We start from the raw sequence: 62,047 nt of genomic DNA on the forward strand, positions 1-62,047 counted from the left end.
CACATCTCTATGATTAATTTTGTGTTTCACATCTCTGTAACTTTGATTAATTTTGATGATGATTAATTTTCTGTTTCATCTATAACGTATTCTGGACAACTCAGCCCTTTGATGCTTGCCCTCCATCAAGTCTATGGTTACAAGGTGGTGTCTGTCCCTTTCCCATAACTGAATCTAGTCGCCATCGTCTCGTTCTACTTTGTGAAACTGCTTTGAAAAAGTATAACAAAAGAAATAATCAGGTTCTAAAATTCATTCATCAACTTTATTATTGGTATTATTATTGTTATTATTATTATTATTATTATTATTATTATTATTCTAATATTCTAATATTCTTATTTATTTAGGGTCCAAAATTTGAGTTTGAAGACCTTGTCAAGTCAAACTGTACCCTTCCTGGATTGTTTTTTATTACCTTTAAAGCAAAAAAAAAGCAAGATGGTTCCACAGCCATTTTCCAGGCCGAAGTTTTCAGAAATTTTAGTGATCAGATTAGGGTCATGTCTTGTGCCATCAAAAACTAACCATGGTATTAATGTTGAAGATTTTATGTTTAGTTGAATGATTTGTTCTTGGATCTTTGATGTGAATTTCTTTGTGGAAAACACTCTTTTATGAATGAATATATTAGAACTAACTGTATTTAAAATCAATTGAGAAAATAGGTCATGCACTGACACGTAAAATACTTTTACACTGTCAACCAATCACCACCATGCATCCAATTAAAACATTCTTTTATCTTAAAAAAAACTTTAATGACATGACACATTCATGACTCCCTATTGGATGACAGTGTAAACTATTTTTACACTGTCAGTGCACTACCTTTTAACTCAAATCAGTTTTACTTTTTTTTCGCGACTTTTCTTATTATAAGATTTTTTTTCAAAAAAATTAACTTTTGAAAAGTTATCAAATTTTCTATTTTTAAAATTTACAAATGATAATCTCTCAATCCGTCTTTAATACATATTCCGTCTTTAAAGTAAGAATAGAAAATTATCAAATTTATTTCTGTAGGGAAGACAGAAAAGTGAAACTTTTAATTCTGACTCTAAATATTATTTTTTTAATTATTATCTGCTACTATCTAGTAGCATTGTGTTTTTCCAAATCAATTTTTTTAACTTTCAATTCAATATCATACAATATAACATTACATTACAAGTGATCAAAAAAAAAAAAAAACATTACATTACATGAACTCAAACTTTAAAGTTGTTCAAACATAAAAAGGTCATAAAATTTGATTAAACAAAAATAGATTAATATGTCAATAGCACCATTTATATATGTCTCTACAACATTGCTACTTAAGTCTTTCAAAGATGTGTTACAATAAAAGGCAAAACACATTTTCCATTTTGATATTTTCTTTGGTGAGGGGAGTTTCCATTTGCTTTTCACCAATCATTCCCATCACTAATATTCTGGAAAAATAATAAACAAAAGAAAGAACCGACAAACACTTTTAGAAGTGATTGAGCTATATAAAAAGAAGTTATAAACATAAAAGTAAACCTAAAGTTAGTCTATATACTTTTACAAACAGAGTTGCTATTTTGACACCCTATCCTACAACTACAACAACCAAAATATATCAAGCATGTGTGTTTGTTTGTATAAAAAAAAAGAAAAATTAATTATATATCAAGCATGTGTGTTTGTTTGTATAAAAAAAAAGAAAAATTAATTATGAAACATGATGAAAAAACAAAATCGTATATTTATACACTAAGTGTCAATTAATAAATGAAGTTATGTGAATAAAGAAATTTATAAATGTATAAACAAAATCTATATTTATATTCAATATTCAAGGCGATCGTTGAGATCCAAACTTACATATAAAATAAGTTAATTCAACATAAAAGAGATTGTTACCTATAAATGTTTACTAATTCGTAAGTATATAGGGATTTGTGTTATCTCTTATTACCAATTAAGTATTTAGTATTCAATTTTATACCAATTATTAATTATTATGGTTGTTCATGCAATTATCATTGACAATTAGTAATTATTTGTCCCAAGTATAATAACGTAATTATGCTATGTTCGTTAGACAAACATATTAATACAAAGATAAAATATATAACTAGTGCGTAAGTGGTATTATTTGTAATACTAAAATATTCATTTTGCTTTTGAATCATTTTTACTTATGTTTAGTTATTTGATTAAATATGATTTAATTAAATAAATGAAAATTGACCGATAATTAAATTAAATATGATATAACTTAATTATTTTATTTAATTAAATTAAAAGAGTTTAATTAAATATAAATAATGTCGGGGTTTTTTTTAGAAAAGTCCAAAAAAAAACATTAGGGTTTTAGTAGCTCTCTATAAATAGAGAAACTCTTTCCCCTATAATACTAGTTTTAGTTTTTTTTATTCTCATAAAATGGCTAGCACCTCCTTCCACTTTGCAGTCGTGTGGACTTCGTAGAGACAATGGTATTTTCTACGTTTGTGATCAAAGTTAAAGCACAAATCAAGAGGTATTTCGATAATCCTAATTACGTTTGGTTTGTGATTAATGATATAATCAAAACCCGTTCATTGGGATTGTTCCGCCAAGAGGATCAAAATTTTGAAAAACCTCTCTTAAATCCCTTCCTATGTATGGTTCAATAAAAATCTTGAAAAAATCGAACCAACCTAAACTACATTAGTTTGTTTTGGTTTTATTTCTAAAATTCAACCGAACCAAATTGAACTGCACTTTTTTACTCTTGCAGTTTGGATGACCGTTGGCGTGAAAACCGCCCAAACCACACATCGAACACCCATAGTTTCAAGTGTGCGTGTGTGTGATTTGGCCATAATACTTCTAGAAACGCCCTTGTGTATTTATAGTATACTGATTACTCAATCGAATACGACCAAAAAAGTTTTCATTCTTCTTTTCTTTCACACTCTAAAGCTTCAAGTCTTGACATCATTATCTTTGATTTTAGAATCACACAGGAGCCTTAAGTCTTCTTGATGAGGCTTGAGATGTTTTCATATTTGTTAGCATCATATGTGATGTTGAAGGTTTAAACCAACATTGATCATGAATCCTAAGTGAGTCATTGAACTATAATATTGACTTTAAATAATCTTTAGCTTGATTCGGGAGGATAACTTGACCAACCACCTTATGCATCTTTGACCACTTAAGCTTAATTTAGAAATTGTTTGACTTCAAGGGATGTTATCATCAAAACCATGTCATCATAAAAACTAAGTATTGATTGACCTATATCTTTCTATCCAAGAGCTTCACCATCCCAAATCACCTTTTGATTATTCATGTAAGCACATAAATCCACTATTATGACAAATGTTATTGTTTTAGATAGAATTGCTGCTAATTTGAATATGGTTGATGTTGATTTGTGTATTTCTCTTGATAATTACTCACCATTATAGATCATATATGTGGAGTTGAATACTTTACTACTGATAAAAAGTTGTATGTACTAGGATAACCGTAAAGATGATTGATGTGTTTTCCACAAATCATGCTGAGGGACATGAATGACGTAGAGGAAATTTCCTATCCTGCATAGCAGGATAAATGTCTAAGGGTCCATTATTGAGCTGGACAAGGGTGACACAAAATATGTCTTATGTTTAATATGGAGATAAGGATAAAAGGGTAATTAGTCACATAAACATTATCAAGAAAATGTTTTGTAATATGTCATAATATTTCCGTGTTTCTAGATACAACTCATTGCTTATAAAATTAAATATGTGATTTGATGTAATTGTCACCGTCACGAGAACCTATAGAGTCACACACATAATGAAAAATTGAAGGTAGAAAATAAATAAGTGAAGCTTATTCGATTTTTTACTCTAAAAATGCACTAGTGTTAATTAGAAAAACACGGTAACACCATAAGGTACGTTGTAATTAAGTGTAATATGGAACATCGCAAGATATGATGTACTTAAGTGAAATATAGACCATCATAAGATATTGTGTACTTAAGTGAAATAAGAAACAATGTAAGGTACAATATACTTAAGTAAAATACATAACAATATAATATATGATGTACTTACGTGAAATAGATTACACCGTAAGGAAGTAGTGCTTAATGGGCTTAATCAGCTTGCAGCCCACCCAAGTGGTTCTATAAATAGAACCCATATGCTGAAGTATTTGTTGCTTCATTGAATTCGGTAATTGAAACCCTAGTCGCATTCTCTCTCTCTCTCTCTCTCTCTCTCTCTCTCTCTCTCTCTCTCTTTCTCTCTCTCTCTCTCTCTCTCTCTCTCTCTCTCTCTCTCTTCCTCTCTCTCTCTCTCTCTCTCTCTCTCTCTCTCTCTCTCTTCCTTTCTATCTCTCTCTCTCTCTCTCAAAGTCTTCATTCATGTAGTTAGTACTGAGATTGAAGGCACTTTGTTCGTGTTGACTGAGTAGAGGTGTTGTTCTTCCTTCAACTCTCATGATCATTCTCTTGATTTTGCATCAATGGTTAATTGCCACAAGAGGTAAACATTCTATCACTGATTATGTCTATTCATAATGACCAAAATTAATCAACCAAGATTTAAGTAGTGGCAGTTTTGATATTTGTGATTGAAAGTATGGGTTAATACTATGTTACATATACATCTCCAATTTTATTGGTTGCAATTAGGAGATTGTAAAATTATTGTTAAATTCCATCACCTAACTTGTGGATTTTAACAAGAGTAAATTCTAAAAAGTTTAACTAAGTATAGTTTATGAATCATAATAATTATTAAAATAAATTAATCTTAAATCTTTAGTGATGCTGCCCAAAATAAATACTCCCTCCGTCTCACATTAGGTGTCCTCTTTGAAATTTTTACACATTTTAAGAAAATGATTAATTATGTTGATTTCAATAATAAAATGAGTCTCATTCACTAAAATAACCTTATTAATAATAGGTAGTGGTGTAATTAAATGAATTAAAATGATAAGTTAGTGGAAAGAAATAACAAATGTCACATTGATATTTAAAATGGACAAATAATTTGAGACAGATAAAAATAGGAAAGATGACACCTATTGTGAGACGGAGGAAGTATTTATTTAGTTACACGCTGAGTCATGGATATAGATTATCTCCTGCATTTTACCTCTTGCGGCCATACTATTGCATAGGGGTGGATGTACATGGATTTCAAAAAAGTGGGTTGGATTGGGTAATTGTGTTGATATGAGCTTTTAAACCAAAAAACCCATTAAAAAATTGGATTTCGGGTAAAACTCAATACAAACCCAAAAGACCCATTGACCCACTAATTAAATATTTATTATTACAATTTTAATAATTTTGATCGATATTAACTTAGCTCTTGTAATTTTAGTTTCTTAACATTTACTATTTTAGTTAACCATGACATTAACTAATTTTGAATGTTTCACTTTTTAATTATTTTAATGCAAATGCAATTTTATGTCATGCAACTTTATTTTGTTGCTAGTATTTTATGATAATTTTTATTAGTTGATATTATTATTTATTATTATATAATGCTAAAAGATAGTAAAAATAAATTATCTATTTTTTTAAGATTATGAAGAAAAAATATGATGAATCATAGTTTAGTCTTTTAATATTAATAAGCAAACAAATTATTTGGACAATCCACTACTTAACCCAATCCAACTCGATAATTTGTGGGATCATCCAAACCGGAATGTCCAACACGAATTCGATATTGGGATTGGCCAAATCCAATCCAAACCGGCCTATGTACACCTTTACTATTACAATCTCAACTCTTCATCTGTCTTTTTTTTCTCTCTTCAAAATCTCTTTTATTTATTTATTTATTATTTTTTCATAATATCTTATCCATTAGATCATGAGCATGAGGGTTAAGGGTTAGCTGAAAATATAGGCATGAGAGGATCCTTTTTTCATGAATTATTCATTATTTATGTTTGCATCAATAAAACATGATATAACATTAATGTTTGGTTTGAATTCAAATATTTTAATTATTTTTGAAAAAAACTGAATATCCTTGCATTTTCAGAGACGAGTTCGAACTTATAATCTTTAATTAAAATTAAAAAATCTCTTACCGTATTCTAAATCTGTATTACATTATTATATCAAAATATATTATTAATATATACCAATATACAATTTAATTTTTATTATTATTATTTTCTTAAAAGCGTTGTCATATATATATTTATTTATAATTTTTATTTAAAATTTTTAATTTAATTATTCTATTTATTTAGTTATTTTAAAGATATAATTATATCTAATTATTAGTATTTTTTATGTTTGATCAAAATACAACTATTAAAACTTGATTTTATAATTATATATTTAAAAATAATTTAAATTTAAGTTATCCAAACAATATCAAATAATAAAATTCATTTTTATTTTAATATATCCAAACATAAATTAATTGACAACTCACATTTAACAACAATAAAAAAAACAATTTTATTAAATTTAATTCTATCAAAATAATCAATTCTTGCCGACATATAACCAAACATATGCTTAACACTTATTAACACGTAAACTAAAGTAGATGATTATCAAACTCCATGAATATTGCCATAAATAGTACTCTTTAAAGCCTCATCCCATGCATTATATATACAGTTGGGACCATATATAGTTGTTTTTTTGTCTTCTTATTTGCACTTATAATGAGATTTGGCCTCATACTGGTCCTTCACTCCACCAAATTGTCTTCTTATTTTGCACTTATAATGAGATTTGGCCTCGTAATGGTCCTTCACTCCACCAAACAATCATAAATAGTTTAGTGTTGGATAGCTTATATTTATTGTTTTGGTCCTTTGAAAATATTAAATCACAATTTTAAAAATAAATTAAATGTTGTTGTTATTGAAAATATAGGACCAATTGATTTTTAATTATCAAACTCTATGTTGATCTTATTCAATTACACAATAAATTTGTAAATAAATAAAAATAAAATATTACAATCCTTATTTCTATTCACAACTATTTTTAATGCCCTCTTTAATCTTAAGCTATTTTGCAAAAAAAATAGACGTATTGTGAATCAGCATAAATGAAAGAAAATATATAGTGTTCATTTAGAGTAAGTTCTAAATTAGTCTTTAACAACATATATTTTATTGTTTGATATCTTAAAAAGAAAGATAAATACTTCGATTTAAAAAAGATTTAAAAATATCAGCAATAATAAGATTTTAAAAATGAATTAATTGAATGTAATCCTTTTAACCCTTAATTATATTAAGCAATTCATTTTGTTTCCCTAAAATTAAATAAATTCAATGTTTGTTAAAAGAAAAAGATAATTTTTAAAGTTGATAAAAGAAGTGCAATTATAAGTTCAAGACAAAAATATAAAAGAAATAAATATCATAAAGATGATATCAATCGTTAAGGAAAAAACTCATAAAATATGAAACACTATAATATTAATCGCTGAGGCAAAAACTCATAAAACATGAAATAATACAATATCAATTGCTGAGGCAAAAGTTAATAAAACATAAACAACCTTTTCAGCATTCTGACATAGACACATGACAAAATATTAATAACAATAATAATATAAAAAATGAATTAATTAAATATATAACTTAGAATAAATTAATTCGAAAAAATTCCTATAACTCTTGATTGAATTAAGAATGCATTTCCATTTCATGCGATCAAACATATAATAAGACCTTGTAAAAATAGTTTAATTTTAAAATTTGAAATAAATATGTAATTATAAATTGGAGAGAAATACGAAATATAAAATTAATTAAGTTTGAGATTAACTATAATAAAAAAATTAGGACATAATCGTGGAAGCTAGAATATGAACGGGGTCTATTGGTAAAAATTAACCAACAAATACAACTGTTGTACTGTGGAGAAATTATAATGTCAATTTATGGAACAAAGAAAGATTTTAAATGATCAATTTTGAGGTTGGTTGATCTGAATTTCCAATTCAAAGGGACTTCATGTAGAATAATGCAAAAGGTAAGAATAAATATTGGCTTAGACATAAAAGACTAATTTATTGAGTTCTTACCATAATTAATATTTATCGTATTTCTTTAACGGAAATAATGTGTAACAAATTCTTATAATCATAATTTGTATTTGTCATATTTCTTTAACGGCAATAATGTGTTATTAAGCAAAACTGTAAATATTAGAGTAATCGTAACTGAAGAATTTATTATATTATTATTGTCATAAATATTAATTATTTCAAAAATTTAAATTTAAATTTTATTTTTATTCTATTCCCACTGTTCTATTCCCACTTTATTGTCTATTTGTTATCTTTGCTAATAAATTTTGTTAAATAGCATAAACATATTGAATTTTATTTGATTTTCTTTTTAGGAGAATCCTATTTTGAATTAAATTTGGTACACATTGGAGTTATTTTGTTATAAACTATTCAATTAGATTATGATGTAATTAGACTTTGTTTGCAACTAGACTTTGTAATTTTTTACTATTTTGTTATGTGTGATACCTTTGTTTAAAATTTGAATTTAAGTTATAAAATTGTGAATTTATGATATGATATTTTAAAAAAAATTAAAAGCTAGTTATATTTTTTTAGAGACTGAATCATCCGGTTCGACCGGTTTTATACCTATATAATGACAGGTCTATTCAACCGAGTTATCCGGTTTAATCCGGTTTGGTCGTGCGGTTCGACCAATGACTCAGTGGTTCGACTGATAAACCAGTGACCCAGTACCCTCACTGGTTCGATGACCGGTCCGGTTTTTAAAACACTGATTATTCCTATTATATATATATATATATATATATATATATATATATTTTCAAAGATTTGAAAAACTATTTTTAAATAATATTATTAGAAAGATGGTTTAATAATATTGCTAAAAGAGTGGTATATAAATGTTAGTAATATTGTTTGAAAAAGAGTGGTATTAATAAATGATATTAAGTGATTAGAGCATCTCTAATGGTATTATTTTTTTTTTAGTTCTCCAACTGGACATCAATATAATAATTAAATATTAAAATAATTTGCCATGTCATAATACAATTGCATTACAATGTAACTAATAAAATATTGTGGTACCCAATCAAATTAATTTATGAGGTAAAGTTGTGTGACCCATTAGAATTACACTAATAAAATAAAAATTAAATAAATTATTTTGAGATGATATGGCTGGTGGGACCCATAAAAAACTCAAAAATGGGTTGCACCATTGTAAATGGTCTTACAAAATTGAAAATTAATTATTCACTTATGATGTATAAACAATAATGTGAGATATGAGAGTTACATAATATTAAAGGGACATGAAAATTACTAAGATTTAAAAATTAAAAGGTTATGAGAATTCTAAGAATAGAACAATATTATATTCTTTTATTAATTTTTCAAAGACTGAAAAATTATTTTTAACTATGTTAATGAAATGTTATTAATTTTTCAAAGACTGAAAAATTATTTTTAACTATGTTAATGAAATGTTACGAGAATTCTAAGAGAGGTATAAAAATTGTTAAACAAAAATAATAATAATCTATGAGTATATATTTTAATTAATTTATTAAAAAATTAAAAACTATTTATTAGAAATAATAATATAAATAATATTAAAGTTTTAAAATTCCGGAAAAATTAAATTTAAAATTTATTTTTATTTATATTTCTATGAGCATATATTTGTATATATTTATTATAAAATGGAAAACTACTTTTTTGAGTTTTGAATTTATCAATGTCTTAGTGTAAAAAAACATTGTTTAAAAAATTATAATAATATTAAAATAATAAAATTACAAAATTTCAGAAAAAATAATATATTTATTAGTAATGGAAAATTTTTTTTGAAGTTTTAAAATTTTCAATATTTTAAAGCATACAAAATTATCTAACAAAAAAATAATATTACCGCCCTAGAGATCACATGCATTAAAATGTGTTTTTGAATCTTATTATTCATTTTAAATTTTCGAAATATTTAGTTAAATTATATTAATTGTTGAACTCATAATACATATAAAAGTAGATTAATATAAATTATAAAAAATTTATGATATATTTGTTTGACAAATTTTTAAAGCAAGATTTATTTATATTTAAAATAAATATAGATTTTTATTATAATTCAATTTTAGTCGCCAAATACAAATTTAATTTTTATTCTCTAATTATACTGTCTAATTAATATTTTTAATTTAGTGTTTCCTCACTTTGCATTTATACTAATTTAAATACACCAACTGTTAATAGAAATAATTTGCTGAAATAATTATTCTTTCTTTTGCTCACTTGATACTTATTTTGGGACGGAGTGAATATTAGTTGTTTTGTCATTTTTATGTTAATTTTAAGTTTTGAAAGTCCTGTGTAGGTTATATACAATTCAATCATGGTAGACCTCTAAGATTACTTTTGTTGAGTGGAACAAACTTCAGATGTTGTTGAGTGTACTTTTGTTGCAACTGAACATGGTGGACCTCTAAGATTAACACTCTAACGTCCAAATTATTATGAGAATGAGAAGTAGTTAGAATGTAAGAGTGAATATAATACTTGGATCTTGTCACGTGTAAAGCTTTAAATATGGGGGCAGTCTAAAACTACTTCTACTTAATCCACCATTACGTGTAAATCACCCTTCACTCATATATGACGGTGGGAAGCTGACATTGGGTCAGAATTAAGCTATGTGCTTGAGTGACATCATATTTGTTCCTTGTGTTTTTCCTTGGAGTGCTCACTATTGCGCCTTAATGTGTGAGCCTTATGAGCGGCCTATAATTGTTGCCCCAAACTCATGTTCCTACTTGCTAGAACCAGAGTTTTGTCGCGAGGGTTTCTCATATGACCCTGGCTGAGGGGAGATGGATAGTTTTGACATCGGTAGCATTAGACAAAGAGAGTAGTCCAATGAATTCCTTCGTTGAAACTTGCAACATTTCGATGAAGGTTAAATGTTTAAGGTTCAAGGAAGACATTCAACACAGTGTCAAGGTTTTCTCTCCCTTAGGCATGTCTAGAAGATGTTCGGGGCTTACTCTTATAGCATGAATAATTTCAAATAGTGGAACTACTTGGTTACCCCCTTCATTGAGGTGGCACATGCGATCATGTGTGGCCTTTAACTTGAGGCGCCCTTAAAATGTACATACATGTTCCCAAAATTTTGGTGTCAAACTTTTTCTTGGTTTAGGTTGGGTCCTATGTCTACCTTCTGGATGACTTATCCTAGGAAGAGACCTATTTAAAGAGGAAACTGATGGCATTTTAGGAAAGCTTAGACTTCACCGACGACATCGTGTCTTTCGGGGTAGCATCAAAGAAACAAATGAAGCGGTTTATAGAGATGCACTTGCTCGAGGAATCCATCACTAGAGAGGAGAAGTGTGTCATCTTCGGTGAGTAGCGTATGAATCCTTTCAATTTTTTTAATAATTTCTCGGTGATGGTTTCCTTGACCCTCTTGATTTATTAATTGTAGATAAAATTTAGCATCATAAGATGATGCTTAAAATAAAGAAGACGCATAAAGTAACCTATTCGCTTGAGGACGCCATCCATGTGCCAGTTACAGGAAGAAATCTAACTACGGGGTCCCCTTCTTATCCGACCTCTTTTAACCTTCCTCTTCTGGCTAGGACAGGGGAGCAAGGTTCTCCTAATCAGCCTATAGTGGGGGTTCCTTACCATCTCTGTCACACGTTACAAATGATAATTCTTACAAAGGGTATTCCCTTGAGAGGCCTTATGCGAGAGGGCAAGATGACAAAATATCTCTAACAATTGTGCAAGAAACAAATGAAGCGGTATATAAAGATGCACTTACTAGAGGAAGCCACCATTAGAGAGGAGAAGTGTGTCATCTTCGTTGAGTAGCGTATGAATCCTTTCAATTTGTTTAATAATTTCTCAATTATGGTTTCCTTGACCCTCTTGATTTCTTGATTGTAGATAAAATGTAGTGTAAGAAGACGATGCTTCAAATAAAGAAGACGGGTAGAATAACCTATTATCTTGAGGAAGCCATCCATGTGCCAATGCAGGAAGAAATCCAACTATGGGGTCCCCTGCTTATTCGACCTCTTTTAACCTTTCTCTTCTGGCTAGGACGAGGAACAAGGTTCTCCTAATCAGCCTATGGTGGGGGTTCCTTACCATCGCCGTCACACGTGACCAATTATAAATCTTCTAAGTAGTATTCCCTTGAGAGGCCTTATGCGAGAGGGAAAGATGACAAAATATCTCTAAAAAATATGCAAAATTTTTACGGATATGGTCCCGGGGGATGATACGCCTTGACCTCGGGCACATTGTCGCTGCTAATTTTGATCTGCTCTAATCCTCAGACGGCTAAGGAGCTTCAATATTTTATTTTTGCAAAAGATTATGATTATTTTTCGAGAAAGGCTAAAGTTGTTCATCAGGAAGAGTTGGTAGATACGTTGTATCGAATGTACCAGTAATCAAACATTATAGAATTCGGTGCCATCGAAAGAGGAAACATCTTCATTCGTTTTCGTTTTCAAAGAGAGAAAGACGCGTTTGCAGAGTATGTTAGTGCTCTTACTATCTAGCAAACCCAATTTCTATAGGAGCTCACAAAGACAAATGTTCTATTGACAGAATGAGAAACTAAATAAGGTCTTTCAGATACTCTTATTTATTAAACAAATGGGCGAAGTCACTAGCTATAGAGATAAATAAGAAGGATGTTTCCCTAACATCTACTTAGACAATACTATCCAAAAATAAGGTTTTCATAGCTGAGACAATCCAAGCATTGTATTCCTCCCACAATAAGGTAAAGAAGTTGGAAAGTATTTGAACGGAGATCATGAGGGTTGGAAGAAGGCTCAAGATGACCTACGGGAGATGCGCCTTGAAAACTTTGACTTATCCACAGAGTATGCCAAGTCGGTGGAGGACAATATTTTGTAATAGACGTTTCTTTTAAAAATGCACTGAGGCAGGTGGAATTTTTCCATCCTGAGGTGTAAATATTAGGGAAATTAATTCTTCATGAGAAAGAAATAGTATATGAGAGGCCGATTAATGTTGGCGGGTGATGCTTTTTCCCAATGTAACACTTGATATTAAATGAATGAATATTCTTTGTTATTATCTTTATTTCATTTCTCTTTTTTACTTGCTTACCATTATTTCTACATGTTTATATGTTACTTTGAGTCTTAAGTTTTATTTTTCGGAAATTAGGCGACAATTGAGGTCATGCTCAAAAGTTTTACTGGACGTCCACGAGGAGTGCACCCGGAAAGGGCATACACCTCTTTCCTGTCTGCAAGTTTAGGCTTAATTTGAGGCCAACATAATGGGGACTCGCCTTATATACTTTGGAATGGCTAGCTACACAAAGGGGTGAGCACTAATTACCTCGTTGTTTCATAGTTTATTATCTTTATCTATTTGAATTTTGTTCAGGGGTTTCAAATGCTTTAGTCGTACACATGGTGTTTATGAAAACACCCCTTAGTAATGCATATCCTTTGGGATCATACGGAAGAAAAAAGATAATTTTGAAAATTCTATTCATTATCACATAAGAGATATTACTTAGTGATTTAGAGTAGATTTTACACACGTGGAATAAAGATACTTATAAGAAAATATGTCGCTACTTATTAATATTTGGGCATCTTAGTGTGGTGTATCATGGCGGACTTCAGTTTTCATTCGCATACCCCTCATACATTTATCAGTTTAAAATGACTTATGCCATATATGGTGGGAGCGACAGTTCTTTCCTTTGGTGGCCGACCACTACCCCTCCTAATCGTTTGTTGAGGGATGTCATGTTGGCCTCAATTGTGTTCTCTCGTCTTTCCATCATGGTCATGAAGTAAGGCTTTGTGTATCCTTTGGGATCAAGCTATATCACCATATATATACTTATTGTCTCATTGTGGAAGTTATAATATTTCATCTTCAAGTGGACTGAAGAGACCACAACGTCTAGTGTCGAAACGAAAGGTCTTCTTAGGGTGCACTTGTACACGCTTTTATATAGAATTACCATGGATTACAAATAGGTTGTCATGGTGTCACTTCCTTCTCCAAGAAACCCTATTAGTTTGATGTATCTTCAAAGAAAATTTATTGTGTCGTTAAAGAATTGCAAGTTGGATCCATTGTACGGTGACAACTTTTATCTCTTCATCCCAAACTTCTCAATAAGATCCACGTGAATGATGTCGCATGAACCCCCCCCCCATCAAAGAGGATTATAAGTATATCAAAGTTATCCATAGTTGCTGTTATTACCAAAGGAAATATTTCGTTCGAGAATGCGGCCACCTTTTTGTTATTGCGTAACCTAACGATAGGTCTCTCTGGACACCCTCAAAATTGTTTCACCTCCTCTATTTATTTGCATTAGCTTGTATATTCTTATTTTAAAGGTTCCCTTATACGATTTCCTTGGTCTGGGGAAACCTTCATAATGGACGCAAGACATTGTCAATTCCCCTTTCGATCTTCTTCCTCTTCACCGTTGTTATCCTTCTTTTCTTTGGCTTCGATCACCACATCTATGGCTTTCTTAGGAGATCCCTTTTTGCGTCGAGGGTATAGTTTCTTTCTTTGTGACTTATATCACCTATTGTGTTATTTCTTTCTTTTCTGGTCATCTTTTTTACCGTACTCCTGGGTGTATCAAGTAAGCCACCCCTTCTTGATCAGTTATTTGATTGCATATTTAAATGGATGCATCTATTGGTGTTGTGGGCATGGCTCATATGGAAATGAAAATACCTCAGCTTCCTCAAAGTTAGTATTTTCATAGTCTTGTAGAATTTTCTCCCTTGAAGTTTTCAAGGGAGTATAAGATGAGAACCTAAATTTATTTCCTGTGACTTGTTGTCTCGAGAATGGTTGTTGTCTCTCTCCATCCTTGACCATTCCCTTGGTTTACTTCTCCCTGAACTTTCTCTACCTCTTCGGCCATGAGTTATTCTTCATAATTGATGTAGGATTGGGCCTAGTTAAGGTATCATTTAATTTATAGGCCCTTATAGCCCTAGCTTATCGCAGAACATGCAGTCTGGTCTCAATCCCTTTTTAAATATCAAATAATTTAATTCGTCGTTTGTTCCCCTACTTATACTCCTACTTTGATGAACTGATCGATGTTCTCTTGTATGGTCTCATTCTTCTGTTGAATCCAACTAAGTACAAATATCACAGTGAGTTGGTGATTTCAAGTAGTGAATTAAAAAAAGAAAGTCACAGAGTTCTCTACAAGATTTATGTTTCCTTCTAGAAGGGCCTTTCACCATGTCGTCACAACTTCTTTGAGGGTTAACACAAATAGTTTGCATTTCATGGCCCTTGGGCATGGTATTAGTCAAGTATGTGTCTACGTGCTCGACGTCCTCGTCTGGACCTCTTGATTTGTCATAGATGTCCAACTTGGGAGGTTTACTTAAGGATTTTGAGATCTTGTTATCAAGGATGCGCCTTTAGAATATTCACTTTTTCATTAGAGAAACATGCACTTCAACAATGTCTCTTTCCTCTCTTTAGGCGTAGTGTGATGGTGAATGGCGGGGACAATGGATCTTTGGTGGAGTGTGACTTCCTCCTTTTCTCCCCACACTTTGTTGTGTGGTATGGTGTTCTCAATGTCAGGAACGATCAAGGAATCTAGGGACCTCTATACATGGGGAAGGGTCGCAATAGGGATTGGTTCTAATATAACTCCCTGATTGCCACACGAGGCCACGTTGCGTACAAAATGATTTCTTGGAGGAGTGTGTTATAAAGTTTCTTTGATTCTAAGTACTCTTTCACCTAACAATTCCAGGGGCGGTTTTATAGCCCAACGAGCCTGGGCACGCGCCCGAGCTTAACCCTTACTTACTTTGTATTCTCCCCAATCTAATAGCTGATTTTTAGACAAAATCAGGCACGAAATTAGTAAAAATAGGGTGTGAAAATTAAAACAGATGAATAACCAATGGCTCAGTCCAATTAATTATCTCTCTTATGTATCATACTTTATGACAATTTATATATTATGTCACATGTAACATGCGGTTAAATTTTTTACCCAAGCTGCCTTAAATTCATGACTCCGCCACTGAACAAGTCTGAGTTATGTTGTTGCACCAAATTATAGACACTATAAGACGTATCACTAGCCCCTTGCATACCTAGATTGGCCTGTATCTGTTAGAGGATCTAAATCATCTTTTGTCTGAGAATCAATACTTGCAATGGAGGATGCTTCAAGGTCTAGTCTTGGAGTGGTTGTTGAAATGAATGGAAGATCGAGAGGGCTTGGAATGTGCCTTCAATCGTCCGATGGACCTAATTTTATAATGTAGGAACAAAATGAGAAGTTACCAAGACAAGATCGTCTTCGACTGTTGGAGAAATCATAGTTCCCTTATGATATCGGGGACATTAACTATTGCAACGAACATAACAACAATGTTGCATTGAGTAGTTGATCCAGTAACTTTCGATGTTGCCATTGTTTTGTGAGTTGATCGGTGACTCGGGTAAGGAGAATATCGATGACTCGAATGTGAAAAGGATCAGATTTTTTCCTAATAGTGGTGAAGAGACAGTGGTTTCTCATGGAATTTTGCGGGAGTTGGATTTCAAATTCCCACAAATAACACCATTATTCGGTTCTAGAATCATAAATAGTTGATAACAGAGTGGAACAAGGTTCATATACAGTGAAGTACACTTCTGATGCGGGGGATCAGGGTGGATATAAAAAGGTTAGCACTACAATACCCAAGTCAGTGATAGAATGAGAATAAGTTAGAATGTGAGAGTGAATAAAATGTCTGTATTTTGGCACATGTTGAGCTTTATATATAGGAGGTTGTTTAAAACTGATTCCTCTTAGTCTAGTGTTTTGTGTGATCAGTCTTCGATCAAATATGATAGTGGGAAGCTAACGTGAGGTTTGTGTCATACCCCAAAATTTTCCCACACATTTTCTCCTATTCAAATTCAAATCAAAACACAAAGCTTCAAGACACACTCTCCTAAGCAAAGATCAGAGAATTAGGGTTTGGCTTATTCAAAGGAAAATCAGTAAATCAATGGCTCCAAGGCATCTCATATGGCTCAATACATCTCACATCATCTCCATGACAAGTATCAAGTCTCATCTCAAAGAATTGGTCACTCAGTTGTTCAGAAAGTCAACAGTCGATTAGGTTAACCTAAAAGTCAACTGTGGTCAAAGTAAAGTCAAAACTCTTGATTTTTTGTCAATATCTTCATATTGAAGTATCATTCACCATTTGATCAAGAATTGATCATGGTTCATCAAGGAAAGATCAGAAATCAACAATTCCAAAAGTTTCTAAATTAGGGTTTTTCATAGGAGAAAGTCAACTGAACTTTGACCAGCCATAACTCTCACATGGAACATCAGAAATTTCCCATACAAAGCTTATTTTGAAGGAAATTTGATTCTCTACAACTTTGTCTCTCACATGCCAAGTCTAAAAATGCTTCATTTGAGAGATATGGACTAAAACATTATAGGTCCTTTTCAAAAGTCAACAAAAAGTCACTTTTTTTCAAAAGGACACACAAGGAGCATGGAAAATTATTTTGACATGATACCAAAGACATTGGTTAGAGGACTCTCTAAGGTTTCTAAAAAAAGTCCTATAACTCCTCCATACCTCAAAAATTGAGAGAGATATGCATTGTCAAAGTTGGACAAATTTGAGAAGGAAAATGTGAAGAAAAAGGCCTCAAAATGGATTTCTTTGCAAAGAGGCCCAATTCTTTATGATCCAATCCTCATCCTTATGATTATCCAAGACAAAAAATATTATTTCCATTAATTTATTTGATTTATTTAATTTATTTTGATTTTTATTCATTTAAAAAGAATTAAAATCAAATAAATTAAAATCAAATCAAATATTTGATTCAAAAGCTTAAAAGAACCATATCTAATCACCAATTACACTCCTCAATCAACACAAATTCGTGCAAATAATATATTTGAAGAGATTGGATTGAAGTTTAGCAAATATAGAAAGCTTTCATGAGAAATTTCCAATCAAATTTTTTCCATGGCATATTCAAGATTCAACAAGATTTTGTTCAGTTTTTGTTACCCTAATTCTCCTCATATAAGTACCTAAACATTACATATCACAGGGGGACGATTTTCTAGCTTTTAAGAACCCTAAATATCTTGTCAAAAGAGCAAAAAAATTGAGATCGATTTTGGAGATAAAAGGAGAATCAAAGCATTCTGAAGGTCCTAAAACATTCCTTGAACGATTCTGAAACTATTCTGATCGTTACCTTCAATTTGTACGCCCAGAAATACCTCCAAAAAGCTCACGGTAAGTCACTCGGTTTCTTGAGATAGATAGTGATGATTCATGCATCTATTATGCGTTTTGATTACATATTATGGTTTATAATGATATTCTGATCGATCCTGGACATTTGATTGAGTTTCTGGGAATGTTTGTAATCAGACACCATTGTTAGGGTTCATATGTGGATTTTAGGGCTTTTTGATCTAGGAAGAATTGAGTCATGATAATGATATAGGTGTGTTCGTACGGGTAAGACGATCACAAATATGGCCCTGGATTTTATTTTTCGTGCGTGTATGAGATTTTACGTTTGCAGGTCAATTAGTTGCGAACAATATGGTAGCAAATTCGTAGCTAGTTTTGGAAATAAATTGCAGGTCGCAACGAAGAGGATGATGCGTGTCATCCTGCTATACGCCAATTCAAATTGCGCGCGTTTTTTGTTTTAGCTCCAGAAGGCATCGTATATTCATTGCTGAAAGCGTTTCTCAAACGACAAAAGGCGCTTGGCTCAGTGGTTTGGTGAAGCGAATGCGAATCTGAGAGGCGTGGGTTCGATCTTGTCCTCAAACTTTTTTTTACAAATTGTCAATCTCAGATCCCATGCGCTGGAACCCTTACGGTCCACCATGCGTCCTCATGCCAGAGACCTTCAGATCATCTTCCAAGATTGATCCAACAATCCAAGATGCGCTGGTGTACCATGAACCTTACAGACTCACCACACCGGATCAGCCAGCTAAGTTTTTTCTAATCCTTTTTATTTTAATTCTATAAATTGTTTTACTTTTTTCTTTTTTCTTTGTATTCTTTACTATTTTATTTATGCATTTACTTTTATGTTTATAACTTAATTTTCTTTATAATAATTACAATTATTTTATCGAAAGTTCGAGTTTTCACTGTTTTTCATAATTGTTTTATTATTATCATTTAAAATTCAATATTATTTTCTTTTTATCGATTAAATAATTAGAATTATATCCAATAATTATTTAAATTGATATATACTGAGTCGAACTCTCGATTTTTCTCCATAACTTTGGTATCATTTCAATTAATTTGTTATTTTATTAACCGAGGTAATTTGTGCCTTGATTAGGGTATACGAGTTTTGTCTTAGAATGTGCCTACACTAAAAATGTTTCTTTTCCGTGCCTTTTCAGGGTTACTTTTTCAGATGCCTTCCGACTACGCGCCTTCAAAATCCAAAGCTAAGTCTTTAATTTAATTATTATTTTAAAGTCTATTTTGTTTCCTTTTATTTTAAGGTTTGCTTTTTGAACTCTGCATACACTCATATCTATTTTTGCCTTTGCCATTTTTCAGGGTTAACCCCGAGGTAGGTTTCCTCCGACCGCCAACCATATCAGATCAAATTCAAAGCTAAGTGCCTATTTGTTTATTTATTTTAAATTTCTTTATCTTTTTATTTTTAGGGTTAGCTATGTTTGCCTCCGAACCGATAATGCACTCACCCTATTTTTGTTTGTTATTTTTCCACCTTTTCAGGGTTTGCCAATTGCCAAAGCTTCGAATATCGGTAACCCTAAACCCTGCTATTAATTATTACTCGTGTTAGACCTATTAATATTGTTATCCCGCTGGTTTCAATTCCCCTTTCCTCCGCTGGTTTCATTTTCCCTTTCCCCATATTTGCTTTAATTATATTTGTTTATCAATTGTTGTGGTTAGTAACTTTAGGGAGTGCAACCCTGAATTAAACTAGCATCACTTAATCATTATAAGATAATATATTCTGAACTGATCACGTGATTGGTGCACACACGCACACTTTTGGGGTAACCTCTCTGTTGCCTGTTGCCTTGTTGCCTTATGTTTTTTGCAGAATAGCCAGTCCCTCGAATACGAGGATACCTTAGCCATGTTATCTCAACTAAGATCATGGGTCCCTAATGATGCTGCCTTCGATACACTAAACATGATCTCGACCCTCGGAAGTTGCCTACGAAAAGGCTGAGGTATCCTCTGGCTGCCTACGAAAAGGCTATTCTGATCTTTCCCTTAGACTACCTGCCTCTCTATGGCATGGGTCAGTCTTATGGCGAACGATAATGCGACGACCCTTCAACCTCCAAATGAAAGGCTTCCTGCCCTCTTATGGCAAGGATAGACCCTTTCACCCTGAAAGGCTAAAAGAAATTCTTTTTCAAACTATAAGGTAATTGCCCCTAATTGCTTTGCCTTGCTCTAAATTTTTTTTTCATATTCTTTCTCATAATCCTTCAAAATGGCTACGCTTATTTACGAGCTAAAGTCCATATTTATCTTTTTCTACATTTTCTGAAACTTTTGGCTTCAAAGCTAAAGAGCAAAGCAATTAAGAGCCCATGGAAAACCATGGATGCAAAGGGTGCCTTACACCTTTCCTTTGCATAATTACCCCCAAACCCTGTTTTTATTTAAAAGGTTTTTCCTGTTCTTTTAGCCTTTCTGATTTAATTTGGATAAAATAAAAGTCGGTGGCGACTCTTGCTATCCGCGACATTTCGATAAAAAAGTCAGTTCACTGTATTACAGTTTGAATTAAGCACTTCGTGGGAAGCTAACATGAGGTTTGAATTAAGCCCATTATTGGACCTTGATGTGTGGGCTTTGTGAGCGTTCTAGATAAGACTCCATTTAGTCTTGGTTTAACCATGACAAAACTATTATTAGATCTTATTTAGTCACAATTCAACCGTAAAAAAAATGAAGTTGTATGTTGTAGCTCACTTTATACACCTCAAAGACGTCTCTATTTAAGTATATTAAAAAATATAATTATTGTTAATGGAAAGAGAATTATAAGAAAAATTTACAAAACTATTTTTCATTAATATAAAAGTAATTATATATAAATTTTTAAAAAAATGAAAAAGTCATATTTAAAATATAATAATAATAATAAAAATAATTATATATATTATGAATCAGCTTATAATTTAATTCTAGTTTTTTTTTATAAATAACCTATAAAAAACAAAGTATTTATTTTGAAACTATTTTTTTTAGTTTGAATCTCTAATTATTTTTTAATAAGAGCAAGTGCATAAAAATTTTCATTCAAATATTTTTAATTGATTTTGACTTATAAAAAAGTCATACTAACAAGTTAACTTAACGAATGCTCATAGGATATTCTTTAACGATATTAAATAAAAATAATAGTTTTTATAAAAGTTAATCTTTTAATTTTCAATGCATTGAATACACGTATTTTTTTTAAAAACATATTACTTTAATCACTTAAAAAATATTTCAAAGATACTGTTAGCATTTCTCTATAATAATCATCATTTAACGGTTGAGATTTCACTTAAAAAAGAATTGTCATAAATATCTTTTAAACAAAAAATTGTGGCATTAAATACCATACTCTAATCATAGCATGGAGGATTTCTTTTGGAAATCTTGGTATTCAGCCTTGCGACGGACTAATTCAAGAAAGATCAATCTCACGGTCTACTAGCAGAGACCCCATTTAAAGTCAAAATTATAGACTAGTCCAAAACAAATATTGATACCACCCAGCAAGCATCGGAGGATATAAGTGTATTTACACTATATTGAATGTCTAAATTTTGTGGCAGTGCTAAATAAGTATAGTTCTTTGTAAAAATGTTTTATTCATTCAAAAATAATTTACTCATTTTAAAATAATTGACTAATTTTTTTTTTTTAAAAAAACTTGTCTTAAATGAATCATCTCTTTAAATTTTCACTAAAATATAAATTGTTTTTTAATTGATTTTCTAATTAATCCTATTTATTACTTCTATAACTCTTTAAATCATTTAAAAAATTTCAAATATGTCTCTTAACAAAAAATTATAATAAATTTCTATCAAAAAAATTATAATCAGATTCTTAAACTATTTATTTTAGAGTGAAGACCCATTTTGGCTCCTCACAAATATTACACGAGTCAAATTATTCCCTCACAAAAAAATTGACTCAACTTAATCCCTTATAAAATTTAACCGGATCATATTAGTCCTTCTGCTAATATTTTTCTCAAATCGGTTTTTTCTACTTTTAAACGGGTTCTTTTCACACTTCTAAATCGTGACTGGACTAACACGTTAGATTTTTTTTTAAATACTAAATTAATTTTTATTTTTAATTTCATTTTTAAACAGTTATCAATGAATAATATAAAAAAGCCAAAATTATTTCTTATAAAGTAATTTTTAAACAAGTAATTTTCATGATTTCTACTAATATTAACAAATTCTATACATAAATTTTTACCTATGAGGTCTCAAATCCAAGTCCCTCCAAGTTAAATGATTTTCACTTTACAACTAGACAAATCAATTTCTATCGTTAATAAAGTGACTATCATTTACAACTAGAAAAATCAATTTCTATTGTTAGTAAAGCAACTATTATTTACAACAAGACAAATCAATTTCTATTGTTAGTAAAGTGATTATCATTTACGACTAGATAAATCAATTTCTATTGTTAATAAAGTGATTATTATTTACAACTAGACAAATCAATTTCTACGGTTAGTAAAGTGACTATTAATAACAACTAGACAAATCAATTTCTATTGTTAGTAAAATGACTATCATTTATAAATAGACAAATCAATTTCTATTGTATTAAATTGACTGTCATTTAATCTGAAGAGACTTAGGTTCAAGACCATATTGATAGGGGTGTAAGCGGATCAAAAAAATCCAATTAAACCGACAATCCAAACCAAACCAAACCAAACCGAAATTAAACCGATTATTATTGGTTTGGTTCAAAAACCGAACCAAACCAATAAAAACCGATGTGGTTTGGTTTGGTTCTCGGATTTAGTTTTTAGGAACCGCCAATCCGATGAACCGAACCAATGGAAATAATGACGCTCTAAATATTTCATTCTACCCATCATTAAACTCAAATTTTTTATCGGTCCAACCATTATCCATCTTTGTTTACACTTCCTTCGTTTAAGCAAAACACACATCTAGAATCAAACTCTAAAGCATAGACAGTAGAAACCATAAGTCACAAAAGTTATGCTTTCACAGAACTGCTGCTCTTGCTGCCCACAACTATTGTTCCTTTCACTACTGTCATTATGATATGTTATGGTCGTCTTCTTCGTATTCAAGTTCTCTTTGTTAATTTTCATATATTTTTGTACCTTTTTTTCTTCTTTTTCTTCATCAAAACTCATTTAGATCTTGTTACAAAATAGTTTTGATGTGTGTTTGAGGTGTGAAACATGTTAATAAATGTGCGTTTTGTTATATTCTATATGTTAAGCTTTGAAATCTCTTTCCAACTTTCGGATAGTAAGTGTTAACTTTTATATTTGATAGGAAACTTATTTCATGATGTAAAGAAAATCATGTCACTATTTCGTATGGAATAAGAGCAACTTGTAATTTGTTTGAACAAATATAGCATGAAACATATTATTTTAAAAAATAATAGTATAAAATACACCAAAAAATACGATAATGGAGAATATACAGATGAATATAATATTTAAAAAAATAATAGTATAAAATACACCAAAAAACACGATAATGGAGAATATACGGATGAATATAATATTTTAAAATATAAACATTGTAAACCGATCAACCAAACCAAACCGAACCAAACCGATTAGTTTGGTTCGGTTCCATTTTTGAAAAATGTTGAAAACCGAACCAAACCAAACCGATGGAAATATCATTGGTTCGGACCTTTTTTCAACCAAAAACCGGTTCAAACCGATCCGATTACACCCCTACATATTGATACAAATTTTGGCTTTTTTATATTATTAATTTAGAATTGTTTAAGATTAACCATGTGGGTCTGAGTTCAACTCCTTATAAGAAACAATTTTGGCATGTAATTATTACAGAAGCAATATTTTTAGAAGAAAATAAATAGCTGTTAGTGTGCTAGTTGTCCCATATTAATACCATATAATTGCTCTCTATTATGGTCTAGCTGTAAACATAGGATATTTCCAAAAGTATCAATTTGTATAGCTTAATTTTAGGAGAGGGATTTATGAGCCTCTTTGTATAAATATTTTCCAGATCAATGCATACAGGACAGATCAGAAAATTCTGTCACTGATTCTTTCATGGTATCAGAGCACGACAGGTTTCACTCAAAATTCTGAGACAATGTCTGATCATGAAGATATAACTGATCACGAAAGGAATTCTCCTACAAAGAGGATCCACAAAACGGTGAAGAAAACTCCATCACCGTATGATTTGAATTCCAATGATAATCTAGGAAACTTGATAACTCAAGTACGACTTCGAGGGGAGAACTATGAAGAATGGGCGCGTGCAGTGAAAATATCGCTGCGTGCTCGCAGAAAATGGGGTTTTATAGAAGGCACCATTGAAACACCAAAGGAAAACTCTGACCAAATTGAAGATTGGTGGACTGTTCAATCTATGTTGGTGTCATGGATTCTAAATACCATTGAAGCAGATCTTCGTTCCACCATGTCTTATGCTGAAAATGCAAAGGATTTGTGGATGGACATCAAAGAAAGATTCTCTACGGCGAATGGTCCCAGAATTCAACAGCTGAAATCCGATCTAGCAAGGTGCAAACAAGACGGTATGTCGGTTGCGACATACTACGGAAAGTTGAAACTGTTGTGGGATGAGTTGGCCAATTACGATCAAATCCCGACACGCAGTTGTGGTGGATGCAAGTGTTATATATCATCAAAAATAGAAAATAGAAGAGAGGAAGAAAGAGTCCATCAATTTCTTATGGGATTGGATGATGCAATTTACGGGACTGTTCGATCCAATCTTCTGGCAACATATCCGCTGCCCAATCTCAATAGGGTATACTCAACAATGATTCAAGAAGAAAGGGTGAGAATGATGACTAGAACCACAGAAGAAAGAAGAGAAGTAATGAGCTTAGCCGTTCAAACAAACAGACGTACAGTCAAAGGAAGAGGGGATGGAAAAGACAAGTTTATGTCTTGTACACATTGTCATCGAGCAGGACATGACGCAAGAAGCTGTTTTCAACTTGTTGGTTATCCCGAGTGGTGGGGAGACAGACCAAAAAATGAAGGGAAAAGTGGTGGACGAGGCAAGTCACTGCAGCGAGCAGGAACTGGACAAGGAAGAGGAGAAATTGTGCGTGCAACTGCAAATGCTGTACACACAAGAGGAACAAGTGCAGAAACTGGGGTTTTACACGGAGATGGCTCTGGCTTGGCTGGAATCAGTGCAAAACAATTACAATCATTGGTAGGATTTCTGAATGCTCATAAAGAAAACTCCAATGACAAGATGACAGGTGAGTGTGATATGAATACATGGATAATTGACACAGGTTGTTCTAACCACATGACTGGAAACTTGAATCATATGCGAGAGATAAGAGATATTCAAAGTTGTTCGGTTGGCCTACCTAATGGAGAACATGCTTCTGCAATCAAAGAAGGAAGTATAGTGTTGGAAGGAGGGTTAAAACTTGCTAATGTTCTCTTTGTGCCAAAATTGAAATGCAACTTGATATCTGTTTCACAAATGATGGATGAATTAAAATGTGTCATTCAATTCACTGATAAGTTATGTGTTGTGCAGGACCGTACTTCGAGGACGCTGATTGGAGCGGGTGAACGAAGAGATGGGCTTTATTTTTTCAGAGGAGTTCGAAGAGAGAGAGCTTGCAAGACTGATGGACTCCATCCAATGGATCTTTGGCACAAACGGTTGGGACATCCTTCCTTGAAAATTTCAAAGTTAATTCCTCAAGTTAGTAGACACAGAGATAGCAATATAGTGAATAAAGCATGTGAAGTTTGTTTTAGAGCCAAACAAACTAGAGAGAAGTTTCCTTTGAGTCAAAATAAAGCTAGTAGTGCATTTGAATTAATTCACTGTGATTTATGGGGGGCATATCGGACTCCTTCTACTTGTGGTGCTTTTTATTTTTTAACAATAGTCGATGATTATTCACGTGCTGTATGGGTATATTTGTTGACTGATAAACGAGAAGTCTCGACAATGCTTCACAATTTTTTAGCTTTAGTTGAGAGGCAATTCAATAAACAAGTAAAAATATTTAGAAGTGATAATGGGACGGAATTCACATGCATGAGAAAGTTTTTTCTTGACCACAGTATAATTTTTCAAACATCTTGTACTGGAACACCCCAACAAAATGGGAGAGTAGAACGAAAACATAGACATATTTTAAATGTGGCACGAGCACTGCGGTTTCAAGGTAATCTCCCTATTAAGTTTTGGGGAGAATGCATTCTAACCGCGGGATATCTAATTAACCGAACTCCTTCCACTATTCTGAACGGAAAAACCCCTTATGAAATGCTTCACGGGCAACAACCTGAATATGAACATTTGAGAATAATAGGCTCTCTATGTTATGCTCACAATCAAAGAAGAGATGGTGATAAATTTGCAAGTAGAAGTAAGAAGTGTGTGTTTATTGGATACCCATATGGAAAGAAAGGATGGAAGCTATTTGATTTAGAAACAGAAAACATTTTTGTGTCCCGAGATGTTGAATTCATTGAAACTGAATTCCCTTTTGCTGTAGCTGCCACTTCACGAAATGATGCTCTTCCTAATAATTGGAATTTTGCAGAATCTATTCATGATGCAATTGATGATGTAGATGAAACAGAACACACACTTAGCATCCAAAGAAGTAATGATAAGGGAGTGGACAATAGAAGGAGTGAGTTGGATGTGGGGATTGAAGCAGGTACTTCACAGTATACAAACATAGATGAAACAATACTCTCATCCACTACATGCACCACATCAGTAAATGAGAAGGTTAATGACCAAGATGCTGATCCGCAAAACATGGAAAAGGAAGATACAACAGATACATCTATGTCAATAACCGATCCAATGTTAGGTAGAGGACACATAATCAAACAGCCTTCTACTCGCTTACAACACTATGTGACGAATACTGCTAGAAGATTGAGCCCATCCAATTGTTCACTCTCTCCAAAGGCAACCTCAGGTGCACCCTATCCCATAACTAATTATGTGAATTATGACCGTTTTTCCATTGCACATCGTGCTTTTCTTTCATCTATTTCACAGGAAAAGGAGCCTATCAATTACACTGAAGCAATGAAAGATAATCGGTGGAGGGAGGCTATGCAAAGTGAAATACATGCACTTGAAACCAATGGAACTTGGACAGTAACAGAACTGCCACCCGGGAAGAAAGCACTCGGCTGCAAATGGGTGTACAAAATAAAGCATAAATCAGATGGAAGTGTAGAGCGGTTCAAAGCACGACTAGTAATCCTTGGAAACCATCAAAAGGAAGGGATTGATTATACAGAGACGTTTGCACCCGTGGTGAAAATGGTTACGGTTCGTACAGTGTTAGCCGTAGCAGCCTCACGAGATTGGGAATTACATCAAATGGATGTGCATAATGCATTTTTACATGGAGACCTTGAAGAAGTTGTGTACATGAAGCCTCCCCCCGGATTTCGTCCACAAAGTTCCGACACAGTATGTAAACTTAATAAGTCCCTATACGGACTTAAGCAAGCGCCTCGTTGTTGGTTTGCAAAGTTGTCAGCTGCTCTGAAACACTATGGTTTTCTGCAATCTCGCTCTGATTATTCACTTTTTGTCTTACAAAAGCCTGGGGTATACATTGTAGTGTTGGTGTATGTTGATGATCTCATTATTGGAGGTGATAATCATGATGCTATCACTGATTTTAAAGCCTATTTACATGATTGTTTTCATATGAAAGACTTGGGGATCCTTAAATATTTTTTAGGCGTTGAAGTGGCGCGATCCTCAGCTGGTATATTTCTTTGTCAACGTAAATATACTCTAGATATTATAGCCGAAACTGGGCTTATGGGAGCTAAGCCATCAAATGTGCCAATTGAACAGAATCATCGGTTGGCACTCACTACAAGTGTGTCATTTCCTCATCCAGAACAGTATAGGCGATTAGTAGGACGCCTGATTTACTTGTGCTTTACCAGACCTGAGCTTTCATATTGTGTGCATGTTCTCTCCCAATTTATGCAGGAACCTAAAGTAGATCATTGGGAGGCTGCTCTCAGAGTAGTTCGGTACTTGAAAGGGGACCCAGGTCAAGGTGTTTTATTACGAAGGAACTGTGACATGCAATTGTCTGGTTGGTGTGATTCCGATTGGGCCGGCTGTCCTTTAACTCGTAGATCTCTTACCGGATGGTTTGTTTTCCTTGGCTCTTCTCCAATTTCCTGGAAGACTAAAAAACAGCAAACTGTATCTCGTTCCTCGGCTGAGGCTGAGTATCGTTCTATGGCAGCTATAACAGGAGAACTGAAATGGTTAAAAGGTCTTCTTTTAACTCTTGGTATTTCACATCCTCAATCTATGAAAATTCACTGTGACAGTCAAGCGGCGCTTCATATCGTCAAGAACCCGGTTTTTCACGAGCGAACTAAACACATTGAAGTGGACTGCCACTACATTCGTGACGAATATCTGACTGGGAATATTGCACCAACTTATGTTTCTACTCAAACACAACTAGCAGATGTCTTTACTAAGGCTATTGGGACCACTCAATTCACTTCTTTGTTAAGCAAGTTGGGCATATGTAATTTACATGCTCCAACTTGAGGGGGGTAATGTAATTATTACAGAAGCAATATTTTTAGAAGAAAATAAATAGCTGTTAGTGTGCTAGTTGTCCCATATTAATACCATATAATTGCTCTCTATTATGGTCTAGCTGTAAACATAGGATATTTCCAAAAGTATCAATTTGTATAGCTTAATTTTAGGAGAGGGATTTATGAGCCTCTTTGTATAAATATTTTCCAGATCAATGCATACAGGACAGATCAGAAAATTCTGTCACTGATTCTTTCACTTTTTTATATTATTAATTTATAATTGTTTAAAAATGAAATTAAAAATAAAAATCAATTTAGTATTTAAAAAATGAAAAATAAATAAAATCCAACGTGGCAGTCCAGTCACAGTTTAAAACTAGAAAAAAAAATCGATTTGAGAAAAATATTAGCAGAAAGACTAATATGATTCGGTTAAATTATGTAAGGGATTAAGTTTGGTCAATTTTTTTGTGAGGGACTAATTTGACTCGTGTAATATTTGTGAGGGACCAAAATGTGTCTTCACTTTTTATTTTATCAATTAAATTATGTGGCTAGTGTTAGTCAAACAAAATCAACTCTGATATTACGTATTATATTTAATTAATAGATTTTTAAACTAATTGTAATATGTAAATAGGTTCCTATAAACTAAAAAATAAATAAATACTTAAATTATTTTTTCTTTCAATTAAAGTCTTCTAAAGAAAAAATAATTTAAGTGTTGTGACACAAAATGTATCTAGAAAAACTAACCTATTATTATTTCCCTTTAATGCAGCTCTCAATGTATTCATAAACAAAACTACTCAACTAAATTAATGGGAAAAAAAACTTCAAACCACTACTAGCCATAATCAATTTTCCATAACTTTGTATAAACTCAACCACTTTAGATACTTTTTTGGATTGAATATATCAACAACAAAAAAACCTAGATGATGGAGAGTTTGAATTATCACACGTTAGGTGTAACTTTCGTGCTGTTATTATTATGTTAGGTAGAGCATATAAGAGGGGTGGTGAATGCATAGAGGTAGATAACAGAGCCTAATTTCATGAATCAAATTGTAGACGAGTAAAAAAGGTATTCCAGTTAAAAATGGCAATTTTCAAACACAGAGCTCTGTGAAACTTATTTCAAATGTATACTTTTGGTGATACTGGTAGTAAATGAGTGATGACATGTGTAAAGTAGTAGATGCTGGGTTAATTTTCTGGTGTAACTTTTTTGCAGGAAGATGCAGATTTGTACAGTGGTTCTGCTTTGAATTCAAACATTGCCAAAGCTGCTCCATGTGCCTCTAAAAGTTTTTTAATATATTAATAAGGCGTCCGTCTATCCACTTTTTTAATGCGCGCTTGAGAAAATATAAATAATATTTTTTATTTAAATTTAATTTTTTTTTTTAAAAAACATCATGTGGAACCTAATAGTAGAGAGTTATGAGAAAGTTAATAATAATAGTTTAATTAAAAATTATTATGTAAATTATACAATAAAATAAAGATAAAAATGGTAGAAAAATAGGCTACACCAAAATAAAGTATTTCCTTTATATATATATATGTTATATATTATTTATTTTTATGTTTGGCTATTACAGCACATTAAAAATTCTTAGACATGACGAAACAATTGTGTTCGGCTATAGTTTACTGGCCAAATGGCTCAACATGACTGGCCTAATACGGGAGACTGATTCCATACTACCGCGTTTAAAATTGGCGAACAGGTAGACTCTCACCATGAAGACGCACACCAAATACAAGTCACTTGTTCATTTTAAGTTGAAGGATTCAATCTAATGACCTTCCGCAATTCATCCAGAAGCAATTTCAACCGCCAAGGCGCCAACCATATATAAATTCGTTTCCACACCATAAAAGGTACAATTTCCATTCACGCTTTTAAGTTACAAGGGATGTGAGGATGGTAGACATACGATTTTTGGTGGTTTCCTATGAAAGCGTCTACAATTATATCTTGGAAACACCCTTCTTCCTGGGTCTTGACATTGTTACCTCTACCATCCACTTAAATATGAAATACCATAACACTTACGATGAGTTGATTCCCCCCTTTCCCCCAAGTTGATTTAGCAAGAGCCATTATAATACATGAAATGTAGGCAGCTTCAACTGCAACAATCCTCCGGGGAGAGAGGAAGGCGAGAAAGGTCGAACTTTCCAATCAGAATTAATTGGACGAGAACAACCTAGACGACTAGCACGACCTCCGGATTAAAGCAAGAATGCAGATTCAAAGGCCAATCTCCTGATAGGGAGTTCTTAATCGTATAGCTCAACAAAAAGAGAGAGCTTCTGAAGTTCCTCAAAGACAATATTGATCTCTTCATCATCTCCCCATATGAGATCCATGCATCTACCCCGTTGTAGTTTGCAATGAGTTAAACATCGATCCCTTAGTCTGGTATGTAGCCCAAAGGAGAATCCCCCTAAAAAGGCTAAGGCTACTAGGAACATCATTAGAGGAATCCTTAAAGATAATGTTATTTCAAAGATAAGGTACAACGAATGGCTAACCAATGTCTTCCAGGTTAAGAAAGCCTCAGCAAAATGGACGATGTTTATCAATTACACAAACCTTAACAAAACATGCCCTAAAGATTTATATCTATTTTCCAGCATTGAAAAGTGGTGGACAATTCGACCAAATACAAGTTGTTGTCATTTATGGACGTGTATTTCAGGTACAATCAAATTCCCAGGCACATAGTAGATAATGGCTAACCACCTTAATGAATCAGCGTGAAACTATTGACGCAACATCATGCCCTTCATAAAAATGGTGGTGTGACGTATCAAAGAGTGATGAACAGGGTCTTTAAAGGAGAAATTTGTGAAATGCTAAAAAATAACATGGACGATATGATTGTCAAGTTCAGGGAGGAAAAATTGCACAATAACCATCTCACCAGTATGTTCAATCATGTTAGGAAATATAACATGAGGTTAAACCTGAAAAAATGTACCTTCGTTGTTATGGTTGATAAGTTCTTGGGATTTTATTTTACACAGAGAGGTATCAAAGCCAGCTTTCAAAAGTGCAACAAGGTCATCAAGATGGAGACTCCGACCATAAAGAAGAAGATAATGAAACTAAACAAAATTCTCATATCCTTGAGAAGATTCCTTTCAAGATTAACCCAAAATGTAAACATGCCTTCACATTATTGAAAAATCCCCTTTCAACTCCCTCTAGTCTTATTGTGAGCACTAACTATAGAAACTTTATTGCTTTATCTTGTTGTGTTGATCGAGGTGGTAAGTGAAGTCCTTATCCGAAAAGTAGGAAATACACATATACAGGTATACTTATGAAAAGAACTAGTCAGTACTGTTATGCGTTATCATAAGATAGAGAAAATCACTTTGGCCTTAATAACAACCTCAAAAAAACTGCAAAGTTACTTCTTAGCATACTCCATAATATTTATGACGGGCCAACCTTTAAAGAAAGTGCTCCATGAGTAAAATCTGGCAAGATGGAAGACGAAGTGATGGATTGAGATATTCGAGTTCAATATTTCTTTCCAACCAATATAATCACTTAAAGCTCAAGTCTTTTTAAATTTCATTGTAGAAATTATATCGATCATAGTTAAACCTTGGATGAAGTGAATTGTATATATAGACAGATTATCGAACACTAGACACTACTACAAAATGCGCATACAACAATGCCCAAGTCACCACGGTTCTTCCAAACACTGTGCTGACATCTATAAATTAAGGCGCTAACATTTTTTATTAAAAACTGTTAGGAGATAATAACGGTTCTTCTATAAACAGTGGTGATACAATCAAGCTTTCATGGATTCGAACCTCATCGCCAAACTTTCATAGATTCGAACCTCGTCACCCTCAAATATTTTATTCCTTTAACGTAATGGCGTGCCTTTGTTATTTTACCTTAAGCTTTCACTACGGTTCTTTCTTTCAACCGTTGTGAAATAATTTTCACTTAATAAAAACATAAAAGACAATTTATTTAGTTCATAACACAAAATGGTGATTTAGCAGACGAGACGATGACAATAGTAAAATCTTTATCCTCTTCAACTTATGGTACATTACCATTATTTGTTTGTTGTTTATTTCTTGTTCTCTCTCGCTGTGTAATGGTACTGCTTTCTAAAAGTTCTTTGCTAGGGTTTATTTTTTAACATAATAAATAATGACATGATGACATTGTGATGTGTATTGGGTTGTTCTTATTCAGATTTTGTGACAATAACTTTGTGTAGTTACAAACTCATGATTAGGTTGTTTTAGGTTTTGGTGTTGTTAAAAGAAGTAAATGGCAATAGACACCAAAAGACAAGACATGCCAAGAGTGTTTTGGTTTTATTCGGATTTAGTAGCATAGGATGAAACCTGATAGATTAATCATATAAGAAACCTTAATCATATAAGAAATCCCTATATTATATGTAACCTTAAACCGAAAAATAAGAAATCATAGAATAAAAATTTCTTTAAATTAACTTACAAAAAGTTTGACCAAATAATTTTTTTATTAATCATATCTAAATTCTTTGGCTGAGAGAAAGTTTGACCAAGTATAATATACTTCATCATCATTAGAATCGATGATGACTGGCCTTTTCACCCTTCTTCTTCTTGATCTCCACTTCCTGAGAGCTCTCCTGGGTCTCAAAAGTTCGGTAGCAGGTTCTCTTTCAACATCTTGGACCTCTACAACTACATCAATTTTTGTTCTCTCAACATTTGATGAAGTACTTATTTTGTATTTCGGTTGTTCCTCTTCTCTGATTTCTTTGGATGGAGTTTCAGCAGAAGTACTCATTTTGATTCTTCTTCTTCTCTGATTTCTTTGGATGAATTTCTTTTTGTGTTTTGGTTTAAAGAGGTTTTTAGCTTTTATATTGGTTCTTCTGATTCTTCCTCTTCTCCGATCTTTGAAAGTCTAAATGTCAAAAGATTTGCACACATGTCAAGTTTCCTTCTAATTATTTCTTCTTTAAATATCCATGTTTTCTTCTCTTGAAAGTTGGAAAGATTTTCTGGATGACTAGCTACCTCAAGCTGTTGAATAACTACATCTCTTTGTTCTTTCAAATTTCTTTTTCCCTTCTTTGATATTCCTTCAACTCCTTATTATGCATAATTTGATGTAATGACGTGTACATTGTAGGTTGTTTGGTTCCTAATGGAATTGTGTCATTGATGTAATACAAGTTTTGATATTCAATTCACAAATGGGAGTATATTTTTTTAAGTAGGGAATTCCTTTTTTAAAAATAGCATATATTTTGACAACAGTTATAAAAACTAATTGTGGTTGCATATTGAACGCCAGAATAATATAAACTCCAAAATATCGCTACTGTGAATCGAACTGAGACATTTTGGTTTATCACATCAGTTAAGTTAACTAACCATTGTGATATTGCGCGCGCTTTCCAGTATACTACAATGGTCCCAGGACAGTGGTTGTAAGTAATGCATTTACAATAACACTCTACATAACAACGTCAAGACTTGCATGATTAAGTATTTTTTCCAAACGTTGTTAAATTCCTTTTTCGTAGTAGTGAGATGAAGCGACATGGGGATCATTCTCGAAAGCAATGTGAGGTTGATGGTTGAAGTGTCCTTGAATTTTTTATTTCTTACCATAAACAATCAATCAGACTATGAAACATTCATCACCAACCTCACATTGGAGTCGAGTATGGAAGTAAAGGAAATCAAATTAGGCATGAATTTACAATTGGTTATCTCCCAAGTCAAAGAGGAAGCATATGCCAAAGACAACTTGAAGTAGAAATATGTCAACCATTTCTTGATAAAAGAGACATTGAATAACTCATCATAGTTATATTGCACTTGGTGGTGGCCACGTACCCCCTCATGGATTACAATGATAACAACTTATATGGAGATCGAGAGCTTACCAACTAATCTCACCGAGACCAACCACGTAAAAAGGACAATGTATTTATATTAGGTCGTAGAAGGAAGCCTTTACAAGATAGGTTGTACATTCTTTTACTGAAATGTATGAAATAAGAGGTCGCTGAATATTTTCTTATGAAATGCACGAAGGTATTGCTGATTAAGTGACTCCATACACGAGAGGGGTGTTGAATTTTGATGTTTGAAAAAGAATTATAAAAAATTTGATTTTAAAAAGTGTGATGTTAGTATAAACAATAAATCAAAGGAATATCAACAAAAAATGAAAAGAATAAGAGAGAAACATGGCAGAATGAAAATAAAAGATTGAACGTAAAGGAGATGATGGATATAAAGGTTGCTCTAGAAATTTATCATAGTTTGGTCTTAACCACTTTTCCTACTTCTTAACCCCCAAGATTTTTACTAAATTCAACTTTGAATTTTTACAGGATGAGTCCAAACAACCTTCAAATATAACTTAAGCTTTAGCATGGGAGTTGCGCCCATAAACCTTCTAACAATAACTAGAGCTTTTACACAGAATTGGCTCAAGAACCTTCACCGAATATTTTTTTAGGTGTAGCTTGTAACCTTAAAATATTTTGCAAAGATATTACACAAGAGAATTACACTCTTGAATCAAACAAATTTTAGCATATCACCACTACAAAACAACTCTCAGAATGAAATTTTCACTCCTTTGATACTAAAAAATATACAATTTTGAAACCAATCGACAACAATGAAAGATTGATGTTCAAATAATGACATCTAAAAAAACCACAAACAAAAACTCTAGGTATACTTGCATTTTAATGTATAAAATACGGGAAAATTCAGCAAGCATATATAGCAAAAGCCATAATACATTTACCTTAATATTGTGTTTGGCCATAAACTGTAGAATAATTTCAACAACATCCGTAATTCTTTTTGCAGCATAAGTTCTTCAATGATTGTTGATGTTGGCATCAGTTACCTCTACTTTGAATAACATTAGTTTGTTCAAAAAAACATTCAAATCAGGTGGATAATCATCATTAGGTTGAATTTCCTGCTTCTTGCTTGTTTGGATATGTTATGAATCTATTTGAGCATGTTGATGATGTTAGTAGTGATTACATAAGTGTTTGGTTGCTGGTAGTCTGGGTCTAAATGGGGTTTTGTATGGGATGAATTTTTGGAAATTTTCCCATAAACAACCGATTTCTCCCTTGAGTCAATTGAACAACACCCTAAAGTTCTCATTTTTTGTATTATAGAATGTTACGAGTAATCGATTGCTCCCTTGAGTCAATCGATTGACACCCTGATTCTTTGGAATTTTTGGGTAAAATGGACCCAACAATCGATTGCTCATTTGAGTCAATTAGTTGTATCCCCTGCTTTGTCCATGTTTTCACTTGTTGATCTCCATATACAATAATGGAGTTGTGTAATAGTATGAATGATGTCAATGTTTGGATGTTTATTGTATTATAAGATTAAAGGTGTGCAAGTGTCGTTTAAGATAACTGACAGAAACACTTGGAGACTCGCCGAATGTAAGTACGAGATAGGAAACCCTGGTTGATTGTAAGAACATATTCATACCATGAATTAAGTATGGAAGACAAGTACGGTTGCAAAAATTGAAAACTCTTGATATCACAAGTAGTAAGTAATGTATTGCACTACGAGTACATCAGGAGGAAACTAATCGTTCAATTGGTAACGAATAATGGAGTAAGACTCTAAATTGAATCAATTAGGCTAGGAGTAAAACCCTAATGATATGAATGTCTATGCTTACCTAAAGGATAATGCTTGGGAAGTGAGTAAACCCTAGGATTCACGAAGAATCCGACAATGAGAAAGTTTGGAAGTGATCATACTTCAACCTTTGATAGAAATCCATGCAAAGATTTTGAGATAACGTGAATTGGTAGGTGAAAGTTTGTTTATTGTATCTTGCCTAATTTGTAGTTTGAAACGTAGGAGAGTAAGACCCAAGAGAAGGTAGGTAGAAAACATCTGGATATCGTCTTAGCACGACATAATCCTAAAACCAATTGGATGCAGGTAATGTTAGATATCGTCTTGGGGAAAATGATCTCATGCTAAGGAGAAATAACCTCTATAAAACATTATCTTGAGGGCAACAAATTTAGTTGTTTGTGTATTCAAATCGATGTAGAAAAATGTGTAGCTTCTATTGTTCTGCATGAAAAGGTTAAGTAGGAAGTCATATTACATGTCTTGTGAGAAACTAAATGATTTGATTGTTACTTTTATGCATAACACGTGAGAGTAGAGCTAGTAAGACAAAAATAAGGAGTGAATCCTTTAGAGCTAAGTGGACCATAAGATATGGTAACCCATTGAGATTAGTATCTTACCCTATTTATGTTGTTGATTTCAAGTAGCTCGAGGTAGGAGAAAGGTAAAGGCAAACTCGTCGGAAGACTTTGATGTTGATGTTTCATTTTGTCATCCATTAAGTTGATCTAATTAATATTTTGTTTAGGCTTATCATGTACCATATTTCGTACTTTTGTGTATCTATACATGATTTTACGATTTTATTTAAACATTTATGTATGTATCATTACCATTTAACTCTTCATATAATGTTATATATTTTAGATATGTGTTATATGGAGTGTTACATTTATCTTCTATTATTTACATTTTTTTCTATTATAATTACCTTTTATTATTTAGGATTTTTTTTTCTATTATAATTCTACAATTCTATATCTTTTCTATTTAACATATTTTTCAATTGGTGGAAGTGTGAGAGACATGGACATAAGTTGTCTATTTCAATTATATATAAATTGTATGGAATTTTTATAATATTATAAAATTGCTTTTAATTACTTTGAGTATCAAATATTAGCAATCTTATATAAAACTCAATCTACTAAAATATGAATTGAGATATAATCATATTTTTAATGAATACTACGATTTCCATCTCGATTACAATTGTTATGATTGATTTAATTTGTTTGGTAAAAATAGCTCATGACTGATAAGCTAGCTGATAAGATCTTACTCCATTGTAGATAAATACTTATCAGCTAGCTTATCTTACCCTGTTAATTTTGGCATAAAAATAACAAATATAAAAACTTCACAATTCTATTTTAAAAATTATATAATAATTATCAATATTAATTAAATAAAATTCGCTTGTGAAATGAAAAAAAAATAGAAAAGGCCATAAAAAATAGACCAATGAGAAGTTAGTGAGGAGGTGCATTTATAGAACCCTAACCTTAAAAACCAGATGCAACATCCTATGCCAACAGCATTTAAACAAAATATATCTAAATTTGTTGAAGCACAACACGATGAAACCAAACTTTTTTTGAAAAACACAATGATCAAAACTGAACATGGCAGTGGGATTTCGATCATCTACCATTGCCCAATGCCATCATCATCTTTAGTTTAGGTCCCCACAAATTGAATAGTTATAAAACATGACAGTTGGAGTTAATGGTAGCATAGTACCAGAGAGGCCAATATCAAAGTGTAATTTCATTATCTCAAAGCTTTTGGGAGTGTCCAGAAATACACAAATACGGAATGAAACATTGAGAGACGTGAGATATTTGTTTACGAAACTTTACGTACCGAATAGATGGAAGCTTACGATGAAACGGTGTGAATAGGAAATGGAACATTGGGATACTAAGAAACACACCATATTTAATGCTCAAATATTAAAGACAAGTCCAGTAGATGAGAATAGTTACTCATCTCATCATCTATTTGTCAAAGATTACTCAACATTTTGAGTTTAATTTTAACAACTTTTCATCATTTATCCACTCATCGAAAACAATAATGAAAAAATATTAATATTGTTTTCATGACTAGCTATTAAGAATTTATTGGTGAACTCTGAAAAATTTAACAATAATTTTTTTAAGGATGAACTGATGGAGACACTTTATCTATAATTTTGAATTATTTTACTAGTAAAAAATTTGTTAAAGGAAGTTGAAAATTGAACTAGTAAAATAAAAATGTATAAAATAAAATAAATAAGATTAAATATGTAAAATTATTTTAATTGATTAATTTATTGTTTTTTAAAATTTAAAAGTTTGATATTTGTAAAGGAAATTATATTTTACTGGTCATGGCACCATGTCCCGTAGAGGTATGGATTTCAATTCAGATTTATGTTGTTTGCACTGTGGAACGGTTGAGGAGTCATTAGATCATCTTTTGGGACTCTTTTGTGTGGCGAATTCTGTGTGGAGGCAGATTGCTATTTGGGTTGGTATAGATTGCTGCAACGAGAATCATGGGTGGCGAAATTTCTTGCGCTGGTTTGATTACTTTAAACAGAAGAAGGTCAAAACCAGTATTGAAGGCATTATTTGGATTGCGGTGTGTTGGAGTTTGTGGAAATCGAGGAACGGTATTTTGTTTGAGGAAGGTATTTGCGATATAAACGATATCGTGTGGAACATCAAATTGTGGGCTTGGAAATGGTCTTTCATAGGCGATATTACCTATATTAAATGTAATTTTTATGAGTTTTGCAAAGCCCCTTTGGATTGTTTAGTTTAAGTTTCATTTGGTTGGTAATGATGTTGCTCTTAGTTTCTTTCCGCGGCTTAGTTTTTGGTTTCCTCTTTTGTAAGCGGGTTCGAGTACCCCTAGTGATCTATATATTGAATTCCTTGCTTATAAAAAATAAGTTAAAGAAAAAGTTGTAATGTTGAGTTATTTATACGAGTAATACGTGATGAATTTTTTAGATATGTGACGTCTCATGTTTAGTTTTTGTCTTTAGTTCCTTGGCGTGTTTGGTTTATTATGTACACAGTTACACAACTTTCTTAACTCATGGCTCCACAATCTTTGTCTTATTCAATTAATGACGCTATAATTATTGATTCTGGCCATAAAACCCTATTATTTGGTCATGTTATGCTTTTGAGTTTTGACTAAGTCTTAAATTTTAGTGACTACAATATACCTCAATAGACTATAGAAAATTTTTGTTTGTACTCTTCTCACCTTGCCTCGACTGAAGAACCATCGCTAATCATAAAACTGATTGTTTTTCGATTTTATCTGACACTTTAATTATTTTTGGGTGTAAACAAATGGCCTCGTGTGTTGCAGTTTATATTGATTATTCTTTAGATGTGAGAGAATGTGATAGTACTCAATAATTGGCGTGCGTGAACAATGTCATCACTGCAATGTAAAATAAAAAACTAATCATTAAAATCTTGTCTTGGTCTAAGAATCGCCGGTTCTTCCAAGGTAAATGGTTTTCCAGATTCACCATTGTTATTTCTGTTGGACATGAAAACACAAGAGAGAGAGAGGTGAATTGTGTGGGATTGAAAATCTATTTTCAAAACAAACAAAAAAATTACAAAAATAAAGTTAAAAATTCTTCTGTAAAATAAAGAGAGTAAAAGGTAGCAAAAATAATAAAATGGAAAAGTAAAGAGTTAAGGGATGAGAGAAATGTGCCAAAGAATTATATAAGTTCGGTCTTAATGAAGTGACCTAATCCTCTCTCCAAGAATTCCTTCTTGAGAGTTTTCAATATGATGTGAGTCTTTTACTGTCTTTGCCCATGAACCTCCTTTTACAAGGATTGGAGTTTTTAAATTGCTAGCTATCCAACCAAGACATACTTTTAAGTACAGAGACCTTTACAACTAATTGAGTGCTTTTCAACGGAATGGTAAGCTCATGAATCGACTGAGAGTTCTATCTACGAAGACATCCTCAACCAAACGAGGTTTTAATTGGTTTACCTTAACAATCAAAAGAGAGCTTTTAATAGTTTAGCTCACAATCTAATAATACATTCTTAGAAGGAAAATATTGCACAAGAGATAATACACTCTTGAGCAATTTACAAATATACCCACACCAGAAACAATGATCCTCTCAAGACACATTGTCACGCTTAAAGAACTAAGGCAAAACTAAAGTGAGAAATGAAAGATTTGAAGAAAAAGAGTGGAGATTGAGAAAGAATTATCAAAAACCGTTTTCTAGATGATTTGAAAGTATAGATGGACCCTCAACTTATAGGATAAATATGATGTAAATTAGGAAATAATCTATGGGCTAATTAAGCCTCATAATCGATTACGTTAAGTGTATAATAAATTATGGCACCCCAAAATATAAGGTTTTGATTTCAAGTCATTCCTAATCATTTAAGGGACTTCTCCAATTGATTTTAGGTATTACAAAGTGAGATAATTGACTACTCCAGAGACCTAATCAATTATTACTTTGCAAAACATGCTTCTCATTAATTTGAGAGTTTCCCAATCAATTGACTAGACTTTTAAAATATTTTTAGGTTAAAATAAGAAAGTTTTTCCAAAAGTTGTAAGTGTGTGTGATTTTCCTTAGTAAAATCGAGAGTTCGTCTTATTCATTTACATACCCTGATCACTCGACACAAATAGGTGAGCTTTCACACTTTCTCTCTTTCACAATTTTGAATCTCCTGGTTCCTTTCCACATTATCTTTGACTTTAGCATTTATTTGGAACATTGAATTTTCTTTTGATGAGGCTTGAGATAACTCTTCATAATAATCTCCATCATCAGACAAATTGCTTGATCAAAGATTGTTTCTTACTTCATCGAACGTCGTTTGACATTAGGTGGTGTCTCCACATATAGCCATTGATAGATTGATCTCCAATCACTTGATCACAAAAACATTATCAACATTACTTAATCAACATATCAAGTACCATAAGATGATTAATCTTAAAGCAATATCACTTGAACCAACATAGTCTTGAACAACAAGATTGATGAATACTTCTCGTAAGATAGTTGTCAACATCAAAACTAAATCAATAGGTTGTTGCAGTATTCATACCTCCAAGCACTAAGATCCACATTATTCCCCTTTTTTATGATGTCAAAGCATCTCTGAAAGAGGTGAACAAATAAAGAAACAAGGGTGATAAACTTAGAGTGGTTAAACTCCCCTGATAGATATAGAGATTTTACCCTATTCCCTATATCTTTCTAGTTGTTATTTTGCATTTTTTGCTTGCTTTACTCCTTGCTCAAATCCATCCTCATGGCACCAAAAAAAGTCTGAACCTCCGCCAATTTCTCCACTCCATCAATCTTCTCCAATGATTTCTCCATCATGGAGTAAGAAGTTAGATTGTATTGAGATTTTGTTGACTTAGAGATCTTACCTTCCTACTTTTTAGAAGTAAGTCTGTTTAGAAGTTGTGAGTTCTTCCGTTTGCTTGAAAGGGCAAGGTTGAGAAACTTTATTTAAGATGTTCCAATGCAAATTTATCCCACCTTACTTATAATGTTTTACATCAAACTTAGAATTGCTAATGGTGTCATTACCTTCAAAGTCAGGAAGCATCCAATATCTCCGCCCCTTTAAGAGTTTGGAGAAATATGAAATCTTACTTGTTCTAGCTCATTATACTAGTAAATGTATCAAAGTTGGGATTTTTGTGCCGCCACTTCATTATCATTCCTTCAAGATCCATATTCTGGAATTTCCACACCTTTCTTTATAGGCAGTGTGCGTTGATACAATCGATTAATTCACTATGTGGTATATCACATCCTCATTCCTTTATAACAAAATTTGGGATAGTTGTCAAAGTGATGTGCTTATGACTTGGTCATTTGCCAACATAATTGAAACAAATTGGGATAGTGTTGTGAGCCATCACATGATGGTGAGCAAGAAAAATGAGTTGCATCGATACCATATGATCATTTAGTTTTAAAAATCTTGAACCATGTTGGCTTCAATGTTGAAGACGAGGAATTTGTGAATAACTCTACATGGATAGGAAATGCGAGGATGAGGCTGATGAGAATTGAGACCAATAATGGGATGCCATCTCACAAGCCTCCCAGAATTAGAAGAGCCCCTCAGAGGCATTTGTAGTAAGCTCAACATCAGGCATGACCATTAAATGAGTAGGATCTAGATCCCGAGTCTCCTTCATCAAAATATATCCTCAAAGGCCTAGAAAAAAAGCAGAAAAGAATTAACTAGATGATCAATTACATGGCTCGAAAGCTTGCTCATATTCACTTTCCCTCTTGATTATCCACCGAGGAGGAGGAGGAGGAGGAGGACTTGAAGTAGTAGTTGCTTTGTTTACTTGCATGTTTCCTATGTTTGTTTTGTAATCCCACCTTATTTTAATTAATGGATTATGTTTCTGATTTAAAATGCTTGAGTTTTCTAAGATCTATGTGCTTGGTACCTTCTATTTTCCCCGCCTTTTCGATGATGTTAAAGGGGAAAATGTATACTTAGAAGAGTAATGCAAGATGGTGTGAGGATAATGAAGAGAGAATAACCTTAAATAGCCATTGAGATAATCGATTATCCTAGCCAGTAATCGGTTATAGTAGTTGTATAATTAATTCTAACTGATTTGAGTGATGAGGGCGCACTTTGACCCAAGCAATAACAGATTATACCTTTTGAAAAATTATTAAGGGAAAAAATTTGAATTTTAAATTCCAAATGCCCTAATTTATTAAGTCTTAATCGATTATTCAAACAGCTTTTGGCTTTTTGTGCATTATATGGGCCTTGTCATACTGCTTTTGACACCTCCTTTCCTTCATATTGCATTCCTTTGCTCATAAAACACTATAAATTTGACAGAAAGGTTAATAAAAAATAATTTAAATGACCAGAAATTTAATAAACCACTTTCTAGATGGTTAATCAAAGTTTTCCAATTTTTCAACCTCTATTAAATATACTACCTTATATCTCAATAAAACTTGAGAAAACTCCCCCTCTCTAGATATTTTTTAATTGAACAAAAAATACTATAGTGGTTCTAACTAATTCAAATATAGGGAAGATCTTTCAAGTGTGAAGATATTAAACATATGTACTAAGATATGGTGGTTCACCAAGATAAACTCTATGTGTCTAGTATCTTATTTACCTTTTTATCTTTGAAATGATTTTAAGAAAAATTGTATTAAACAAATTTGAAAAAGAAACAAGTTTTTAAACACACATAATTCAAACCCTATTTTCTTGTGTATTTCTTACCTTTACTTGGCATCCAAGCTTAGCTTGATCTCTTATATGAACAATCAAAGGTGTAAGAATAAATATCTTTGATAAAAAAACATGCTTAGAAATATTAGCAACAACATTGAAGAAATTGCTATTGGATAGTCAAACAAATCTTCATTGTGCGATAAAGAAAATTTTGATTACCAAAAGAATAAGTTGAACGGTTATTGTAATGTGTAGATATGTATGATATGATAGAATATGGGCATCCAAATCCTTTAAATTTGGTTGGCATTATTTTTAATAGAAATGAAATGATTAATAAACATAATAAGGATTTCAAAAATTATCTTAAAGTTAGTAGCTATCTATTGATTGACATTATCTTAAAAAAAATTAACAAAATTCCTAACTAGAAATTTATAAAGGATACTTAAGACTCTTTATGTGGGTTAACTATGAGGGTAACAAGTAAGTAAAGGAATCTAAAGTCAGTGTTTTGAAAAAGCAATATAAGTAATTTTAAATGGAAGAAGATGTAAATATGGAAACTATATTTTCAAGATACCAAAATTATGTTTCTCAATTAAAAGTCCTTGACAAAAGTTACACTAGTGGAACATATTAAGAAGATTTTTATTAAGATTTTTAGAAGTCTTCCCAAAATATTGAGACCACATGACAGAAAATTTGTCATTTTTAATCCTTAATTGTAGTTTAAGTTAGTGACTTTATTATGATTCTATGAGTTTTTTTGTTAAGTTTTGTTTAATATTGGTTTTAAGAAACAATGCGGAATTAACATGTTTAATTAAATTATCAGGGCGTTACATTATGCCACGAGCCATAAAAAATCTTTAAAGTCTATCACGCCGCCCTATTTAAATAAATATAAATAAATTTATTATTATTGATATATTTTATTTTGTAGTTAGAATTAAAATATAAAAGTAAAGTTTTGTTATCTTGAAGAACTTATGAAAAAAAAATTATGAACAATGTCAGAAGTTGTTTTTATAAGTTCTCCCAAATAAATAGTATCACAAAATTTAATCTATTGGGTAAACTTGAATAAGTCAATGCAAACAAATATTTAGTCTCATTGATCCTTTAATTTGTTATTCTATTTAAACATTAGTTGACTTTCTTATTAACTAATATTTAAAAAAAATAGGCTTTTAAGTAGGTTAGTAAACCAATCTGGCCTTTGAAAAGGCCAAACTTATGTCTAAAAATAATTCTATGATAGGTTACAGGTCAGACTTAGGCTTTATATTTTTTAGCAGACCAGAATCGGACTTGGCAAAACCTAACTTAGTCCACCATATTTTCACCTCTATGTATAATAAATGCTTTTACAATATCAAACCAACTAAGGAAATTAAAGATCAATGGTCCAAATATCGAAAAATCTTTCCAAGAATTACAACAAGATCAATAATCATTGATATTTAAGTCATATTGTCTCTCTCTCCTTCCGCCTTCTAACCTCTTCCTTACCATCCCCTCCTCCCTCTGTGTAACCCACTATTTCTCTTTCTCTGCTTTTTCACCAATTCATTACACTTCTCAAAACATGCATCCATATATCAAGATTAACATGTTTAGCTCATTCGACCAAGTTCCATAACTCGAGTAATCATATCCAATTACCAAACCAACAATTGTAATCCAATAATGAAATACAATCAAGTATGCAATATCAAATCACAAATATCCACATATATGCATATATCATTAATACATATATATTCACCTCTACATCACATATGTTTCAATCACATATATCACATTCATAACACATTCAACAATTCATGTCAAATGATTCACCAAATCAACATATATACATATCAACCAAAATTCATATCCACACATTTCATATTACATGATCACACATAACAATAATCCAAACCGACTCGTGCGACTTAAGTGTGACTCTATGAAATCTGCATGTGGATCACTCCGTTATCATTTCCGGCAAGCCGATTGTCCATCTCTCGAATTAGATAACCACCTCAAAGCTCCATACTCGTTAAGCTTTCAAACCTCATATTCGTTAGGTTTGGGACAAGCAAATAATCTCCACGAGATTATCCGACATTGCCTCTTTCAAAGACTCATGCTAATGTAAGTGTGCAACAAACAAGACTTATGCAAATAAGATAATTCTCAACCTCTTAAACTACCTAATCACATCTTTCCAACATTGCACCACATTACACAACATAATTTCAAACAAATCATCGAAGCATCAATTAGCACATAGCAATTCAATTACATATATCATGGTTATCATATCACATAATACATCCATGAATATTAACCACAAATTCATCCATCCATAACACACACTTTCATAATTACATGTTATCCACATATTAACATCATAATTAATTCAATAAGTACCAACCAATCCTATTCTATCACATTGAATATCAAACTAGCTTCATAACGCTTAAAACGAAGCATAAAAAGGAGTTATAGATCAAACGATGTGACATATAGAAGTTTCATAAAATTTTACACAGCAATGTTCGCTCAGCGGCCTCCCAACGCGCTAGCTACAACTAAAAACAGAAACGTTCAACTTTCGCATTCTCGCTTAGTGGACCAAGTTCGCTTAGCGGACCAAGTTCGCTTAGCGGACTCGTGAATTTCTGAATTTGCTCCCAGGCTTCGCTTAGCGGACTGAGCTCGCTTAGCGGACACGTGAATATGCAGAAAAATTGCTGAGAACTCAGTTCTGCCAAATGGTGATTCTACCACTCTAAACCACTTTCATACAACAAATAATAGCACATACAATCAATATTTAGCATGTATTATCAACAATTTATACCAAAAGCATGTTTAATAGCACAAATCTCATGATTTCAACATAAACCCTAACATTTCCAAATCCATGAAATTGAAAGAATAGAGATTATACACAAAACATACACACAATATTACCCAATCATATAAACCTATATTAATTTGGATTCTAACCCTTACCTCAAGTCAATCTCCTTCTATCTTAAAGAATCTCACAATCCTCTTCTCTTTTCTCTTCTATTCTCCTCTTTTTCCTAAAATAAAAGTTATGAGACTAACCTAGTTTCCTTACTATCTTTCTCAAGTTAATTGGGCTTAACCCACATTTCTACCACTTAGGCCCAATAACTTATTACCTCATAATTCTCCTAATTACTCAAATAGCTCAATTAGCATTATAACACACAATTAAATAATTATCATACCAAATAATAATTAAATAAAACAAACAATTAATAAAAACACTAATTAGGGCTAAATAAATAAATAATAAAATCGGGATGTTACAGGTAGCCCATTTTGACAGCTCTATGTATACTTATTGTTGAGAAAAGGCAAGTGTGAGGTAAGAAATATTGAGAAACAAAATGTGGGAAAGTCCCACATTGATTAGAAAAATGTATACTTGAGCATTTATAAATGAGAAAAACCACAAACCTATCACCTTAAAGTTTTTGGTGAGTATGTGACGTGACTCTCACAAAGGTGTGTTGCTCATAAAGAAATAAGGTTGATGAAAAATGGAGTAACTGTTAGATCTTGTGTTGGGGGTCTGCTACAAAACATGGACAATAAGAAGATGAAAACGGCTAGAAAAATTAAAAAAAATGACATAGATGTGATTTTTGGCTCTTAAAATATATTAGTTTTGTGTTTTATTTCAGCCTTGAAAATATTTCTATTTATAGAGACATTCATACCATTTAAAATATTTCTATTTATAGAGACATTCATACCATTTAGTAAAGGGAAACATCTTTTGAATTACTGGTTGTTAACAATTGTTATATATATTTCCGTTCAAAAATATAACCCAAACATTGTACTGATTCGGTGACAAATGTGTTCAGTCCGTGCGCGCCTTGAATTACAAGACATCGGTTTGATTCCTCATGGCTGCAATTTTTTGCAATATTGTAACGGTTGCAATTTTTCGCAATTTTGTAATATTTCAAAATATAACAAATAAAACATAAAATTGCTTTAAGCTAGATTTGAACATAGAACATTAACATTAACATTATCATTAACCTTCTCTACCTCAACCAATAGACCAATGCTTCCTTAGTGATTTCTTTGTCAAAAACATAATGTCAATTATATTTTGGAAATTCTCCAACAGTAACGTGTGTGGAGAGGGAGAGAATTAGAGAAAATAATTGAGGGTGAAAAGTGTAGACTTCCTCATTAATTTTCTCACAAAATACCCCAAAATATTCATACTTGTTACATTTTACTTTTGCTTGACATTTTACAAATGGTGCATAAATAAGAAAGAAGAGATGTTGTGATCATATCAAGTGATCGAATTCTACAATCTGATCTTTAAGGCTTTGTTTGCGAGTTTGGAGGGGAGGAGAAGGCTTCCGAAAACGAAAATTTAAAAAAATATAGAAAAATATTTGACATTTATTAAAAAAATGATTTTGTTTAGAATGATAAAAGAGTCATTATCATTACTAAACTTTTAATTTTCATAATACTATAACAACCTAAAAGATATTTAGAAAATTTATGTAAGCTCTCCAAAACTCTCCTTCTATACAATTTTTTAGTTCCCGCATTTTATGGGGTTTTTAGTATCATGAAGAAAACCAAACCCTTCAAAATCCTCTTACTCAAAATTTTTTTATTCTTTTCATCAAATTCTTCCTAATTTCCAAAGTCCTCGTCTTCCTTCCCCTTCAAACTCGCAAACAAAGCCTAAAAAAATACGTTTGAATTTTATGTATTAGAAGGAGTTTTAAAAAACTAAAAGGGTGACCAAAGAAAAGTCTTCAAAACAAAATTAAAATCATAGATTATTACCTCCTAGGAACATTTGTGAATCCGTGCACAAAGTTAGCAGATGTGAATGTTTAATGTTATCTTAAAATTGAATTGATGTAACATAGAATTAAAAGTTTCAACCTCCTAGGAAGTACTAGTACTTTATTGAAGGATGTCTTTCACCAATTCTCCTGCTCACGAAAAGCCCATATCACAGAACAAACATATTAATATTACATGGGTGGTTACCGTTAGAATACAATAACAAATAGTTACAACTCGTATTTTTACATCAAAATACATATTTGTTCCGTGCAAGACAGACTACTGTAAAATGGTCTAAAACTTATCACCGATAAACTTTGACTAATCGTTATTGTTAAACTGCTACTAATCTATACGTAAGTTTTAAAAACTTGAGATGCTCTGACAAATGTATTTGTAATTTTGTACTATGTATTTATGAGTAATGTATCTTTCACTTTTTTTTCATGTACCAAATATAAGTGGTGACCCATATTACATGTCTATATATATACAAGATAGGTACATGGCATGAGTAGAGGAAGCAAAATGTTATTTGTTTTATGTTTGATTAAGAAAGCTTAAAAATTGATTTGGTTTGAGGAAATGGAGATAGAGGTGGAGAGAGGGATGAGTTCAAAAAGAGGAATGCATCTAGTGTGGGAAAATTTGAGTGTTGTGATTCCAAATTTTGGGAATGGACACACAAAGAGGTTGCTTAACGGTTTGAATGGATATGGTGAACCAAACAGAATCATGGCTATTATGGGTCCATCTGGTTCTGGAAAATCTACTCTTCTTGATGCTTTGGCAGGTTCATTTCTTTCTATAACAACTATTTATATTTTGTTAATAATGGTTTTTTTTATTAAAAACTTTTATTTTTGAAAAATGGAAAACAATCCTAAGGGAAGGTACTGATGTGTTTGATCTCTGTCTTCTTCTTCTTCCTTAAGAAAGAAAATTGTAGATTATTTTGGGTAATATAAAAAAACAGACTTAAGTGCCCAATATTTTTCATAATGTTTCCAAAAATTTTCACTATTTTCTTGAAATGATCAAATCTGAAACTAAGAACATATTAATATAACTTTAAGGGAAGGAGTTCATCTTGGCCATAATGTTAAAAAAGAAAAAAATTCAAATGACATCTTTTATATTGGAAAAACTTAATAATACTCATATTATAAATCTTACTTGAGTTGATTGTGTTTTGGTGAACAGTATGGTATTAATAGAATTTAATTGGTTACCTACCTAGTATTAAATTATTGAATGTTATGTGTTACTACCATTTTATATTAATTTATTTTAAATTAAATTAAAATTTTAAAGAGATTTTGTTTAAATATACCGACATACAATCAAAATTTATGGATGTTAAAAAAACATGCTTGTTTTTTTAGGTGAACAATAAGTTATCCCTGAAATTTTATTGGTATAGACACTAAGATGGATGATTTAGATAGATCTATGGATAATTATATTTTACTTATCATTTGTAAAATTTATATTAATAAATAAAAGTTTTTTAGATTAACCTATTAATTTAGAATACAATGACAAAAAATATTTATGCTTTTCAAAGAAACGATTAAGTCTCACCACCTTTTCATCATCACAATTCCAAAGTGTTTCGTGCCAATTTACTATTTTCTTGAGGCTTCAAAGAAATTGTATGAATAAAACGACTTAATTTTTTTCACCAGTCACTATCTATTTACTATTTTCCCTAAACATCAGTTTTTTCCTCTTTAATTTTTCAAATTAATTAAAAAAAAAACTCTCTTTCTCTCTCTGTTTTAGAATTTCCTCTATTTTCCTACGGGAAAGGGATTTTCTAGCTTTTTAAGGGAAAATTAGAGTAACTTTAGGTAAATTGTGGATGAAATTAGGGGTATTTGCGGTGCAGTTTGAACGATTTTGACGTTAAAAATCATCTGAACTGCGAAAAAAAGTACGGTTTAATTTGGTTTGGTTGATTTTCAAAAATAAAATCGAACCAAACCAGACTAATGTGGTTTGGATTGGTTCGGTGGTTCAATTTTTTATAAAAAAAAAAAATTATTAGGCCATACATACACATATATAAGAAAATATAATTTTGTGTTTAATCGTTCATCCATACACATATATAGGAAAATATAATTTAAAATATAATTTTGTGTTTAATCGTTCATACATTACCATAAAAAAGTTTATAATTATCAAAATAAAATTATAATTTGTTACATAAAAATGCTTTTACAATTTTATCTTAGGTCTAAAGAATGATATAGATGAAATAACATTCATAAATAAATATTATACAAAGAATAAGATAAAATATATTTTGTCAAAATAGTATTTATAAATGGATAATATTTTTTTTATGATATATAAATTAAAATAAATATCATACAAAAAATATGATAAAATATACATATAATACTAGTTGATTTCTCTAAAAAATTAAAAAATATATATTTTGTAATATAATGTGGTTTGGTTTGGTTCGGTACGATTTGCAAAATACAAACCGCAAACTGAACTGTGCAGTTCTGCTAGAAAATGACTCAAACACATTCAAATAAAATGCGATTTTTACCGTTTAGGTTCGGTTTGACGATTTTCTTTTGGGTCGGTTTGGTTTTGAATACCCTTAGATAAAATAAAGGTGATAATGGTGTTGATTTTGGAGGAGGAAAAATGTGAGAGAAAGTGAATTATGAGAGATAGAGAAAAAGTTAGAGGATGGTCCTTACTCTTCTCTACAGGGACACAACTTTGAGAAGAGAAAAAAATTATTTTCTGTTCAAAAATACCTAGTTTTTTAAGCTTTAAAAAATCTTAATTACATATTACAATTCTAGGAAATTTCCTAGAGATATGTTATATGGTACGGATGAATGAACATAATAAAGACAAAAACTTATACATGAATAACATTTGTGCAATAAAAATAGAAACAGTTTTGCATGTGCTTGACATAAATCTACAATGAATGGTGATTTTATTGGTGTTGATTTGACACTTTATTCTTTGGGCCCTTTACAACTAGAAATATAGATACATATCTAACTATCACTTCATGGTAGATAGCTCTTGCCTTCCAAATGCCTCTTAACAATTCAACTACATGGGATGAAAATTTTGTTACATTTCACACTGTAATTTCAAAGTAGGAATGGATTATAAATTTATCATTATAGTTTTTAAAAAATGATGAGCACGTGAAGCCATTAAATTGTAGCTACCTTATTCTTCATTCCTTGAAAGAATGGAGCAAGAACTTGGTATTTTCTTTGATGAATTTAAGATTGCCAAAATTAGATATAGGGAACATATAGTCTGTTTATTCATTTGTGCCATCATAATTAAACATCTATAACAAACCCAACAAACAAGTCCTACACGACTCACTCTCCTTTGGCCCATGCATACTTTAAAAGTATAAACAAACTTCAAATATTTAGAGACAATTCATAAATAACATCTACTCTTGGGAGATTTTTATATTTTCTTAAGATGTGTCACAAAAAAATTGGTGGGGAAAACCTAATTAATAATCTAAAATTTCAATATTGTAATTTGAGTTTCTCGGTTCGCAAGGTTTAATTTAATTAACAAATACTTATATCGTTAGGTTTGATATATTATTCTGGGTTCAAATCCTATATCTCACTGTATAGTTGTGTGTATGACTTTCTGATTATTATCGTCACTTCGTTTACATAAAAAAAAAAAAATTGAATTTGGTCTAATTTAATCAAATTTTAAGATAATGATTGCTCCCTATTTATTAAGTTAAATTGTATATCTTATAAAATATTTGTCACAGTTAAACTATGACAAAATAGGATCTCTATTTATTTTGCCACAATTAAATTGCAGTTAACCTACACATGACCTTCAATTACGGTTCTATTGAATATATAATTGTATTCTTTGCATTGCAGGTAGACTATCTAGAAATGTTATCATGTCTGGAAATGTGCTTTTAAATGGAAAGAAAAGGAGTCTAGACTATGGAGTTGTAGTAAGTAACTGACATCACATATACATATTACATGAATCTATATACACAATTAGAAGTTAATTTTCCATAATAGTAACAAATTTTTATGTATCAAACACAATACAGGCTTATGTGACACAAGAAGACATAATGTTGGGAACACTAACAGTCAGAGAAACAATATCATACTCAGCAAATCTAAGACTTCCAACAACAATGACAAAACAAGAGATAAATGACATTGTTGAAGGAACAATCACTGAAATGGGTCTTCAAGATTGTGCAGATAGGCTTATAGGAAACTGGCACTTGAGAGGTATAAGTGGTGGTGAAAAGAAAAGACTAAGCATAGCACTTGAAATCTTAACAAGACCTTGTCTCTTGTTCCTTGATGAACCTACAAGTGGTTTGGACAGTGCTTCAGCTTATTTTGTTGCTCAAACTTTGAGAAATATAGCTCATGATGGGAGAACTGTGATTTCTTCTATTCATCAACCGAGTAGCGAGGTTTTTGCGTTGTTTGATGATCTCTTTCTGCTTTCTGGAGGTCAAACAATTTACTTTGGACCGGCCGAAAATGCAGTTGAGGTACGTTTTGTATTGATGTCGGATTACGTGTTGCGTTCGTTTGGAATAAAATCTGATATAGTTTTTATGCAGTTCTTTGCGATAGCAGGATTTCCGTGTCCGAGTAGAAGAAACCCTTCTGATCACTTTCTTCGCTGTATTAATTCAGACTTCGACACTGTCACGACTACTATGATGGCCTCCCGGGGAACACATGTATATAACAATTTGTGGTTGGATCATAGTTTCATTCTGGTTTGGGCGGTTTAACATAGTTGAACCATTATTGAGACGCGTCTTTGGTACTATATTAATTTAATTTCTTTGAATGCAGGAACAAAAAACATTAGCACCGTCTACGATGAACTTATCAACAGCGGCGACCAAAGCAGTACTCATAGAGAAATACCGTTGGTCTGAATATGCGACTTGTGCAAGAGCAAGAATCAAACAAATGTCAAACTTTGTAAGTAGCATTTTTTTTTTACACACAGGATGCTGTAACTTGTAACCTAAGTCTTCTCTAATAACATGAACAATTTTACTATGTGAAATTATAAAGGCTGAGGAATCGTGTTGGTTACAGGACGGGCGTGGTTATGAAAGTAAAAGCAAGAGCCAAGCAAAATGGTGGAAGCAACTATCGACTTTGACTCAAAGATCGTTTGTGAACATGTCTAGAGATGTAGGGTACTATTGGATAAGGTTAACAATCTATGTTGCTTTATCTTTGTGTGTTGGAACAATCTTTTTTGAAGTTGGTTCAAGTTATAATGCCATTCTTGCAAGAGGAGCATGCGGCGCTTTTATATCAGGTTTCATGACATTCATGTCTATAGGAGGATTCCCATCATTCATAGAGGAAATGAAGGTATCGAATCAAACGCCACTAATATTATCGACTCTAACACTTAGTGACGAAGCGAAAGACATGTTTTCATTACTATTTTTTTTTCCTATGTTGCAGGTTTTCTATAAAGAAAGGATGAATGGATATTATGGAGTTGCAGTCTACATTCTGTCCAATTTTCTCTCTTCTTTTCCTTTTGTAGCAGTCATGTCCTTTGCTACTGGGACTATAACGTATTATATGGTTAAATTTCGACCCGAGTTTTCACATCTTTTGTATATTTGTTTGGATCTTTTGGGATGTATTGCTGTTGTGGAGAGCTCAATGATGATTATAGCTGCATTGGTTCCTAACTTTCTTATGGGATTGATAATTGGAGCAGGTTATATTGTAAGTGTAATATAACCCTTTATATATTTTAGTCATTAAACATATTTGGCTTTTATCATAATGACTTCTAAAATCATAGTTAATTATGGTTGCTAATTGAAATATATCATGTGTGTGCAGGGTCTTATGATGATGACTGCTGGCTATTTCCGGCAGATCCATGATCTTCCTAAATTCTTCTGGCGTTACCCAATTTCATACATCAATTATGGAGCATGGGGATTGCAGGTAAATTTAAGAGTATCAACATTTTTAAAACAACTCTATGTAAACTTTGTATAAAAGTTCGAACCCGCACCCTAAAATCTAATATACATGCACAGCTATCAATTGAGCTATAAACTCTTATAAACACTTACATAGTTACATGTTTATGCCAATTGCAACTTTTAATGTGTTAGTGTGTGACATAACCTTATTGATTATGGGGAATGCATGCAGGGAGCATTCAAGAATGACATGATTGGAATGGAGTTTGGTCCATTGATAGCTGGTGGACCAAAAGTGAAAGGAGAAATAATCCTCACAACAATGCTTGGAATGAAGGTTGATTATTCAAAATGGTGGGACTTAGCTGTGGTCATCTTCATCCTGGTTTTGCTAAGAGTTATTTTCTTTTTCATTCTCAAATTCAAGGAGAGAGTTGTACCTTTCCTTCACAGTATCTACACAAAGCAAACACTGCAACGAATCATGAAGCGGTCTTCGTTCAGGAAAACTCCGTCGTTCGCTTCCAAGAGACACCAACCACTGCATCCATTGTCTTGTCAAGAGGGTCTCAACTCTCCATGTCATTGAATTCCATTGTTTCCTGATATAAAATGCACAATATTCACACACTATATATATTACCCCCAACATTATATAATAATGCATTTGGATATACTGTTTATTTCTATATTAAAGAAACTATTATATAATAATGCATTTGGATAATACATGGTTCATAAGTTTTTAAATTTTTACTTTTTTCCATATAGTTTTTTTTTAAATTATAAATTTCACAATTATTTACAGAAATTATACATTAACTTCAGTTAGTACTTGGCAATGCATATATTAGTGCAAGTGTTGCATTCCCCTTGGCATAACATAAGAACTAGCTCGATATATTTTTTTTGCAAAGTTATCAAACAGTTGATTCATGCATTTGTAACTAGATGGCTACAAATATCCAAAAGGACAGTGCCAGAGAAACTACAAAATATCTGACTAGACCCTTGAAAGTATAAGAATTTTCCATGGATTTTAAGAATATTAAGACCTTCGAAATGTTTACACCACTAACCTAGTCATTTAAGAATCAACCTAATATCAACTTAAGTTATGGCAGAATAGGAACCCATCCATCTGTGCAGCAAATATACTTGCCAAAAATTTGTAGCTCGTGCTATTCTTCATTTGATTTCTTCTCAGCAGACTCTTCATTTGATTTCTTCTCGACCAACTCTTCATTTGATTTCTTCCCAACCGACTCTTCATTTGATTTCTTCTCCACCGACTCTTCATTTGATTTCTTCTCAACCGACTCTCCACTTGATTTCTTCTCAACCGACTCTCCACTTGATTTCTTCTCAACCGACTCTCCATTTGATTTCTTCTCAACCGACTCTCCACTTGATTTCTTCTCAACCGACTCTCCATTTGATTTCTTCTCATCCGACTCTCCATTTGATTTCTTCTCCTCCGGCTCTCCATTTGATTTCTGCTCGTTCAATTCTCCATTTGATTTCTTTTCTTCTGATTCTCCATTGGATTTCTTCTCGTCTGACTCTCCACTTGATTTCTTCTCATTTTCAACTTGATTGTCAAAACCATGATGTGGAACTTCAATCATTGGCTTGGGAATAGGCCGTTCATTGAAATCTTCAGGAAAAAATTCAAAGTCAGGACCAAAGTTGAACTTTACTGTGCAGTTTGGTTCATTTGGCAAAGTATACATTGAAGCAGCAGGATAGTAACGACCACCATAGAGGTCCTTGAAAGCAACACCTTGGCATACACCATTTTTAAAGAAAGACATTTCACTTCCTGCACAGAGAGGAGAATATTTGAAACCGAGTAAATTTACTTTCCATACTCAAAATACAACTTATTTATAGCAAAGGAAATTTAACAGGTGTTCCATAAGCAAGGGATATAGTTGTTCAATGGCCATAGCATTTCAATTGTAGTAGATATGGTGTTTCAATAGCTTGTGAAAATAGTTCATTGTATGTGTATAAATTGCTTTCAACTTATTTTCACAAGCTTTCAGATATAAGTAAAGTAACTTATTGAAGCAGTTCATACACAGTTCATGCGGAATTTTCTCATTTATTTTTCAATTATAGAAACATGTACATAATCAATTGAACGAATAAGTTGTGCACCTAAACGCAACCTATATATTATGACTAATGGGCTCTGACAGTTTTGCAAGCTAGATTTCGGCATATTACTAAACACAACCTATATATTATGACTAAAGGGCTCTGACAGTTTTCCAAGCTATTGAGGTTCCCATCCCAAGTAATCAAGCACCCACATAATTCCCAATTAGTGAATATTCAGACATTGAGATTAAGGAATTCAAATTGCTATGTGCCCCAAGTCTAAGACAGAAATGCGGCAGCAGCATTACACATAGAACCAAATCAGGATCAAATTACGATCACCTTCGCATAATGTATTTAGTGGGTTTACTGTCTGACAACTACAACTACCGGCCAAAAATGCATTGGAGGCATCTAAGTTACCAAAAAATGTCACACCCATGACTAAGCCAATCAATATACTCAAGAGCATTGATCATGAAATAACAAAGCATTCAGTAGGTTTAAAATTACTATCATTTTAAAAAAGTATTGAAAAAAGAAATACAGAGTTCTCAAATGAAGTCCTCAGCAGAATCATCGCTAGCATACACTTGAATGGAAATGGTGGATGCATATGAGAATTTCCTCACCCCCAACGTACGGATGCTATGTTTTAGATGGTGTTTTCATAATTCTACTCAGTCTTGCTAAATGTGTTTCAAAGAAAAAGAAAACCTTGGGGTCACACTTCTATCTAATTTCTGTTGCAAGTTACTGGGTTGCAAGGGGTGGAAGTTTTTGGCATAATCTCTCATCTTCTATCTCCGGCCTTGTTTATGTCTTTCAGTTCACTCACTCTCTTGTTTTCTCTCTTGGATGATGTAGTCTCTGTTTCATCAAATCTCAGAAATTGTTTGAGTGCAAAAACACTTTTTTCATATGTTTATTGTTCTTCATATAAGTTGATAACATGTTTTTATTTTTGTTTTGCGGGTCCTTTCATTATGGATTTTTCATCTGATAGAACATAGCATAATTTTTGTCTCTACAAAGCCCAAATACATAATACAATATAGATGGAGTTTTCATAATTCTACTCAGTCTTGATAAATGTGTTTTCAAGAAAAAGAAAACCTTGTGATCACTGTTGCAAGGGCGGAAAGTTTTTGGCATAGTCTCTTGTCTTCTATATCAGGTCTTGTTTATGTATTTCTATTCACTCTCTCTTGTTTTCTCTGTTGGATGATGTAATCTCTGTTTTATCAAATACCAGAAATAGTTTTTGAGTGCAAAAACACTTTTATCATACGTTTATTGTTCTTCATATAAGTTGTTAGCATCTTTTAATTTTTGTTCTGAGGGTCCTTTCATTATGGATTTTTCGTTTGATAGAATATTGCATAAATTTTTGTCTCTAAAAAACCCAAATACATATTATAATATAGATGGCATTTTCATAATTCTACTCAGTCTTGCTAAATGGGTTTTCAAGAAAAAGAAAACCTTGTGGTCACACTTCTATCTAGTCTCTGTCACAAGTTTCTGGTATGCAAGGGGTGGAAGTTTTTGGCATAGTCTCTCGTCTTTTATCTCAGGTATTGTTTATGTCTTTCTGTTCACTCCCTCTCTTGTTTTCTCTGTTGGATGATGTAGTCTCTGTTTTATCAAATCTAAGAAATTGTTTGAGTGCAAAAACACTCTTTTCATACGTTTATTATTATTCATATAAGTTGTTAACATCTATTTCATTTTGTTCTGAGGGTCCTTTCATTATGGATTTTTCGTCTGATAGAATATCATATAATTTTGTCTCTACAAAACCCAAATATATAACGTGATATAGACACGATATGATACAGGAAACTTTAGAAAAAGAATAGATGGAGCATACTAGATTCGCTAATATATGAAGAAAGTAACTCGGCAGAGCACTCTCCCGAGTTACGAACTTGTGACAGTGAAATAAGAACGCAGCAACTCAGATCAAAAACACGAACCAGCAGATGCACAAGATAATGGAGCATGAAAGGAACTTCAGGCTAATTTCAATGAGAGCACAGGACAATTCAACAAGAAGCAAGTGCAAACCAGAGATATGATGGCCCCTCACAAAAGACTACTACTTTTCATCAACAGATATAATAAAGCAGTTTCAAGGAAGGTAAACTGGTAAAAATAAATTCTCACTATCTAGCATCTACACTCTACTCTACGCAAGGTACCAACTAACAAATCAATCAAACATACCCATAAAATCAAAAACTCTAACATCAAATAGATGATAAAATAGAAAAGCATAGAAACCAAACAATAGAATTGAAGACTAACCAGGCACAACATTGGGTGGATCTTCCTTAGCTTCTTGAGCCAATGCATACCTTTGTCCTTTATACCAAACCAACTGCTTGTTTTTTGGCACATACTTATCTCCATCAGGCAAATTAATATAGAACCCAATAACATCACCTACTCCATAACCTTCATCACCATACTTTTCTCTCAAAGCCTTATGAATCTTACTACCATCAATATCCCTATACCCAAAACTATTCCCATCATACCCAACAGGCGCCTGCAAATCACCCTTCTCCGTAGCCCAACCTAAACGTGTGTGACCAGTCTCCCCTAGCCTCACAACCTTTATCTCAAAGTACCAAGCTCCTTCAGTTACCCCTCTCGTTGTCCTAACCATTCTATAACCCTTTGTGCTCCCTGCACTCAACCTATCCTCACTCAACTCTACTTTCTCCGCTTTGTATATCTTCGATAGACATATCTTCATATCCGGTGTATCGTCCGTTTTATCCGGAAACCTCGGTACCGGCGTCACCAAAACACTGTCCTCTCCACCATTTGTTTGGTTGTTGGTGTTGTTGTTATTATTGTTGTTTTTGTTCTTCTTTTTCCCTTTCCTGGTTGATTTTGTTGCCCACACATTATTGCTCTTTTTCTTCGATTTCTTCACAGTTCCATTCGCCGGTGTCGACGTTGTTGCAGTTGACGCAGCAGCATTTCCCGTCCCGTTGTTTTCCTCCGGCAATGACACGGACTCGTCCTTGACGAGAGAGGACAGTTGCTTCTGCTTCTTCGGAGGCGGTTCCTCTTCATCTTCGTCGGCATCTCCTCTACTCTGTTTCGGGGAATTCAAGCCGTTTGATGCAGCTTCGTCGGAGGAAGGTTCATCGGAGGGATCGAGCTCTGATTTTCCGTCGTTTTGGGGTTCGGTGAGGGTGTCAGAAGGGGTGCTGGCAGTGACGAGAGGTGCGTATGTTGATTCCATATCGGTGGCGACGGAGGAAACGGGTTGGTCGGCGGTGGGTGCGGTTGTGGTGGCGAGTGGAAGGTCTTCGTCTTCATCTTCTTCGTCTTTGTATGTTGCTTGAAGTGTATCCATGGGAATTAGGGTTTTGAGTGGAAAAGTATCGGAGAGGATTCAATCTGAAAAGGGAGGGTGGTTCCGATGAGAGGAGAAGGAGGAGTGAGTAGAGAGAAAATAGAAGAAAGTGGTGAAAACTTAGACACCCCGGTTTGGATTGGGTATTTAGTTTAAAGGCCCAACGGACCAATAAAATCACTCTTTAGCACTTCATAGATATTTAACCTACCACCCCAAAAATTGAATCTGGCACCCCAATATTATAATAATGCCAAAAATGTCAATGATAAAAAAATAAAAAGTTTTATCAGAAATTTCAAAATTTTGGATAAAAACAAATAAATTTTTGTTAAAGATTTATGAGTTTTACCGGAAATTTCAAAACTTAAGAAAATTTTAATTTTTTTATCAAAAATTAATCAACTGTGAAGTATCTGGTATAGTGAAATCTCTCACAGAGTGTGAGGGGATTGGAGTACCCTTGTTGAAAATAGTGGTGTTCTTTACTTTCAGCATCTATTTTTCAACACTTTACCATTTACTTCAGTTTTGGAAAAATAAGAATATCATCTCTAATGATCATAACCGGAAAAATGTAATAATATCGATTAATCTAATTCAACCCCTCTTAGATTATAATTTATACTTACAAATATGATTGAAACTCAACAGACACACAGTTCATCAACAGGTAAAAATAAAGGATTCGATAAATAGTCATATTCGCCTTTGCAATATTGAATTACTTTTTTTTCAATTCTCGTTTAGAATCATTTTTCGAACAACCCCCCATCTCTCGTTTATTACTAAATATCACAATTAATCTTCTTGTAAAAATTCATTCCTCGTGGAGACGAATCTTTTAGTATTACTTCGACATTATCAATACACTTGTCGAGAAGTCATTAAGTTTTTGGCGTCATTGTCAGGAATTGTTAATTTTCAACAAGGCAACTTAGTGTGACATATTTAGTTTTCAATTTTTTGTTTTTGTTTTTTGTTTTAATTTTTTGCAATTTCTATTTTAGTTCTAGTTTTTTTATTTTCTTTTGTTATTAATTTTAATTTTAATTGTATCTCTACTTTTGTGTTATTTGGTGCGGTGCTACTAAGGTATTTCTTGTTTGTTTATGTGAGGTATCAATACGAAGCTATACTGATCGAGTGAGAATAAAGCGCGCACTTTGCAAGGCAAAAAAAGAAGCACTTCAGGTTACTCCACAATATCAAACGTTGAGGATTATTTCAGGAGAACTAACTCCAGCCTAATTTGTTTAGGATTCTAACCGGCGAATCCGATAATTTTTTACATAAAAAATTATGTACTTACAAGTTTAAAGGAGAACTCGTTCAACATGAAAGCAATTAGAGATCTTTGGGAAAATCTTACTAAATTATACGAGACTTGCTCGATGTGTAAACCTAGTAGTGAAATCACCGAAGATCATGTAAAATTACCCTTGTTTGGTTTTTCCTTGATAGTCCACGCAAAGGGTTGGTTGTAATGCATCCCAAATGGCACTATCTAGACTTGAAAAGAGCTAGAAGACAAGTTTCTTGAGAGGTACTATTCTAATGCTCATTTTGTGGAAAGAAATTATGCAATTACTACTTTTGCTCAAGAGGAGGTAGAATCATTATCTAATACATGAGAAAGGTTCAAGTTGTTGCTCTGAAAGTGTCTGAATCACAACATGATTTCTTTATAATAGATGACACACTTCACCCATGGGTTGAGAACACACACGTGATGCTTCTCGATGCCTCAGTTGGAGGTACATTGAGATTAAAAACTGACGAAGAGTTGAAAACATTGA

General features: G+C 32.4%; 3 protein-coding genes across 3 annotated transcripts in view; 2 read left to right on the plus strand and 1 right to left on the minus strand.

Moving 5' to 3' along the window:
* LOC131607167 (uncharacterized) overlaps positions 1 to 628 on the plus strand; it is a 1,341-nt gene extending 713 nt beyond the window's left edge. The window contains exons 2-3 of the mRNA XM_058879192.1: positions 105 to 242; positions 351 to 628. Coding sequence (XP_058735175.1) covers positions 105 to 242; positions 351 to 527 — 315 coding nt within the window. The 3' untranslated portion in view covers positions 528 to 628. The remainder of the gene's footprint in view (positions 1 to 104; positions 243 to 350) is intronic.
* Positions 629 to 49,196: 48,568 nt separating this feature from the next.
* LOC131602268 (ABC transporter G family member 15-like) lies at positions 49,197 to 55,493 on the plus strand. Its single transcript, XM_058874343.1, has 9 exons — positions 49,197 to 49,567; positions 52,692 to 52,771; positions 52,877 to 53,338; positions 53,411 to 53,533; positions 53,652 to 53,783; positions 53,904 to 54,188; positions 54,285 to 54,557; positions 54,678 to 54,785; positions 54,999 to 55,493. The coding sequence occupies exons 1-9, from the start codon at positions 49,360 to 49,362 to the stop codon at positions 55,353 to 55,355; spliced, it is 2,028 nt and encodes a 675-aa protein (XP_058730326.1). The 5' UTR covers positions 49,197 to 49,359; the 3' UTR covers positions 55,356 to 55,493.
* Positions 55,494 to 55,645: 152 nt separating this feature from the next.
* LOC131602269 (protein TRAUCO-like) lies at positions 55,646 to 60,369 on the minus strand. The gene is made up of 2 exons (XM_058874344.1): positions 59,183 to 60,369; positions 55,646 to 56,588 (listed from the first exon to the last, which is right to left on the minus strand). Exons 1-2 carry the CDS (start codon positions 60,246 to 60,248, stop codon positions 55,948 to 55,950), a joined length of 1,707 nt encoding a protein of 568 aa, XP_058730327.1. The 5' UTR covers positions 60,249 to 60,369; the 3' UTR covers positions 55,646 to 55,947.
* Positions 60,370 to 62,047: the final 1,678 nt, after the last annotated feature.

This window comes from Vicia villosa, linkage group LG5 (genome assembly GCF_029867415.1).
Source record: "Vicia villosa cultivar HV-30 ecotype Madison, WI linkage group LG5, Vvil1.0, whole genome shotgun sequence".
In the NCBI taxonomy this organism is placed as follows: Eukaryota; Viridiplantae; Streptophyta; class Magnoliopsida; order Fabales; family Fabaceae; genus Vicia; species Vicia villosa.

What these genes read in the sequence shown, in the direction of transcription:
- LOC131602268 (XM_058874343.1), top strand. Translation starts at nt 49,360, where the DNA reads ATGGAGATAGAGGTGGAGAGAGGGATGAGTTCAAAAAGAGGAATGCAT. An exon ending in CGGCCGAAAATGCAGTTGAG is followed by an intron (nt 53,339 to 53,410) that starts GTACGTTTTGTA and finishes GTTTTTATGCAG; the next exon opens with TTCTTTGCGATAGCAGGATT. An exon ending in TAATTGGAGCAGGTTATATT is followed by an intron (nt 54,558 to 54,677) that starts GTAAGTGTAATA and finishes ATGTGTGTGCAG; the next exon opens with GGTCTTATGATGATGACTGC.
- LOC131602269 (XM_058874344.1), bottom strand. Translation starts at nt 60,248, where the DNA reads ATGGATACACTTCAAGCAACATACAAAGACGAAGAAGATGAAGACGAA. An exon ending in TCCACCCAATGTTGTGCCTG is followed by an intron (nt 56,589 to 59,182) that starts GTTAGTCTTCAA and finishes CTCTCTGTGCAG; the next exon opens with GAAGTGAAATGTCTTTCTTT.